At 44.3% G+C, this 68,979-nt stretch overlaps 5 protein-coding genes, 1 long non-coding RNA gene, 2 other non-coding genes and 1 pseudogene across 12 annotated transcripts; 5 read left to right on the top strand and 4 right to left on the bottom strand.

Moving 5' to 3' along the window:
- The first annotated feature begins 6,660 nt into the window (after positions 1-6,660).
- CCT6A (chaperonin containing TCP1 subunit 6A) lies at positions 6,661-18,383 on the top strand. Its single transcript, XM_041749797.1, has 14 exons — positions 6,661-6,903; positions 7,375-7,438; positions 9,705-9,839; positions 10,589-10,762; positions 11,222-11,325; positions 12,126-12,236; positions 12,520-12,679; positions 12,772-12,854; positions 13,707-13,803; positions 14,138-14,285; positions 14,934-15,067; positions 15,840-15,942; positions 17,258-17,330; positions 17,804-18,383. Exons 1-14 carry the CDS (start codon positions 6,767-6,769, stop codon positions 17,874-17,876), a joined length of 1,596 nt encoding a protein of 531 aa, XP_041605731.1. The 5' UTR covers positions 6,661-6,766; the 3' UTR covers positions 17,877-18,383.
- Positions 10,351-10,484, top strand: LOC121488548. The gene has a single exon (XR_005987162.1). It is a non-coding gene; the product is annotated as a small nucleolar RNA SNORA22 (small nucleolar RNA).
- Positions 14,331-14,470, top strand: LOC121488546. Its single transcript, XR_005987160.1, has one exon. It is a non-coding gene; the product is annotated as a small nucleolar RNA SNORA15 (small nucleolar RNA).
- Positions 18,384-23,459: 5,076 nt separating the features above from the next.
- On the top strand, positions 23,460-29,003 carry SUMF2 (sulfatase modifying factor 2). Its single transcript, XM_041750185.1, has 6 exons — positions 23,460-23,552; positions 24,579-24,729; positions 25,524-25,579; positions 27,310-27,394; positions 27,583-27,727; positions 28,919-29,003. Exons 1-6 carry the CDS (start codon positions 23,478-23,480, stop codon positions 29,001-29,003), a joined length of 597 nt encoding a protein of 198 aa, XP_041606119.1. The 5' UTR covers positions 23,460-23,477.
- PHKG1 (phosphorylase kinase catalytic subunit gamma 1) lies at positions 27,720-39,168 on the bottom strand. Of its 5 annotated transcripts, none has more exons than XM_041750182.1 (10): positions 38,537-39,109; positions 35,655-35,940; positions 34,951-35,005; positions 32,238-32,303; positions 31,828-31,991; positions 31,358-31,448; positions 31,068-31,221; positions 30,770-30,895; positions 30,131-30,392; positions 27,720-28,029 (listed from the first exon to the last, which is right to left on the bottom strand). In XM_041750182.1, exons 1-9 carry the CDS (start codon positions 38,942-38,944, stop codon positions 30,147-30,149), a joined length of 1,596 nt encoding a protein of 531 aa, XP_041606116.1. In that variant the 5' UTR covers positions 38,945-39,109; the 3' UTR covers positions 27,720-28,029; positions 30,131-30,146. The 5 variants fall into 5 exon arrangements, 4 of the variants coding, with proteins under 4 accessions (XP_041606116.1, XP_041606118.1, XP_041606117.1 ...); XM_041750184.1 differs by lacking the exon at positions 27,720-28,029 and adding an exon at positions 36,342-36,446 and having other exon boundaries at positions 29,629-30,392; positions 35,655-35,833; positions 38,537-38,682; XM_041750183.1 differs by lacking the exon at positions 27,720-28,029 and adding an exon at positions 36,342-36,456 and having other exon boundaries at positions 29,629-30,392; positions 35,655-35,833; positions 38,537-38,650.
- Positions 39,169-41,830: 2,662 nt separating this feature from the next.
- CHCHD2 (coiled-coil-helix-coiled-coil-helix domain containing 2) lies at positions 41,831-46,131 on the bottom strand. The gene is made up of 4 exons (XM_041749882.1): positions 45,974-46,131; positions 43,877-44,123; positions 42,983-43,133; positions 41,831-42,137 (listed from the first exon to the last, which is right to left on the bottom strand). Exons 1-4 carry the CDS (start codon positions 46,021-46,023, stop codon positions 42,127-42,129), a joined length of 459 nt encoding a protein of 152 aa, XP_041605816.1. The 5' UTR covers positions 46,024-46,131; the 3' UTR covers positions 41,831-42,126.
- A 137-nt stretch (positions 46,132-46,268) lies between these two features.
- Positions 46,269-47,836, top strand: LOC121487842. Its single transcript, XR_005986920.1, has 2 exons — positions 46,269-46,405; positions 46,538-47,836. It is a non-coding gene; the product is annotated as an uncharacterized LOC121487842 (long non-coding RNA).
- Positions 47,837-50,742: 2,906 nt separating this feature from the next.
- On the bottom strand, positions 50,743-51,630 carry NUPR2 (nuclear protein 2, transcriptional regulator). Its single transcript, XM_041749883.1, has 2 exons — positions 51,289-51,630; positions 50,743-51,024 (listed from the first exon to the last, which is right to left on the bottom strand). The coding sequence occupies exon 1, from the start codon at positions 51,589-51,591 to the stop codon at positions 51,295-51,297; it is 297 nt and encodes a 98-aa protein (XP_041605817.1). The 5' UTR covers positions 51,592-51,630; the 3' UTR covers positions 50,743-51,024; positions 51,289-51,294.
- An 8,891-nt stretch (positions 51,631-60,521) lies between these two features.
- Positions 60,522-68,979, bottom strand: part of LOC121487049 — a 10,701-nt pseudogene continuing 2,243 nt past the window's right edge.

Consider the following 68,979-nt stretch of genomic DNA (forward strand, 5'->3'; position numbering starts at 1 on the left):
ACTATTAGATATTCCAATAGTGAGATTCTGCTCCTTTAGAGCCACTCTTAGCATCAAAATCTGTATTAGTCAGGGTTCTCCAAATAGAACCAAAAAGAGGTGTGTATATATCTATATACCTATCTATAGTGAGGGCATTCACTACTGTTGAGAGTGAAAGAGAGAAATTTATTTTAAAGAATTGGATCGTGTGATTGTGGAGGTTTAATAAATCCAAAACCTGCAGCATGCCAGCAGACTGGATACCCAGGGAGGAGCTACAGTTTTCATCCAAAGGCAGTCTGCTGCAGAATTGCTTCTTGCTATAGGGAGGTCAGTCTTTAGTTTAAAAAGGCCTTCAGCAGGAAACCACAAATGTTGGAGAGGATGTGGAAAAAAGGGAACCCTCTTGCACTGTTGGTGGGAATGTGAACTAGTGTAGCCACTCTGGAAAACTGTGTGGAGGTTCCTCAAAGAGTTAAAAATAGACCTGCCCTATGACCCAGCAATTGCACTGCTGGGGATTTACCCCAAAGATACAGATGCAATGAAATGCCGGGACACCTGCACCCCAATGTTTATAGCAGCAATGTCCACAATAGCCAAACTGTGGAAGGAGCCTTGGTGTCCATCGAAAGATGAATGGATAAGATGTGGTTTATGTATACAATGGAATAGTACTCAGCCATTAGAATGACAAATACCCACCATTTGCTTCGACGTGGATGGAACTGGATGGTATTATGCTGAGTGAAATAAGTCAATTGGAGAAGGACAAACATTGTATGGTCTCATTCATTTGGGGAATATAAAAAATAGTGAAAGGGAATAAAGGGGAAAGGAGAAAAGTAAGTGGAAAATATCAGAGGGGGAGACAGAACATGAAAGACTCCTAACTGGGAAGCAAACTAGGGGCGGTGGAAGGGGAGGTGGGTGGGCGGTGGGGGTGACTGGGTGGCGGGCACTGAGGTGGGCACTTGAAGGGATGAGCACTGGGTGTTATTCTGTATGTTGACAAATTGAACACCAATAAAAAATAAATTTATTTTTAAAAAGGCCTTCAACTGATTGAGAGAGGCCCACCCATATTATATAGAATAAACCTGCTTTACTCAAAGTCCACCAGTTTAAATTGTTAATCTCATCCAAAAAACACCTCACAAAAATTTTCAGAATAACATTTAACCAAGGATCTGGGAACCAACGTGGCCCAGGCAAGTTGACACATAAAGTTAAGCATCACAAATGGTTATCTCTGATGGGAGTTTATGAATTTATTCAAAATTTGTTTTTGCTACTTTTTCTATGGTTATTATTTACTGTATTATCTTTGTAATAAGAAAAGCATATATATATTTTCTAAGTTTTTTAAAATAATATTTGCTTTGGGAAGTCTTCCTTAGTAGTATGGCACTGAGAACATACCATTATAGCTGTTCAGTACATTGTGTGTCCTACTGTATGTTTGCCTAATAAACGAGGAAGGCTCTAAAGGAAAGGGTTTTTTCTTTTCACGTGTGTATGTTACCCAAAGCACAGTACTCTACCACAAAGTACACTCAAAGAATGAACAGCCAATAATAGAAAAAATACTACCCCAAATCAATACTATTCACCTACCCATTCTAAACCTGCCCCAATTCTGGGATTTCTGACCTTTTCAGATACCTAGACTAGAAATGGTAACCAAAGAGAACATGTTTCAAAATTTTGTCACTTTTATGTCAAGAATGCCTGTGCTCCTGGTCTTTTTGCTATCTGCATGTCCACTGCTTTAGTTTGAATATTCTGCTTATAAAACACATGTTTTATTTTTAAAAAGTAATAAATACATGCTTATTTTTCAAAGCAAAGGTCAAAACAGATTTTTCAAAACTAGGTAATTCTTACATCATTTGGGAAGAAAAACAAACACGCAAAATAGGCAGAAAATTTCTGAAGAAAGACTAAAGAGGATCCAACCCTACCAAATTTTGAAAATACTATAAAACTACAGTAAATACAATTGTTGCTACTTCTATGGACTAAGCTATGAAATATAGTCTAAAGTAGATCCAGATACATATGAGAATGCAGCATATGCTAATAACCGCATTACATATTAATGGTGGAAAATGTGAATTATTCTTGAAAAAATAAAACTAGATTCTGTGTAAGCTCTTTCCAAACATCAATAACCAGTTCAGTTGTCAGACACCAACTTTCTTGATTCTCCAACACAAACTGGGTGTCCAGCAACTCAATTCAATTTTAAATCTATCTGGAATTAGCACAGACCCTGCAATTAACGGCTCAGTCCCAGAAGATTGCTTCTACCAGACACCAGTTTCAAACATGCTAACTCCATTTCTGTCTGACTTGGGTGCAAATTTTGGGGTTCCCACAATTCCCTCCTCAAGTTTGAAAATTTTTGAGACTGACTCAGAACTTGGGAAATCATTTCACTTAGGTTTACAGTTTATTATACAGGATACAACCCAAGAAGAAACCAAATGTAAGAGATACAGACCAGGCACTGGGGAAGGAGCACAGAGCTTTCAAGCCCTCTCGATATACCACACTCCCAGGATATCAATGTGTTTACCCATCCCAATTATTCAATCATTTTTATAACTGATCTGCTACCCATCTCCACTCCCCAGAGGATAGGGGCATGGGATTGAGAGTCCTCACCCTCTAATCACTGTGGTTGGTCTTTCTAGTGACCCGCCCCCATCCTGAGGCTATCTAGGGTTACCACCTTGACTCACATTAGCACAGATTCAGGTGAATTCTAAAGGGGATTTTGTGGATAGCAAAAGATACTCTCAGCACTCAGAATTCTGTGCTGGGAACCAAGGACAAAGACCAAATACATATTTTTAGAACACCACATATTCTTATCTCATTCCTCACCAAAATAAATTTCAAATGAATCAAGGATTAAAATGAAAACTAAAGCCTTTAGAAATACACAAGAAAACATGGGAGAATTTTAAGAATATTTTTTAAGAGTGTAAAGCCTGGGCAGCCCGGGGGGCTCAGCGATTTAGTGCCACCTTCAGCCCAGGGCCTGATCCTGGAGACCGGGGATGGAGTCCCATGTCAGGCTCCCTGCATGGGGCCCACTTCGCCCTCTGCCTGTGTCTTTGCCTCTCTGTCTCTCATGAATAAATAAATAAAATCTTAAAAAAAAAAAATTTAAAAAAAAAAAAGAGTGTAAGGCCTGTTTTACACAGTATAGCACAAAATCCAAATCCCCATAAAAGAGAGGGGAAAAAAAGAGGGAGGGATACATGTGACTACATGAAAAGAATTTTTAAAATTTTTAATTGGAAAAAAGACATAAATACAAAATACTGTACAAGCAGTATTTAGACAAGTCAATTGCAACACAGAAAACATAAAGAACTCCTTCAAATCCACAAGAAATCAAACAGGAAAACAGAAAAAAGACACGAAGGATAGTTCATAGAAAAAGAACTACAAATGGCTCTTACAAATAAAATATATGCTCAACTTCACTCTCAATAAACAATACTAAATAAAATAAACAAGATGCCATTTTTTACCTATCAGACTTGCAAACATAGAAACAAAATGTTAAATATATTGGTATATACTCTTCTGGTTCTTTATTGATTTTGTATATATATATTTAGGGGACTTAATAAAAATAAAACACTGGACATACTTTGTATATTTTATATTTTCATGTATATATTTCTGCATCTCTCTTTTGTGGATATATAAGTGTCCCCTAAATTTGAGGGGTCTGCAAAAGTGAAAATATTCTGAATTTTTTAAGTTAATATTTTGATGCATACTCTTGCTTTGTTATAGATACATGGAGAGTGGCTACAAAAATGAGGACATATAATTAGGCTACTTAAAACGTTTTCCCTAGGGCACCTGGGTGGCTCAGTTAGTTAAGCATCTGTCTTTGACTCAGGTCATGATCTCAGGGTCCTGGGATTGGCCCCACATCAGGCTCCCTGCTCAGCAGGGAGTCTGCTTCTCCTTTTCCGGCTCCTGTTCCCCCTGCTTATACTCTCTTTCTCTGTCAAATAAATAAAATCTTTAAATAAATAAATAAAACATTTCCCTCTTATCAAGAACAACTCTTTATGTCATTAAATATGCCTCATCACCTTCTGCATGGAATTTTGAACATCCTTCTTCCTGATTGCCCTATCCTTAGTCTTCTCCCTTAGTTCATCCTCCATTCCACCTCCAGAGTAATTTTCATCACTAGTGCATTGGGTTCCCACTGCTGGCGCAGATATCTTAATCAGGACATGACAGTCAGGAAATGCTACTTCTCCAGATCTGTCTCTTGCAACCTTCTTCCCTCCATCCTAAGTATCCACCTTTCAGTGGGCATGCCAGCTCCTTCCATGTTGCTCTGTCTGGAAACTACTCTCCCAAACCCTCTTCTTTTGAAAAGTGTCTATGTATCTTTCAAAATCCATTAGACTTGGGGATCCCTGGGTGGCTCAGTGGTTTGGCGCCTGCCTTTGGCCCAGGGTGTGATTCTAGAGTCCCAGGATCAAGTCCCATGTCAGGCTCCTTGCATGGAGCCTGCCTTCTGCCTGTGTCTCTCTCTGCCTCTCCCTCTCTCTCTGTGTCTTTCATGAATAAATGAATAAAATCTTAAAAAAAAAAAAATCCATTAGACTCACCTCACCTCGTCCTTCACACCTTCCTTCACTACCATGTCAGGCACAATACAAAGTATGCGACACATGCAATCTCAGTTACTTTTTTCTAAGATGTCACTTACTTCCACTTTATAGATTAGGAAATAGAGTCCAAAAAAGTTAACTTGTCCAAGGTCACCTACTGGTAAACATCGCAAAACTAGAATTTAATTCAAATTGTTTGACTCTAGGAGTCTTTCTAATGCACCACTTTGCCTCATTAGGGTTCTTTCATCAAGATTTTATTCTTTATTGAAATCTCTCCTGAATCAAATAGCTAAACATCTACTGCCACCTCAACGTCTTCAATCATGGCTTGAAATAGATCTGCTCCCACATGACCTTTTGTGTGAAATTCTCCAAAGACATTCTAAAGTTTTCCCGCTCTGTACATACATTAGCATGTAGACAACACTCCCTTGCTATACTCTTGCATCATATAATGAAAACCATTCATTTACTTGGAAGTGTGATATGGAGAACAGTAGAATGATATATGCAAATAGAATGCCTCTACAGGGATCCTGTGATCTTTCCGTTCTGCTGAGACTTTGTGTGGTGCGATGTCAATGGAGAGGCCTAATTAAAATTCCATTCATTGTGGATTTCTTGCATTTGATTTTTTAAAAATACCGCGTTAAAATATTATTGATTTCAATTACTGAGTTTTGGTGCCCCTTTAAATTTGCACCTCAGGAGATCCACTCCCCTTTCCTACCTGCAAACACATGCCTGAAAATTCCAATCTTCATCTCTGCTCATATCTCCCATACATCTGCAGAGTAAATAAATCCACATGCATACCAAGTAAGATAAGCACAAGTCTCCTGTGTAATGCCATTAATCAGACTTATAATGTGCTGTTGAGATTCTCAAATATACAAAGCCACTTAAAAGCATTATATTCCAGGATATTCACTGCAGCTTCAATAGCAAAAGATCAGGAACAACCTAAATAACAACCGGTGTATGACAAGTTAATTCTGTCTCACAAAGAATATCAGGCAGCTGTTAATGAGGAATCCCTATTTGTATTGATACGGTACAATCACCAACATACTTTAAGTATAGTACACCCATCGCTGTGTATTCTAAATTGACACTTTGTGTGGGGGGAAATGCTTTTAACTATACACATTTATAAATTCATAAATCACCTGGGAAATTAGAATATCTAAGGGTAATTGTGCTTGTCTGAAGGAAGCTGAACTAGAGGGACGAGGGCGTGCTTTTCACCATACACCCTTTGGAACTTTCGAATTCTAACGGTTTTCGTTATTGCTTATAAAAACGAAACACAAGACATTACTGAATAATACGGGGGTGGTGAATACTGGATACTAGAAAACAACTGCACACACCTTTCGGAATTTTGTCCTAAAACAGAGCCCTCTCAAAGCACGGGGACCACCACTCAAGCAAGTCGAGTCTGACCGCCCGTCTGGGAGCAGCGCGTCCCGCGCCCACGCTCCAGCCCGAGGCTCGCCGGAAAGGCCCTAAGCACCTTCCATCCTGCACGCCGTCTTCCCGCCCCTTGGCTCCCAACGCCGACAGCAGCGGGCGAGGGCCCGAGAGGTGCCCTTCCGCGCCCCGCAGCACCGGGAGCCCTTCCAAGCACACCGAGGTAGTCCGGGAAACGCCGGTGACGGGGACGCAGGAAGCAAGGGGAGGAAGCCGGGCAACACGCGCGACCGGGAGGGAGGAGGCCACCCTGCCCCGGCGGCCAGAGACCTCCAGGGGAGAGCGGCCCACGCTCACTCTGCAGCTGCGGCCTCGCCCCGCCCCGCCTCGTTCCTCAGGTCCCGGGGCTGCAGAGCCGGACCCCGCCGGCGGACCACGCCGGACCGCGCCGAGCCCTTCCGACCCGGAACGGGGCCCTCCCCGGCGCAATGGCGGCGCCGCGCGGCCGCGGGGGGCGGGGCGGGCGCGCGGGGGCGGGGGCGGGGGCGGGGCAGTAGCGCCGCGGCCCAATGGCAGCGGCGCGCGGGCACGCTGGGGGCGTGGCGACGCGCCCGACTTTTCCAGAAGACCCGGGCAGCGCCTCCCGGCCACGCCGAGCCAGCTGCGGGCCCTCAGCGCCGTGCCTCCTCCTCTTCCGCTGGTCAGCTATGGCGGCCGTGAAGACCCTGAACCCCAAGGCCGAGGTGGCCCGCGCCCAGGCGGCGCTGGCGGTCAACATCAGCGCGGCCCGGGGGCTGCAGGACGTGCTGAGGACCAACTTGGGGCCTAAGGGCACCATGAAGATGTAAGGCGGGGTTGGCGGTGGGGGGGGAGGGGGGGCCGCCGCGAGCCTGGCGGGGGAGGGCGGGAGGAGGGGGAATGGGCCGCGCGGGCACCGCGGGCCGGGGGGCAGGCGGGGGGGCAGGCCGGGGCCGGCCGGGGCCTCTGCACTCGCCGCTGCCGCCCTGCCGGCCCGCACGCTCCCGGGTGGCCCCCGCGCCCTGCTCTGGCCGTTTCCCTTCTAATTGATGCCGCCTCTGCGGAGAACAAAGCGGCCTGCGTGCTCGGCTCGCGCCGTGGAGACCCCGAGGGCTCGGCCAGCTGTTTCTCTGAAGGGAGAGCGGGGCGCTGCACCGTTCCTGTTGCCTGCCGGGTGCAGAGAAGCAGCCGCGTGGCCCCAACTCCCGAGGACCTGGGTGAAGCCCGACTGCACTGGGACTATGGACTAGGTCTCCGATGAGAACGTCACACTGATTCATTCGTGCTCCTTGAACAGGCTCGTGTCTGGTGCTGGAGACATCAAGCTTACTAAAGATGGCAATGTGCTGCTTCATGAAATGGTGAGAGGCCGCTTGGTATGCTAAGTCAAAAATGGCTTGCTGTTCCATATCACGTGTGATTTGCAGGAAGATTTTTTTTTTTTTTATGATAGTCACAGAGAGAGAGAGAGAGAGAGAGAGAGAGAGAGAGAGGCAGAGACACAGGCGGAGGGAGAAGCAGGCTCCATGCACCGGGAGCCTGATGTGGGATTCGATCCCGGGTCTCCAGGATCGCGCCCTGGGCCAAAGGCGGGCGCCAAACCGCTGCGCCACCCAGGGATCCCTGCAGGAAGATTTTTAATGTTCATTTTCAAGATAGAAGTTCACCAGACCATGGAGGAAGTAGAAAAGGAATAGAATCAGTAATCGTAGTGACAGTTCAATGCCAGGAGGAACCCTGGAGTCTGGTAACTTCTTTTTGAAGCCCTAATCTTGCCATGTAAATCCGTGGTTAAAGGATTGTTAGTTATTGGGGATCCCTGGGTGGCTCAGCGGTTTGGCGCCTGCCTTTGGCCCGGGGCGTGATCCCGGGGTCCCTGAATCGAGTCCCGCGTCAGGCTCCCTGCATGGAGCCTGCTTCTCCTGTGTCTCTGCCTGTGTGTCTTTCATGAATGAATAAATAAAATCTTAAAAAAAAAAGGGGGGGGGGTGGTTGTAGTTTAAATTAACTATTAAAATTTGAAAAAAAATAAGCGACTGTTATAGGTAGGTACAAAATGGTTTTACTTTCTCTAAGAGAGCCATTTCTGTCAACATCCCATCTCTAAATGAAGGCGAGATAAAATTCTGCTTTACTCTGATTTTTTTTATTTTTTTTTTAAATTTATTTATGATAGTCACAGAGAGAGAGAGGCAGAGACATAGGCAGAGGGAGAAGTAGGCTCCATGCACCAGGAGCCAGACGTGGGATTCGATCCCAGGTCTCCAGGATCGTGCCCTGGGCCAAAGGCAGGCGCCAAACTGCTGCACCGCCCAGGGATCCCTACTCTAATTGTTAAATCCCCACTGACCAAGGGTATGAGACTGTTGAGAAGAGCAGTTGTTTTACTCATCCCTAAGTTTCCAAAATCTAGCACTTAAAAACCAAGTAAAAAAAAAAAATAAAATAAATAAAAATAAAAATAAAAATAAAAAAATAAAAAAAAAAAAAACCAAGTAAAGGAAATGACACCCCCCCCCCCGTGTTTTGGGGTTTTTATTGTGTAATACAGTAGATATTCAGAGAAGCACATGAACCCAGTAAGAAGTACACAGTATTACCCATATAATATATTTAATATCTGCAAATTTAAATGAGATAGTTTGCGAAATATCTGGCCTAGATTCTTAAACTGTCAGTTTCCCTAAAAACAAAATGTTGTGGAACTCTTCTGGATTACAGGAGAATAAGGAGATTTAAAAACAGTTCAGGAGCATTCTTTGGCTCCTTTGTAATTAAGAATCTATGGGTGGTACTGGAAATAGAGTGCATATCCTGTTCTTTTTTTTTTTTTTTTTTTTTTTTTTTAAATTCACTCCTAGCTCTATTTTAGCTGCCTCTCACAAATAGAGTTAGGTTACATTTTCATTTTTTTAATTTGGCTCGAAACATTTTCTTTTCTTTTTTTTTTTTAATTTTTTTTTTTTTAATTTATTTATGATAGGCACACAGTGAGAGAGAGAGAGAGAGAGAGAGGCAAGAGACACAGGCAGAGGGAGAAGCAGGCTCCATGCACCGGGAGCCCGACATGGGATTCGATCCCGGGTCTCCAGGATCGCGCCCTGGGCCAAAGGCAGGCGCCAAACCGCTGCGCCACCCAGGGATCCCGCATATCCTGTTCTTTAAAACCTCTCAGTGATTTAGCTTTCACTAGTGATCTTTGCTCTAAAAGATAACTTTTTTCTTTTTTTTTTTTTATTCAATTCCAAGTAATACTGGAGGCTGCTGGGGTTTAATTTTTGAAGGAACCTGGTTTATTCTCCCAAGAGTCCTAAAGAAGCATGCATGGATTTTGAAATTATTTCTTACTGTTAATTCTGTTACCTTCAGTAGACCTTAACAGTAAGCCTCAGATTTCCTCATCAGTAAAGTGGAGAGAATCTTCTCAAATCTATATGTAAAAATATTTGGGTTATGATAAATTGATATACAAAATAGTTAATGGTGAGTTTTAAATCAGCATGGTATATAGCTGAACACTTGGGCAATTTATGCAAATCGATGCATTTAAGGAGACCCTTCACATGCTTTAAAGTATATTTGGAGTATTTTCACTGAAGTAATTCTTTTTTTTTTTTTCACTTTCAGCAAATTCAACACCCAACAGCCTCCCTAATAGCCAAAGTAGCAACAGCCCAGGATGACATAACTGGTGATGGTACCACATCCAATGTCCTAATCATTGGAGAGCTACTGAAACAGGCGGATCTCTACATTTCTGAAGTATACATGATTCTTATGTTGCCAGAAATTTCTATAAATTGAGGTGTTAATAGTAGCTGAGGCCAGATAGTACAAGGTAAAGAGTAGGGGGCTTAAATCTAGGAACCAGAGCCTATATCCTGGTCTTAATACAAGTTTATTGTGATCCTGGACAGATTAAGGAAACTTCCTTGGCCTGCAGAGGTTTTTTTGGTCAAGTTGTATTACATATTATTTACATATGTCTGTAACAGCTTATTAGTTGAGATCTAGAAACAGGATGTTCAGGAGTAGGCATATTTATAAGGAAAAAGCCAACTAAAACAAGTTTTAATTAAGAGTTACAGAATATTTTTAGCCTTGAGTAGTTTGAAGATTAAAGCAAACCTCAGTAGTGATCCAATTCTAAGAAAATCTTGGGCAGAGAGAAAAGGCAGACCCTTTGCCTCTGTTTTGTTAGTAATTGATGTAAATTGAAAAGATAAATGGTCCTTATTGAGTACAGTTTTGAGTTTTAGACATTCCCTGTGGTCTGCACAGTGAACACCCAAGTGTACTTTATAGTTCCCTTGGCTTTGATTCTGTGCTAGAGCAATGTCTGTTCTTTTCCTCTGCATTGAAAGGACTATTTATCCTTTTAAATGTATTCAAAAAGTCAGCACATTATATTCAAGCATGTGAATAATCTAGAATATTCCTTTAAAACTTACTTTAACATCTGATTGAAGATTTCCAGTGTTAGTGGTGATTATGTGATTGTATGTTTATAGGGTCTTCATCCCAGAATAATAACAGAAGGATTTGAAGCTGCAAAGGAAAAGGCACTTCAGTTTTTGGAACAAGTCAAAGTAAGCAAAGAAATGGACAGGGAAACACTTATAGATGTGGCCAGAACATCTCTACGTACAAAAGTGCATGCTGAACTTGCTGATGTCTTAACAGAGGTATGTTAAGTGTGGTATGTGTCTGGTAGTATACACCTATACTGAAAACCCCTGGTGTATTTTCTAGTTGAAATTGCAAGGTGCTATCTAAAACCTTCACAGTATCATGCCATGTGAAATAGTTTTTTATTTTTGTGGCAAAGAGCAGCTGATTTGTCTTCCTAAAATAATAGTATACCTGACCATGTTATGAAGATACAATTGGAGCTTTCATTAAAGATTAATAAAATTGAGATTTCATTATAAAAAGGTTCATTGATATTTTTAATGGAATAGGGATGTCTGATTAACGTAAATGATTTCAGTCCTTTACAAATAATGTATTCTGTTACCTTGAAGAAAAAGGCTTAGGTCAATTCAGAGATTTTTAAAGAAAAGTGAACTTCTCTGAAGAAAAGCAACGTAAGCATGTGGACTTCTGCAAATCAAGATCATTTAATGGTTATGCTCTCATTGTAGGCTGTAGTGGACTCGATTTTGGCCATTAAAAAACCAGATGAACCTATTGATCTCTTCATGGTTGAGATCATGGAGATGAAACATAAATCTGAAACTGATACAAGGTAGGTGATAGGATGCTATGAAATAATTACACAATGTGTTTACAAATTTATAGGCACTTTATACAGTACATGTTTTTTGGCTGATTTCCTTTTCTTTGAATTTGTGTGTATTCCCTAAATGAATATTTAAAGATTTATTTTTATTTATTTATGATAGTCACAGAGAGAGAGAGGCAGAGACACAGGCAGAGGAAGAAGCAGGCCCCATGCACCGGGAGCCGGACGTGGGACTCGATCCTGGGTCTCCAGGATCGTGCCCCGGGCCAAAGGCAGGCGCCAAATCGCTGTGCCACCCAGGGATCCCTCTAAATGAATATTTAGTTTGCTCAATTGTGTTTCATCTTGAAGTTACTAATGAAGTGTTTATAGTCAGGATGACTGTAAAAAATGAGCTATGTCAGTGATTTATTGAACTGTGGGTTACAAAGCATAATAGACTATTGGGGAATTTCTTAAATATATATTACATTTTAAAAACATAGTTCAAAAGTCATTTTTAAAGGAGGTGATGACAATTTGAGAGGCTACCGATTGCAGCTGCCTCTGCAGAATTTTCTGTACAAGATAAGAGTTACTACTTTTATTTTGAATGGCTTGTTTTTGTACTGTGTTCTGGATACTGCTTTTTCATAATTGAACCTGCCTAGGTTTCATCCAAAAAGTCTTTTTCAAAGACTCAGTTAATAAAGTCATGTGAAAATTATTAATGCAGCTTCAATTCAGTTACGTGAATTTTGTTAGTATATATTATATATCATTTGGAAATCAATAACAAAACAATTTGTTATGTGTTTCAACAGCTTAATCAGAGGTCTTGTTTTGGACCATGGGGCACGGCATCCTGATATGAAAAAAAGAGTAGAAGATGCATACATCCTCACATGCAATGTGTCGTTAGAGTATGAAAAAACGTGAGTTTACAGGCCATACAAATGGAATAGAGAGGTGGGGGAGCTTGGTACTTTGGGCAAGTCACTTTGAGATTTAAGTTTCACCACTGCAAGGACACTAATGCCTCAGTTGGGTTCGGGTGAATTAAAGGAAGTAACCTTTGAAAACATACCAGGGGCAGGATTGGAACTCAGTGGCTGTCTGTTAAGTCTTAAGACTAACCCAGTTTCTGAGGCTGCTGGTTTATCTCCTCAAAAAATAAACATTGTCCTTCCTCCCCCATAACTTTTTTTTTTTAAATAGAGAAGTGAATTCTGGGTTTTTTTACAAGAGTGCAGAAGAGAGAGAGAAACTCGTAAAAGCTGAAAGAAAATTCATTGAAGATAGAGTTAAAAAAATAATAGAACTGAAAAAGAAAGTCTGTGGTGATTCAGATAAAGGATTTGTTGTTATTAATCAAAAGGTGAGAATGAAATTTTGCTTCATAAATGAGTCTGTATTGTCCATTGCTATTTTTAAGATGACTTCTATTGTAACAAACTGTTTTTGTTGTAGGGAATTGACCCCTTTTCCTTAGATGCTCTTGCGAAAGAAGGCATAGTAGCTCTGCGTAGAGCTAAAAGGAGAAATATGGAAAGGTATGGATAACATATACCTTAGTGATGTAAAATTTTACTATATATAATTTATTATTTGGCTTATCTTTTCAGATGTACAACCCAGTGGCATTAGGTTTCATTCACATTATTGTGCAACAACCATCATCATTCATCTCCAGAACTTTTTCTTTTTTTTTTTTCTCATCTTCCCAAACTGAAATTCTCTCATGAATGAAGCAATAACTTTCTTTCTTTTCCCTCCCCCCTAGTAAATACTTTTCTACTTTGCCTTTATGATTTTGGTGCCTTATATAAGGGAATCATGCAGTATTTGTCCTGTTGTGTGGCTTATTTTATTTAGCATGTTTTCAGAGTTCATCCATGTTGTAACATGTATTAGAATGTTATTCTTGTTAAGGATGAATAATATTCCATTGTATGGATATATCTATCACCTTTTCATTTATTAGTGGACATTTAGGTTTCTCCCTTTTGGCTGTTGTGGATAATGCTGTGAACATTGGTGTATGCTTTATTTTTAAACCATGACATGTATATGTACATTTACTATGTCAAGAGATAGCATCAAGGGGTTTCAAAGAACTGCTTTTTTCCCCAGAGCTCACCAGGATAAAGAACTCTTGTTTTATTTATAGATTTCTTATCAGAAGAGTATTTGTGGACTTTGAAAGAGTGGGTTAAATGTCAAGTTAGGATAAAAGATGGTTTTTAACTTGGTGGTGGTGAATTTGAAGGTTTGAGTTAAAATAACATTTTGGCATATTTAATTTTAGTGTGTAATTCTGAAAGATTGCTTCCTAAAAATTATTAATCTCTTTAAACATAACAAAGCTACTTACATGTCTCCTTTAAAATACTTCAATGTTTCAGGCTGACTCTTGCTTGTGGTGGAGTAGCTCTAAATTCTTTCGATGACCTAAATCCTGATTGTTTGGGACATGCAGGACTTGTCTATGAGTATACATTGGTAAGTGTATTTCTTTTCTGAAGATAATATGATAATGTTCTTTGGTTCTTGAATTCTTCGGTAGTAAAAAAAAAAAAAAAATCATTCAAACCTAGGATCATATTCTTGCTTTGTTTGCATACATTTTGAAGGTTATGTGTAGTAATGATAAGGCATTGATGGGGAAAATCACATTGCTTTTATATGTGACCTTTTTTATGAAGTAATTTGCTTCAATGTGATGGGTATGTTGTTCCCTTTTTAATATGCTACTTACTCTTTTATAAGCTCCTCTAGTCTTTCCCAGTCTTGGTACAAACATACCCTATTTTGAAAATACCTCTCTTTCACTTAGGGAGAAGAGAAATTCACTTTCATTGAGAAGTGTAACAATCCTCGCTCTGTCACATTATTGATCAAAGGACCAAATAAGCACACACTCACTCAAATCAAAGATGCAATAAGAGATGGCTTGAGGGCTGTTAAAAATGCTATTGATGATGGTAAGATGCTTACTGTGTTTATATTCTTTTACAAGTATAAAAAAAGCATGGCTGAATACTGTGTTCTTTTTATCAGTAGTTTACACAGCCAGACACCATGCAAAAGTAAAGCGTTCCCTTTAAAATGCCTCTAATGGTGTGCTAAGCTTTTTCATAGCATATCATTTTTAAAAGTGAATACAAGTAGGTAACCTGGGTGGCTCAGTGGTTAACTGTCTGCCTTTGGCTCAGGGCGCAATCCTGGAGTTCAGGGATCAAATCCCACATTGGGCTCCCTAAGGGGAACCTGCTTCTCCTTCTACCTATGTCTCTTGTCTCTCTCTCTCTCTGTCTCATAAATAAAATAAAATCTTTTTTAAAAAGGTGATAGAAGTAAATGAACTAATAGTAACCTTCCAAGTACTAGTTAAATTGAAGCATTTTACTATTTAATGTTTTTCTTCCAGACAAATTTATATTTCTAATGTATAATATATTAGAAATATAATGTGTTGCTTATAGTGCTTTCAAATGCAATATTGTGGCTATTCCACATTCTCAAGAAATTAATGCTTTTTATGTTTGTGTTTTATGTATTTTCTTAATGATTCCGCAGTTTTATTTTCTTCGTAGTTGATCATTTCTCTCCTTCCTTCCCACCCCCAACAGGCTGTGTAGTTCCGGGTGCAGGTGCAGTGGAAGTGGCAATGGCAGAAGCCTTGATTAAATATAAGCCCAGTGTAAAGGGGAGGGCCCAGCTGGGAGTTCAAGCATTTGCTGATGCATTGCTCATTATTCCCAAGGTATGACTACTTTAACAGTTTTCTTAACTACATCAAAATGAGTTAGCTGATGAAAGTTTTTTATTAACGTGGAGTCTTTCTCATAATGTAGAGTTGGAGTTAAACGACTTTTATCAGCTTTCTCCCAAATATAGCTAAAGAAGCTATCTCTTGGGCAGCCCAGGGTGGCTCTTTGGTTTAGCGCTGCCTTCAGCCGCGAGCATGATTCTGGAGACCTGGGATCGAGTCCCACATCAGGTTCCCTGCATGGAGCCTGCTTCTCCCTCTGCCTGTGTGTCTGCCTCTCTCTCTCTCTCTCTCTGTGTCTCTCATGAATAAATAAATAAAATCTTAAAAAAAAAAAAAAAAAACAGGCTATCTCTTATCATCCAAATGTATTTGGTTCTTCTGGAAGGGAGTTGAATATCTGAAGTTTCAGAGGCAGGAGGTAAACTGTTTTTGTTTTGTTTTGTTTTGTTTTTGGTAAACTGTTTTAAGAGGGTTTGCAGTATAGGGGTTATACTTGAGTACAAGCTTATGTTTTGTTTTTATTCTATTGTGTGCTCACTTGGCATAGTTTTATGACCAGTGTGTTGCTGGGCTTGGGGTAGAGTAATGAGTTAGTAACAAATGTCTAGTTATTCTTTAATGTTCACTTTAGAGAATAACTGGTCTGTCTTCATTAAGGTTTTTTGATGGGTTTTTTTGTTTTTTCTTATTTAGAATTATGGTTTATTACAGATTGACACTTCTTAGGTTCTGTCCTTTAAAAGATTAAATTTTTTTGCTTTAGGTTCTTGCTCAGAACTCTGGTTTTGACCTTCAGGAAACACTAGTTAAAGTTCAAGCAGAACATTCAGAATCAGGTCAACTTGTGGGTGTGGACTTGAACACAGGTAAGAGAATGCAGCTATTTGTAGGGGAACTAGAGTCCGGTGAGATAAAACCAGGAAGGATCAAAAATGGGAGACAAATGGGCAGCCCCCGTGGCGCAGTGGTTTAGCACCGCCTGCAGCCCAGGGCGTGATCCTGGAGACCGAGAATCAAGTCCCGCATTGGGTTCCCTGCAGGGAGCCTGCTTCTCCTTCTGCCTGTGTCTCTGCCTCTCTCTCTCTCTCTCTCTCTCTCTCTGTGTCTCTATGAATAAATAAATAATTCTTAAAAAAAAAAAAATGGAGACAAATGAATCTTGGAGAGGTGCTTTACAGTTTGACACCAGTGTTACTAGGGAACCCTGATTTCTGAAATACGATATAAAAATGGGATGACTAGATTCAGTAAACAAAAGGAATAGAGTGGACATTTGTATAATTTTAAAAGAGTATAGATTTGTTGATTTTGCTGAATAGTAGTAGGTGGCGCAGGTTAATACAGAAAGATTTTGTGTTGGGCTGGCTTTTACTTCGTTTTCCATCAGGGACTTTAATAAGAAAATAGATGATCGTATTCATGGGTGAAAAAAGGCTGAGTATAGCAAATAATGCTAGAAGGCAGGACCAAATCTTAAATGACTTAAAGCCCTAGTCTTAAATGCAGTAACACAAAATATTTAAGTACAAGGTGGAAGAAAGATAACTGAGATACACACCCCTGCAGCATGCATAAGACCTTTGTTGTCAATAGCATTTCCATCCAAGTTAATAGAAAAGGTTTCTGGGATGAGGGAAATGATAAGCCCATTTTGGCCAGATTATAGTTCAAGTGCTCTAATATGGACAAACAGAATGAATGTGTCCTGAAAAATAGGGATGTTCAAACATTTGGTAACCAAATGGAGTATTACTATTATTGGAAGTTTTCTGAGTAGGGATCAGCCGGTTAAAGACACTGGACACAAGAGTCATGGTTTGGAGCAAAATTGGACTGAGGAACTTTGGTTCATAGAATAATCAATGATGAACAAATCATAAAATACTCTGTTGTCTTAGCATTTTGATCTTATAATTTGCTGTGTGAGGGCAGCCCCGGTGGCTCAGGGGTTTAGCGCTGCCTTCGGCCCAGGGCATGATCCTGGAGACCCGGGATCGAGTCCCACGTCAGACTTCCTGCATAGAACCTGCTTCTCCCTCTGCCTGTGCCTGTGCCTCTCTCTCTCTCTCTCTCTCTCTTCTCTCTTCTCTCTCTCTCTCTCTCTCTCTCTCTCTGGGTCCTTCATGATTAAATAAAAAAAATTTGCTGTGTGATTTTTAAGAATACTGGGTTACTTTTCAGGTGAGCCAATGGTAGCCGCCGAAGTAGGCATATGGGATAACTATTGTGTAAAGAAACAGCTTCTTCACTCTTGGTAAGTTTAAGAAAGCCAAAATTAAAATAACCTTTAGGAATATCATATTCTTGGGATCCCTGGGTGGCGCAGCGGTTTGGCGCCTGCCTTTGGCCCAGGGCGCGATCCTGGAGACCCGGGATCGAGTCCCACGTCGGGCTCCCGGTGCATGGAGCCTGCTTCTCCCTCTGCCTGTGTCTCTGCCTCTCTCTATCTCTCTGTGACTATCATAAATAAATAAAAATTTAAAAAAAATTTAAAAAAAAAAGGAATATCATATTCTTAATCTGGTATGTTCCATTTAATTTCTTGGGTTTTTTTGTTTTTGTGAAAATGTAATCAACTGAAAGTATAGAAACTAAGCTACCCTTTCATGTTTTGGATGGGAGAGGAGAAAGTTAATTGGATATAATATGCACAGTTTGGTTGAGAATTGAGTTGAATTAGGGTTCATATCTCAAATCTGAACTATCTGATTTCCCCTGCCCTTTTAGCACTGTGATTGCCACCAACATCCTCCTGGTTGACGAGATCATGCGAGCTGGAATGTCTTCTCTGAAAGGTTGAATTTGAAGCTTCCTTTGTGTCATCTGAATCATGAAGACTACAGAGAGACCTTAAGGATATAGCTATGGAATTTTTGTCCAAGCTTCAAATAATTTTAAAAAGCATTTTCTTTCCCCGTATTAAAAGTGAATACTGACACTTAAACTCTGAAGTTCTGAAATTAAGATTACAGTATTTTTTTTAATTGCACTGCAGTGTACACACATTAAGTAGGCTATTTTTACCCAGTGAACCAGATGTTTTGCTTTAGCTTCAGTGATGTAAAAGTACCATGTTAAATAAGTATGTTATCTACCTTGTTATTAAATGTTCCTTGAAAAACAAATAATGGTTTAATAATTTGTACTAATGGATGCAATTTAATTTACCCAATAGTTTCCTACTGTTACGCATCTAAGTTTGTTGCTAATATAAATTAATACTTAAAGTAACTTAAGATTTTGAAAGCATCCCTGTTTCTTTAGTATAAATTCCTGAGTAAAATTATTGGATCATTGGGACTTATAATGCTTTCGAAGTAGCTTTGGTAAGATGCTCCCCAGAAAAGTCGTTGTCGGGCAGCCCCGGTGGCTCAGCGGTTTGGCGCTGCCTTCGGCCCAGGGCATGATCCTGAAGACCTGGGATCCAGTCCCCCTGCTTGCTCCCTGCTTGCAACCTGCTTCTCCCCTCTGCCGCTCTCTGCTTCTCTCTCTCTCTCTTTGTGTGTGTGTCTCATGAATAAATAAGATCTTTAAAAAAAAATGTCTGGTAATATCTTCTGACCATTTTAAAATTGGATTATTCATTTTTTGAGTGTTGAGTTGCAGAAGTTTTTTTTTTTTTCTCTCATGAATAAAATCTTTAAAAAAAAAAAAAAGGTGACACAAAGATGAGAGAAGTAGAGGTCAGGGAGTTGAATAGGCTCCAAGTATGAGGTGGAGAAATGGGCAGAGTTGAGGCCGTCCAAGCATGGGCTACGGAACAGGACGTGTCCAGTGGACCAGGTGGCCACTCATCCTTTATAGTCCTTGACCAGGAAGTTGCATGCTGGAAGGCTTTGTGCTTTTGAGGACTTGGCAGTTGCGTACAATAAGTGTACAATAAATGTTGAAACCTCTTCTTTGATCTTGAAATGGTGTCCCAGCGTCCAAAAGAGGTTTGATTGGAGAAGGGGAGGAAAGCCCAAATGTGTTCATCGGGTAGTGACGGGGCTTCTGGAGTTAGCGGGGTCCTTCGACAATACCGCGAGAAAACCGCACTTCCCCGTCCGGCTGCCCGGATGCGGCACTAACCAAACCCTTTGACCGAAAAAAACCAAAACCGCTCGGGGGCGGGGCGGGGCGGGGCGGGGCAGAGCAGGCGCGACGCGGCCGGCACGGGGCGGGCCCAGTGGTGCGTCCGCTGCGAGTGCTCCAGGCCGCGCTCGCTGTGCTGCTGGTCCTGTGCGCGCGCTGGGTCGGCGCGGGCCAGGCCCTCACCCTGTGTGTGTGCCCCAGGAACCAGGGCGGGGGTGGGTTCCGTGCCCGGCCGGGAAGGCGGCCTGGGCGGTCGGCCCGCTCCCTGGGTGAGCTCGGGGCGGCGGCAGCGCCTCCCGGAGACGGCGGGAACGGCGCTCTGCGGTGCGGCTGCTCTGTGATGTGTGACTCGGTTTGGAGTCTAGGCAGCTCCCTCCCCCCTGTGCCCATCATGGAGCCTAAGCAGTTGCCAGTTAACAGTTAGTGTTGCTGTTTCGGTATCGCTCGCACTTTGTCATTTCCCTGCAGCCTTTGTGAAGTGAATCCAGGCATTCACAGTTTTGTTTGTAAATACGCAGCTTGAGTGGCTGCAAAGACAAAGTCATGAAAAATACCGTGCTCTTTCCCTACGTTAATGCCATTAAACGTCCAGTTAGTGTTCAAATTCACCGTCTGTCATCGTTTGCGTGGTGAGTTAGCGTCCGAATAAACCTCATACGTTGCAGTCGTACGTAGTTTCTTAATTCCCTTTTAGTCTGAGACTGCCCTGCTTGCTGCATTTCTTTCTCCCTTGAAGTAGCTTGGATCCTGAGTGTGAATGTGTCAGAATGGCCACAGGAGGGTGAAGGCAGAGAAGCATCAAAAAGGGAGGGGCTCCGCACTGGGGAGCTCAGGTCCTTAGGGGTCCCTGGGTGGATCCCTGGGTGGACGCGGGTCGTCTTGAAGTTGAAGATAAGGCAGGCGCTTGAATCTTGTCCTAGTCCCTGCTAACCAGCTCTGTCAGTTATTTTCCTTTTGGGGGTATTGGGTTTTTTTCCTGTTAAATCAGGGGGTTGAATTGATGATCCTTTTAATTCCGATTTTCTGAGGCGTTCAAACAGCAGATATGAAGGAGCTCCTTCAGCTATTTGCTAATTATTGTGCTCTTGTGCTAAATGCCAGGAATACACTGGCAAAATAGATACAGTCCTTTTCTTTCTGGAGCATGTGGTATAATGGTGAAAATCATTAAGAAGGGGGAGGAAGAAGCAGAGACAACATGAGCAGAAGTATAGGTAGAAAGGTGCTAGAAATATTTCAGGTTATTCGTTTCTAGATTTATCTAGCTGGGACAAAAAGTTGTTGTGTACAGGAGTCGAACAGTAAGGGTGGAAATAAATGTTTGTTGAATAAATACCATCTGCTCACAGAATTTTACAGACAGCCACACCCATGAAACAGATGTTATCTCCATTTTGTAGGCAAAGAAATCAAAACTCAGATTAACTAATTTGCTAAAGGTTGCCCAACAAATTAAGAGGCAGAACGAGAATTTAAGGGCAAATTTCCAAAACTCCGTTTTTTTCATTACATTATGAATACGACATATAATCCAAATATTGTCACTTGTATTATATTTATTCATATATTACTGACAGTGCTCCTTTTTCTCTGCAGGGAATGGGCAGGCTACTAGCATGGTGCAGCTACGGGGGGGCAGATTCCAGATGGGAACAAATCCACCAGATGGCAGAAATGGTGAAGGGCCAGTACGGGAGGTGACAATAAAACCCTTTGCCATTGATGTATTTCCTGTCACCAACAAAGATTTCAGGTACTTCCAGTGTTCTCCCAGGAGGGGTAGAGGCTCTATTTTTCATTCCTAATATCTAAAAGGAAAGTAGCTTGTTTACTAATACATACCATCTTTGCAATACTACTGTGGGAAAAACCTCAGCTACATTTTTCAGATGAAGAATCTGAAGTCCAGAGACTCCAGAGTTAGAGGAAAAGAGGAGGGAATAGGAACACAAAGCCAATGTGGGAGATGACCTAAGTGTTACATTGTGGATTTAAAACTCTTTAAGATGGGCAGCCTCAGTGGTGAAGCGGTTTAGCGCCGCCTGCATCCTGGGGTGTAATCCTGGAGACCCGGGATCGAGTCCCACATCGAGTCCCACATCGGGTTTCCTGCATGGAGCCTGCTTCTCCCTCTGCCTGTGTTTCTGCTTCTCTCTCTGAATAAATAAATAAATCTTAAAAAAAAAAAAAAAAACAGATTATGTTTAAAAAAAGGGGGGGGGGAGGAATCCCTAGGTGGCTCAGTGGTTTAGTGCCTGCCTTCAGCCCAGGGCATGATCCTGGAGTCCCAGGATCAAGTCCAGCATCAGGCTCCCTGCGTGGAACCTGCTTCTCTGCCTGTTTCTCTGCCTCTCTCTGTCTCTGTATCTTTCATGAATAAATAAATAAAATCTTTTAATAAATAAAAACTCTTTAAGATAAAAATGTATGGGGAAAAATTCAGAAGACACAGACTGAAGTAAGCATAAGGATGGTTGGGATCCCTGGGTGGCGCAGCAGTTTGGTGCCTGCCTTTGGCCCAGGGCGCGATCCTGGAGACCCGGGATCGAATCCCACATCAGGCTCCCGGTGCATGGAGCCTGCTTCTCCCTCTGCCTGTGTCTCTGCCTCTCTCTCTCCCTCTGTCCCTCTATGTCTATCATAAATAAATAAATAAATAAATAATCTTTTTTTTTAAATCTTGTCAAAAAGAAGTAATATGAGATATTAAGCAAAGAAAGCTTACAAACAATATACACTATTTTTAAAAAGTATGTGTATAGAATATATATGCATTTAAAAAGAACTGGAAGATGCAGCATTGCATTAGTTAACAGATTTTGCCCATGTTTTTGTGACTTCCAAATGAAAATAATTCCAGGGAAGTACTCTTTATTTTTATTTTTTTTCAGGAACGACCTTATTAAAGCTATTTAAAAATCGTCGCTGGGCGGCAGAACAGGAAGGGATATGCATGGATATATCTTTGTTGATGTGATAATGGATGATTTCAATTTTTTTCTTTTTATCTACTTGTATTTTCTCATTTTCTAAAATACATTGTGCATTACCTATATGTGTTTTTTTGAAGAATTTTTTAAACAGGAAAGTTATTAAAATTGAAAGAGAAATTACTTCTGATGAGGCTTGTACTATATCATGTGAACCAGACATAGCTAGCTAGATACACAGTGTGCCTTCTTTGATATATTTCAAATTATGATGTATTTTATGATAGAAATTTTTTATATTTCAAATTTTGGGAGTTATTTATTTGTTTATTTTTGTGCTTTATTCATGATAGATCTCCAGCAAGCCCCTGAACTTTACTTAGAACCCATGATTTGTCTCTGCTTTTCTGGTAAAAGATTTTCAGACCATTCAGATGCTCTGAGGTTGGTAAATAGCTATTGCTACCAAATCTGATCACCTCCTCTGTTCTCAATGCGCCTTTGATGGGTGAACAATGTCTTTTCGTATCAGAGGACTGGCACAGATGGGATACTTTTAGCCAGTGAAAACAATCCATCTTACCCTGGCAGTTTGCTTGCTGAGATTTGCTGTACCACACCAAACTATGTGAAAATCCATTCTAAAATCTCAGCACTTTATTTTTATTTGATTTAGTTTTTTTCACCTGTTAGATGGAGATAGAAACACATGTTCTGCTTTCCTCTTGCGATTGTTGTGAGAGTAAGTATGTGAAGACCTTTCAGAAAAGAGACCCATTCCCCACCCTTAAATCTCAACAGCTTTATTCATAATCTCCAAAAACAGAGGTAACCCAGATGACCTGCACCTGGTGAATGGATAAGTAAAACTCAGTACATCCATATAATAAAATGATATTCTGCAACAAAGAGGGACAGACTACCAATACTGGCAAAACATAGATGAATTTCAGAAGCATTACACTAAGTGAAAGAAGCTAGACCCAAGAGTTACATACTGTATGATTCAACTTATGTGGATTTATATTCTGGGAAAGGCAGAACTATAGGGACAGAAACCAGATGAGTGGTTGTAGAGGCATGAGAGAGTTTTCAGAGGGATTTGATAGACTTGCTCTGTTTTGATTGTGATAGTGACTATATGCTTTGCTAAAAAGAGTGCCTGACTATGTAAATTACACATACAGCAACAGATTTTAAAAGAAAATCTACTCGGGCTTTTATGTTAATTGTTGAGGGAAATTCTGTGGTGTGTGGTTTTAGAGGAGAAGGATATCTGAGTTTTTCTGGAGCTGGAGTGGGTGAGAGTGGGACATAGAACCTTATGAGCTTAACCAAGTGAAATATCTCTTTTCAGGGAGTTTGTCAGGGAAAAAAAGTACCGGACAGAGGCTGAGATGTTCGGGTGGAGTTTTGTCTTTGAGGAGTTTGTCGCCAATGAGCTTAGAAACAAAGTGACTCATCAAATGGAGGTGAGAGAACCTGGGCTTGCAGCTGATTGAGTGGGAGTGGGTTAGCCACCACAGAGAATCACATCTGAGAGCTGCAGGCAAGGAAGTAGCAAGAGAACTCCTCCATGGAAGAGTCAGGAACACACGCTCCTGGGGGTTCACCCTGGGCTGATTTCTGCAGCCTGAGGCTCGGTAAGGAACTGGGTACATGGAGAGTTCTGGTTACTCCCTGAACTGGCAAGAGAACATCTTGACATCCCTCTAATAATGGTAGTGAGATGTCCTGCTCTCGGGGGCCCAGAAACAGCACCCCCCTTGGACCTCTGGAGTCTCAGCCTGCAGTGTCTGTTCTGCCTCCTGCGTGTCAGGCAGGAAGATGCCCTTGCTGGGGCAGAGCACCTTGCAGTCATGCTGCTTCTGTTTTGCAGTCTGTTCTCTGGTGGCTTCCAGTGGAAAGGGCATTCTGGAGGCAGGTAAGGATTGAGTCATCTGCCTTGTTTTCTACCCCTGTTGACTCTTATTCTGGAGGCCTGTCTTCTCTAGACCCCTTGCCCATCTAGAAATGCTAAATTTAAAAGGGTGACAGAAATTTCAAAGAAGCAGCAAGAAAAAACATGGATGGCAAAACTCTGCCCTGATCTTTTTTTCCCAGTGCGCCATCCCCTTTCTCCCTTGGCTCATATTTATGCTCTTTCTTTTTTTTTTTTTTTTTTTTTAATTTTTATTTATTTATGATAGGAACACAGTGAGAGAGAGAGGCAGAGACACAGGCAGAGGGAGAAGCAGGCTCCATGCACCGGGAGCCTGACGTGGGACTCGATCCCGGATCTCCAGGATCGCGCCCTGGGCCAAAGGCAGGCGCCAAACCGCTGCGCCACCCAGGGATCCCTATTTATGCTCTTTCTGATGCTCGTCCTCTCCTCACTCACCGGGTTAGTTCCTCCAACTTCCTTGCTCAATCTGGTGGTAAAAGCTCAACTCAGGCACTCTAAGCCTAGCTTTCCTCAGACTTCCATGAGCTCCCAGAAGCTATCTCACTGCTGTCAGCCTGCAGGTCCTAACTCTGGCATCCAAGAGAGACTGGAGCTCCCAGTGCTACACGTGAGCTGGAATGATGCTTGGGCCTACTTTGCTTGGAAGGGGAAACGGCTGCCCACTGAGGAAGAGTGGGAGTTTGCTGCCCGAGGGGGCTTGAAGGGTATAAAGATGGCAAAGTCACTACCCTTTATTCTTTCTTTATCCTATCCTGCATGGGAGCTTTGAATGGTGGGAAGGCTCCATACTCCCTAGAGCAGCGCTTCTTAAACCGTGTGGTGGAGGGTCAGTTATTGTTCTCACTTCTGATTCATCTCAGACCAATATGTCTGTAAAATTCCATAAAAATTAATAACTGGAAAACTGAAATGAAGAAACAGACATAAAATTTGTTATTCTTAGAGATTTCACCCAGACATACTACATCTCAGTGAATCTAATCAGAACAACATAGCACAGGGAAGAATTACCAGCCTGCCTTTTCCGTAGGTGTGAAAGAACTTGCATAAACAACAAAGTTCTGCAGTCCTAATTAAACTTAGGAGGAGGAAACAGCAACTCCCCATGTTCAACATCTCTACAGCCTTGTTGCTAATCCAATCTAAACGAGGTTGCTAAATAAGCAATCTAGTCTAAGTCCACTTGACAAGTTTCTTGATTCTTACTCTCAATTTCTGTACTTACCTGGATGTGATCTGGTAACAGATAGTTTACAGACTGGCATTAGTAAGAACCGCAGCTGGGATTGCACTGTCCTGGAGCAGAGCAGGAAGCCAGAGCCTCTGAATGCAGGGCACTGAGTGGAAGGGGCAAGCATGGCAAATAAAAGTGATGAGTAACCTCTCTCTTTTGTCATCACCTCCTGACTTCTTTTGGTTCCCTTACTCTTCCTGCCTTTCCCTTCTTCCACAACCCTTCACCTCCCCCTCCTCTGCTGTCTCCTTGCCCTCGTGGCAGGTCAGGTTTACCCAGGGAGAAACCAGTTCCAGCCAAACCGCACCAACCTGTGGCAGGTAAGATGTAAGTTCCTCACCCTGCCCCCTTCAAAGCACTGCCTGAGACCTCCTGAGGCCAGACATTGTCCTGAGCTGTGGGGCTTTGTGTTCTAGGGGGAGTGGTAACTCTGAAGAGCTGCAGAAGTAAACGACTGCCTGAATGATGGGTATGACTCCACAGAGAACATGACATTTGAGCTTAGAGTTTGCCAAGTGAAAAGTAGAGGAAAGGGCATTTGCAGCAGAAGGAACAACATGTCAGCCCTGTATTAGGAAAGGGTACTGAGCATTCAGAGATGGGACAAATTCAGTGAGGCAGGAGGTGTACGAGACAAAGTAGATGGTGGCTTGTTATGAAGGACCAGGTGTGCCAAGATACAGTTTTAGATTTTCCCCTGCAGGCAGAGGTTTTTAATTAGGGGACTGACAATATCATTTGATTTGAGGAGGATGCTAATTGCTAATTTGTGCAGGATTAAATGAAGTAGAGCTGCAATGATGGTGGGGGTGGGAGGTATCTGAATTTGAGGTTGTGGGCAGTGGCCCAAGAACATGTAAGTAGAAGTGGAATGGAGAGGAAGCCAAATGGGAGAGGCATGCCTGAGGAGATAGATGGGGTTTGGTAATTAATGGAATGTGGAGACATGGATGGGAGTTGGATTCAAACATGAATCTAAGCTTGGGCAACAGAGTGATGGTGACCATTATCCAGAATAGATGATACGCATTCGGGGTTAGAGGGATAGAACTTGATCAGTTTAGGATCGGCTTAATTTAAGATGCCTTTGGGTCCTTTATAGCTCAAAGTTTGAAAATAGTCTGGATCTTAGGACAGAAGTCTGGGTCAGAGCAGGTGGATTGGGAGTCGTCAGCATATATCTTATACAAGAATGTTATTCCCCAGGGAGACTCTGTAGTGTGAGGGGGGCAAGCATTAGCATTTCAGGGGGAAGCATTAAAAAGGACCTGAGGGGTAAACTGATCTTTTAGATGATCTTGGGATCAGAGGTTTGCAAAAAGACAGATCTGACTTATTTACTGTGAGATCTTTGAGAAGTTAACCATTTTGAGCCTTAGTTGCCAGTTTTTTTAAAGGGAGAAAATACTTGCCTCACAACCTTCTAAGGATTAAATTAAAAGAGATCCGAGCACATAGTAGCTGTTGAGTAAGTTACTACCCTTTCCCTTTAGTAAAAGCAGCTTCCATGGAGCAGGGGGAGCTGAACCCCAATTTTAATGAGAATGAACAAATTGAACAAAGTGCTTCAGCAAACATAGGTTCCTTTTTTCAAGCATTTTGGAGGTAAAAAACAGATGAGGATGGTAGAGTCGGGGCAGATGAGGTAGCGTTAAACCTGTCGGTGGTAGAAGAGTACAGGGCAGGCATCACCATTCTGGAGAAGCCAGGTGGTGCTGAGCAAAAGGAGCTGGCAGGAGCCTTTCTTCCCAAGTCCTTGAAGTACGTGAAGCTCAAGGTGGAGGGGTGGAGGCTGCTGAGAGAAAGTGAGAGTGGGATGGGCTTGACGTAGACCACTGTGGGCACATTTCCTAATCCAGCCAGGAGGTGATGGTGGAAGACAGGAGCCTAGTGTGGGAGCTCAGGGCAGGCCACCTCAGTGCACTGCCTCATGCCCTTCATCCTACCCGAGATGACGCCGCAGGATGACCTTGGTTTTCCCCTGGGTAGGCAGGAACACCCACCTTGGAACAGGTTGGTAAATATTTTAGCTTAAATTTCTCCTCCTCAGGGAAGGTTCCCCAAGGGTGACAAGGCGGGGGATGGCTTCCACAGAGTCTACCCAGTGAATGCTTTCCCTCCACAGAATAACTATGGTAAGATTTGTACCATGTTGCTGTCAACACTCACAGATTGGTTGGTGTGATCATTCTGCCTGAAGGTTGAGGCAGAGAGAAACACTACCAGGGGAGCATTTGCTGCCCAAAGCCTTTGCTACCCAAGGCAGCAGGGGGGTTGGAGGTAGGGTTGCCCAGCCTGGGGCTGACCCACCTGCTGTGCTCAGGACTCTATGACCTCATGGGCAACATATGGGAGTGGACGGCATCTCTATACCCATCTGCTGACCAGGACATGCGTGTTCTCCGGGGGGCATCCTGGATCGACACAGCTGATGGCTCTGCCAGTCACCTGGCCCGGGTCACTACCAGGTGAGGAGTCCGGCAGCTAGGGGCTGAGCGTCTGGGCCCTGGTCTCACAGAGCTTGTGTTGGTACTACCTCCACCCCTCTCTCTGCGCCCTGTGAGTACAGAAAGGAGAATAAGCAGGACTTGCCATGAGAAGCCAACACGCCCAGAGCAACTTCTGCCTTTTCTTGCCAGCTCTCAGCACCCAGAGAGACTTTGTGTCTAGCATCACCAGGGCTTTTCTTTGTCCTTATAGGCAGGGGAGTGTAATGGTCACCTCAATAAAAGGTCATGGCCTGTGGTCATGGAAATATTGACTCTTCAAGCTGGAAAGCACATGAAAAATCATTTTCTAGAACCATTTTGTTGTACAGTCAAGGAAAAATAGGTTCACAAAGGTGTTAGGACCTGCTTGTATAACACAGATGGTTAGTGCTGGCACCTGAATGGTTGAGTCCCAACCTCCTGAGCCCCTCCTGGGACACACTCTGCTCTGCTCATCTGTAGATGTATTTTGATTTATCTCCCTCTGACCCCTCTCATTCCTGGGTTCCATAAGGACTAGAAAGAGACCACAGTTTCTCTGGTCTCAGAAAGTCAGGTTTGCATATGTTTCTTTAATATGTTGAGGCCCCTGGCTTTCCCTTGCCTCCTTTTCTAGGACAAAGTAGTGGGGAAAGTACTGGCCTGGGAACCAGAAAGCTGGGTTTGCCACTGAATCTGTTGTGTCCATGAAGCAGTGGTTGGTCTTGGGCAAGACCTTGAAATCTTCCTAGTATCTGATTCTGGGCCTTAAATGCTGAACAAATCCTGCCTGCTAGAGGTGTTGAGGAATGGCAAATGAAGGAACATAAGTGAAAGTTCGTTGAAAAGTATGAAGTACTTATCGGCACTATGATATTCTCGCTTCTTACCAACAGGCTTTTTTCAGCTGAGTTATTCTAGACTATGAACAGCTTGAAGTTACTAGTCATTGCCTTTCTCACCTTCCAGAGCAGACTCTAATGGCTGCTCACTCACACTTCCTCCACCCCATCCCAGGTCCCTTCTTATCCTCTTTCCCCAGCAGTGCCCTCATAACCAGGCTTCTTTCTAAACCATGCCCTCAGCCCTCAGGCACCCCAGGCCACGGCAGGCCCTACAAAGGAAAACTGGGTCAGGCTCCAGGCCCCGTTCTCAATGAAGTCTATTCTCTTCCCTCTTCTGTGGTGGCAGGATGGGTAACACTCCGGATTCAGCCTCAGACAATCTAGGCTTCCGCTGTGCTTCCAGCATAGGCCGACTGCCTGGAGAGTTGTGAACAGCCATGCAGAGCCAAGAAGAAGAGCTCCCTGGTACCCACGTCTCTCCCTGGCCTCCACAGCCAAACTCCAGGCTCTTCAGAGTTGGCCTTGGGAATGGCCTCCTTCCCCCTTTCCCCATTCCTCCCCTGGCCAGGAGAGGACTGTGACCTCAGAAGGGGGTACCAGTGTGTCTTGGAGAAGGGACCCGACTTACTGATGGTGCCCAGGGAGCAGTGTTCTCTTAGAGGTCAGATGTTAGCCATACAGGGGCCAGTCCTCCAATAGTCAGGGTAGAGTACTCTAAAAGGCACTTTGTTAAAAATTCTTAAATTTGTTCCCTCCCACTTTCTCAGTGTCTGATTCAGGGATCTGACTTTGTTTTCTCAAGGCAGAATTTTCTCCATTTTTCTTTGTTTTCCCAGTAAACTGCTATAGAAGGAAAATACTTCCTTCATTCACCCCATTTGTCAGTTTCATATACTTCTGAAAGAACCTAATTTCTACTATCTGCATGTAGAATGCAGTAGCTGGGCTCTTTAAAGCACAAAGTAAGTCTTAAAAGGGTTTAGGAGAACCAAGTTATGTACCAGACAAAACTGCATTTTGGGAGTCTTACAGTGAATAATACTCAAGAGAGACGAATACCAGAATCTTCCCTTTATATTATTAACTGTATGTGGGCTTCCATATGCCTGTAAACACATGTCCCTGGAAAAGAACCTGTTTTCATGATGTCACTGGATGTTGTGAGGTCAGTAAAATCCCCTGTGATTGTGTATCTCAGACTGTCCTGTCTTTGATCCTCACCCTGGACCCTACGGGAAGTACACTCGAGTGTCAGGAACTCTGGGCCTCCCATGAGAAGGAGCCAAGATGGTGGTGCAGCTGGGAAATAGAGAAGCAGGAGGACTCTCAGATGCCCTCTCATTCCCTCTCCATGGGGCCTGCCCTGACCACACTTAACAAGGTGTGATGGGAGCACGCTGCTTTTCTTGTGCAGAGCTCTGAGAGGGGTTAATGGCCCTAGTTCCAGGGGTACTGGCCAGGGCCAAGTGCTCCCTCTGGACAGAGGCCTGGACGTGATTTCCCTCCTCAACTTCTATTTCTGTAGCATTCCCTCCTTGCCTGCCCCACCCCCACCTACCCCACCTGCCAGCCCCTTAGTAATCTTCCTCAGCCAGGGAGAGGAGCACAGCCTTGGGTGTGTTCTCAAAAAGGGCAGCCCGGTTTTGCTGTTGTCCCTTCTTCACCCAGTGGCCATAGATTCGGAAAGCGTAGGCATCAATGAGTCGGCGCAGAGGCCGGAGGGCATAGGGGTCACGGATGACAATCTCCCGGGTCACAGGCTTCACCCGGCGGTACTGGTAATAGATCCGCACCGAAGCCAGTACTGTTAGAGCAATCACCTGTGGAGAGTCAGAACTAAGAAACTGGACCCAGTCCCCGCTGGCCTGTCTCCTCCTCCCAATGCAAGGAGTCCCTGAGCTCGTTGCCATACAACCTTGTGTGCCTAGTGCTACACCCTTGCTGGTGTCCCCCTACCATCCCAACCCCTCCCCTGTCTGCAGAGATGTAGGCTGTTGCAGCCAGGTGGGTGACTTCTGACTTCTCTAATGCCAGGAGAAGTTGAGCCAGAATCATCACAGGGGTGGGTGGAGGGGAGGGACAAGTGCTCTGGAAACCCTGTGCGTGAAAGGAGTGCCTGGGGGAAGGAAGGGGACTTGGGGGCTTGGACTTGAGGAATCCTGCCACAGGGGCCTCGGTGGCAGGGGAACTTCAGTACCTTGAACTTGCCCCGGGGGCTAAAGTGACGCACTTCCTCCACCACATACTGCTGGAAGAAGGGATGCGCTAAGGCCTCTTCTGCAGAACAGCGGCCCTGGGGGTTCACCACCAAGAAACGGGAAACCTGAGAGAATAAGGAGGGGGAGCCCAAAACATCAAGGCAGGGTCTCCTCCAACACCTGAGAAGACAAGGTCTTCCCAGAGGGTCCTCCATTTTGTAGTACAATGTGCCTCCACCCCACCCCATCATGAACTTCCCTTTGCCTAGGCAGGAGCCAGAAGCCCTGGCCTCTCACCAAATCCTTCACAGTGTCTGAATAGTCATCCCATTCAGGTGAGCCAAACTGGTAGTTGCCACTCATGATCATCCTCAGCATCAGCATCTGTTTCCGGTGCCAAAAGGGTGGGGAGCCGGCCAGCAGGGTGTACATGATGACCCCTGTGCTCCACCTGGTGTCAGGTGGACGGAGGAAGGCAGGAGGGCTGGCTGCAGCTCCTGCCATGTCCTCCCCTCCCCAGCAGATGCTCCTAGACATGGGGGGGCATCCCTGTGCCCAGGGGTCACTGCCTTGCCCAACACACTCACATGTCCACCTCCTTCCCATAGCCTGGATGATCGTCATTCATGGAGCACTCAATGATCTCAGGGGCCAGGTAGCTGGGAGTCCCACAGACCTCTGCAGGAACAGTTACATCAGGATAGGTCAGCAGGGGGCACTTGGAACAGGACAGTCCAAAGGACAAAATGGAGATGAAAGTGACATGGTGCTTGGGCAGCAACTCTTCTAACCCTGACCGACTTCAGGGCCAAGGGCAGGGGCTCGGGCTGGCTTCTAGGACCACCTGCCTGGACCTGTTGTGTCCTGGCCTGGAAGTCAAGCAGTGGGAACCTGGCTCAGCCCTTGAAAGAGGCTTACCTGAAGAGACAGCCTGAAACAGGAGAATTTATATTCAGGGGGTGGGGAGTTAGGGGAGGAATGCAGGCATTTTCTGTTCCTGGGACCACGGATGAGAGAGCCTGAGCCCCTGAAATAGGCCGAGGCCATGTAACCAGACCTCGCAGCTTCTCTCCTGGCTCCAGCTGGCAGGAAAAACCAAAGTCTGTGAGCTTAATGTTCATGTCATCATCCAAGAGGATATTCTCAGGCTTCAGATCCCGATGCACAATGTTGAGTTTGTGCAAGTTGCGGATAACCTCCAGCAGGGCTCTCATGATCTTTCTGTGGTGGAACAGGCACGTGTTATTCTTATCTCCTCCTCAGCAGAGACCAAAGCCCATATACCTGTGAGACTGCCAGTGAGGGAGGACTCAGGACAAGTGGGGGAAGGGCGGAGGGGAATATAGAAGCCTGCAGTGCACACCCCCACCCCAGACAAATGCATGCTATGCCCCCTCTAAGACTTTGGTGGTAGTACCACTCGTACTCTGGGGTAGGGAATGGCCATGGGAGCAGATGGATCCCTACCTGGTTTCCTTCTCACTCAGAGTGACCTTCTCAGTGAGATAATCAAAGAGCTCCCCTCTCTTCATCCTGTAGGGACAGAGGGTTTGTAGCTGGGTTGGTCCCAAGACCACCCCCTCCTTACCCTGCTCCCAGAGACCTGTTTCCTGCCCTCCTATCTCCAGAAACAAAGTAGAACACTCCTCACTAAGGACCAAAGGCTTCTGGGAAACACCAAGGAAGTGAGTTTAGAGGTTGTCTAGGAAGATTAGAAGAGCAAGGATGCTCAAAGGGTGAGATGGCACCTGTCTGGGGGTTCTCCCATCTGTGGAAGTGACGGCATGGACTGGGATCTGTCAGGGTCAACATCAGGGCTGGGACATGAAAGAGGGACCCAGAGCCACGGACCCAAGGCTCCAGATCCAGATCACGAGGACAGGAGGATACACTTGATTTTTCCCAGCAATGAATGGTAGAAGCAATAGTGCAAGTGCTGGAGGAGCAAAGCTTGCTCCTTTTAGGATTAAGAATTACAGTTCAATCTTCTCACTTCTTGGGATGATGTAGAAAGAGGTGCCTGTTAGAACGACCTAGTTATACCCTCAAGGGCAACTCAGGACAACATTAAAAATAGCTTCCCCAAAGCAACTTCTTCAAAGGTTAGGGATATTTGAGCTGCCCCCAAGGGCTCTACACAACAGTGCTACTGAGGGGACAGCTGTGGCTGGTTAAGTCTTGGGGGTCCTAGGAAAGTCTCCCCTGGTTAAAAAGGAAAAGTGCATCCTGCCCCCTCCCACCCACTCCTCCAGGAAAGCAGTAGGATTTCTAAGGCACAAGGGTTTGGGCCAGGGGCATAGAGGCAAGAAAGCCCTTGAGCTTAGCTGGTGGGATGGGAAGGGGGGTTTCTATGTGAGAAGATAACCTAGAATTTTTAGAGGTGAGCCTTACTTACACAATATCTGTACTGTGGGAGATGCCTGGGTGGCTCAGCGGTTTTAGCGCCTGCCTTCGGCCCAGGTAATGATCCTAGAGTCCCGGGATGGAGTCCCACATCAGGCTCCCTGGGAGAAGGGCCTGCTTCTCCCTCTGCCTGTGTCTCTGCCTCTCTCTCTTTCTCTCTCTGTGTCTCTCATGAATAAATAAATCATTTAAAAATAAAAAAAAAATCTGTACTGTGTTCCTAAAAGACAAGTGTGTGAATCCAGTTTTTATCACTTGAATTCCATTCTAAAGACGCTAGGAGAAGTCATTGTTAGCAGCAGCGAAAAAATTTACTAGTCAACACTGGGTACTGTGCAGGGTGCACCCAGCTGCTGCCTTCCCAGAGCTGAGCTGGCAGGATTGTACACACAGACCAAGTTACATCGTGCCTCCAAGTATAATAACCCTGTGCATATTCAGTATGGCTACAGTATTAAAGGTTCTATCAACACAAAGTCTCCTTGAATGATTTTCTCAAGTATAATCTAGTCCCTAATTTAGCTGTTATATACGGACAAATCAAGACACCCCCATAACCATGATTCATGCAGCAGAGAGATTTACATTCTTTAGTGAGGACTCAGTGGTGTGGGCGAACAAGGAACTGGAGAACTCCCTTCGCTGGAAACCTTTTCCAATAAAAATTAAGTCTGAACACATTGTTCACAGAGCACTTTGTGGTGTTAAAATTTAATGCTTAGAGCCTAGGAAGATAGAATGGATGGTATCATTTTTCTATTCCTGAGAAAACAAGCTCTCAGAGCTAAAAGGCGTTCTGTGGGCAAGGGGCCCCATGACAAGGAGCTCGTCTTGTGAGCCCTATTGGTGCAAAGGGATGCTGTCAATCTTTGGGCCACACCCCAAATACAACCTTTACCACTGCCTCTGGGGGCCTCTTGCCTCAATACCACGGGCCTCCCCCTTTCCACTCTTGCCTCCTTACAGTCAGTGGGATGCTCTTCAAAAGTAAATCAGATCCCATCATCCTCCTGCTCTCACACACCACACCCCCCAAAGTCCTTACCATGGCTAACATGCCTGCAAAAGCTGGTTTTCAGTATAGCCTGACCTCACATTTGTCCAATGCCACAGGCTTGCTCCACTCCCCCACCTGGCTTCCTTGCCAAGCCTGTAATATGCGAAGCCCATCCAGCAGGGCCTTTGCTCTGGCTCTTCCTTCTGCCCTTCTGCTGTGCCTTCTCCAGGTCTTGGCTCTGATCCCTCCCTCACTTTATCTGGGTTTGTCCTCAGGTCCTTCTGGAGAGCATTCCAGAATGCTCGTTCCATCTAGAGAAGCCCTACCTCTCTCTAACCCCTGCTCTGCTTTATGTATCTGTACATGCACATAACTGTGTGGGTGTATTATGGCTTATTTTACTGCTTTCTGTTCACTTTCTGAAAATTGTTACATGAAGTCAGGGACCATATATTTCTTGTTTATTGCTGTATCCTCAATGTCTAGGCTGAGTATTGAACGAGTACCTTTGTCATCATTGTAGTTAATAATAGCATTTATGTCATGCCATTTGCTGTGCTATTCTCTAATACCCATGAGAAAACAGATACTTAAAGCATCTGGCTTCTGAGTGATGGACCCAGGGTTCAAGACCTGGCAGCCTGATCCCCAGGGCTGATCTGCCTAGGCAGTGGTGATCCTATGTGCCGCTGGTCTTCAGGAAGCACTGGATAGGGAACCACCAGAGGACATTCTCCAACAGGCCCCAGGGTGTGGCTGGCTCCAGGGCTGGGTACTTACAGATCAAACACCAGGAAGAAGAAAGTGTTGGTCTCATAAGTGTCCTTCAGCTGTACTGAAATGGAAATGACTAATTCGTCTCAGATAGCAACGCACCCTGGGCAGAGGCAGCAAGGGTACAGGGGCAACAGGATTAAAGCTGCTTGGACTGACTTCAAAAGCTGGAAGGGGGATCCCTGGGTGGCTCAGTGGTCTAGCACCGCCTTTGGCCTAGGGCGTGATCCTGGAGACCCGGGATCGAGTCCCACGTCGGGCTCCCTGCATGGGGCCTGCTTCTCCCTCTGCCTGTGTCTCTGCCTCTCTCTCTCTCTCTCTCTCTTTCTCTCTGTCTCTGTCTCTCATGAATAAATAATAAAATAAAATCTTAAAAAAAAAGTTGGAAGGGATATCAGAATGGTGTCCAACGGAGGCCCACCAAGGGAGGGGCTGGCCCGGGACTTCACATTCCTATTCCCCAAGCTATAACCAGCTCCGGACTGCCTGCAACCCCTCTGTCTGGCTGGAAGAGGAAGCTCCGACCTAAATCTCCCCCAAGGTAGGCATGGAGCTGGGAACCTCACACCTCAGGACATTGGGCTGGCAGGGTCTCGGGGCAGGAGACTCTGGTGGTTCTGGCTGGCTGCACAGTGGGGCCGCACTCCCTGACATGGGTGGTTAGAGTGGAATCTTGGAGCAGCCTGCTGGGGCTTAAGGCCATTACTCACTGATGTTGGGGAGCCCAGAGACCTTGCGCAGGATGTCCACCTCCTTCAGCGTGGCCTCTCGCAGCTCCTGGACCTCCGCAGAGCTGAAGCTGCCTCCGCCAGTGATGTCAATGATCTTCACAGCATACTCCTGGCACGTGGGCTTGTGGATGCAGCGCCTGACGACGCTGCTAACTCCTCTGGGGGTGCAGAGGACAGGTGGTCTCAGGGGCCCCTCACCCCAGGGAGAATCCCAGATCCAAGCCACAACAGAGATGTCCTGCCTTATCCACCAACTCCCTGTGAGCTTTTGGGGATAGGATAGTAGGATGAAGAAGGCAAACAGAGGGTGATTTGTCTGGAGCTGATGAGTAGCAAGCCTGGTCTTAGAACTCTTGACTCCTAATTCAGTGCTGTTTCTCAGCACCTAAGGCCATAATCTTCCTTCTGACCCCTGACCTCTGATGCTGGCACAAACCTGGGTTTGGATGTGCTTGTCAACAGCACTGAGAGAGCTCAGCTGGGAGAAGTCTCTTGTCTGGGTGCCTCCATACCGTTCTCATCTGTCCTGGATCAGGAGGGCAGGATCCCAAACTAAAGGTTTCTCCAAGTGGACAGTGTGTTGGGGATGGAAAAGGGTCAGTGCTCAGGCCCATGGAACTGGCTGGAGCCCAGGACAGCACCTCCTGGGGAAGGTCTGGGCCTTACCTGCCCAGGATCTCCTTGGGCTCATAGTTTTCATAGAAGCCCTGTGCTGAGTACGAGTCTGGCAGTGCCTCGTCCCGAGTCATGCTCCACAACTTGGGGGCAACTCTAAGGGGTTCGGAGGGGGAAATAGAAAAAAGCTGTCAACTAAATTCTACCCTGAAACTAGTAATACCCTATATGTTAACTAAATTGAGTTTTAAGTTAAAAAATTTAAAAAGGGAAGAAGCTGTTAGCCATCCTGATGTAGGTGGTGTACTTTTTGAGGCTGGAACCTTTCCTCATCTGTATCCCCTGGCACAGAACAAGCCTAATGTTCAAAATAAGTGTGAATTGAAAAACTCTTTGGAAAGAGCCCAGCTTGTATCGTCTCACTGGCTGTAAACTTTGTGACCCCCAGGCTGCCATGTAGCTCCCTGAATGTTCTCCTCTAGTAGAAACAGCAGACAGAGGCAGGAGGTTGGGCCATCAGCCCCCAAGATTAGCTCTGACTTGGCTGTCATACCCTTGGTTTTAGATAGAACCCCAGAGAAACTTTGCAGAGGACAAATTAAAGGGCTGTTCCCTCTCTTGGAGATGAGGCTGGTCCTGCTTTTCCCCTGCTTGTTCCCAGCACTTGGGGAAGTGCTTCCTGATTTCCTCTTCTTACTAGGGCACTCCTATAGCCTCTCCTTAGCTCCCGCAACCTAGCTATCCTCCCCTGAAAGCACCCATCCTTCCAGGACACACTTCAGGGCTTCCCACTGTCCTTCCGTACTCACTGTGCCCTTAGCAGACTTTTCTCACCTTCCTTCTACCTCCCTTGCTGCTGGCCTGCCTCTGTCCCTCCTTCCCTCTCTCTTCCTCTGCTTTCCTTTCTTTCTTTCATATTCTTTGAGAAGCACACTGCCAGGCACTCAGAGAGATGTGGAGCCCAGTGGTCCCAGACTTTGGTATCCCTTGCCAGTGTATGATGTCACCTCCTCCGTTAGACTGATCTCTGGGATGTCCCAGCCTTCCTTCCCCTGTGCCCAGTGCTGCTCCCTGGATGTGAGTCAATGGTTGGAGGTATCCCCTTGGTTCAGGGTCCTGACAGCAGGACGGGCCTGTCCTCAGAATGCCCGTGTCATACCAGATGATGGTCAGTGAGCCCTGAAGGGTCCTGCCACAGTGTGGGGCAGTCCAAATCCAGGATACTCATGCCTGGATAGAGGAACTGAGCTGGCTGGCTTTGCCTCAGGGATAGAGGCCAGCAGAGTACTAAACTCCCACCTCAGATACAGGATTTGAGGGACAGAGAAGACATCTACTGACAGGAAGAGGGGCACACAGAAAAATGGGCATAAGCCAATACTCAGCAGGACCAACACTGCCTCTAGCCCCTCTTCTACAACCCTTTCTAGACCCAGGAAGGCCGAGCCTGTCCAAGGGGCCAATTTGCTGACCAGCCAAGTGGGGCTAGCTGTTCCAGAAGCCTGGTGTCCCCACTGCCAGGTGCCTGGTTACCAGAGGAAGAATTAGAATAACAACAGTGTCCTCTGCCAACAGCGGGCGCCTGGCTGCTCACAGGCTTCCCAGTCGCCAGCCCCAACTGAGCACAGAAGTATCTGTTCCTATAAAAACAAGCCCATTGCCTTGCAAATCCTTTTAAGTCCCCAAGATGGGCATCTGTACCCCGCACCTCCCAGAACTTGGTAGCCCATGGTCTCTCCCCTTCCCCAGCCCCCTTAGGGCAGAGGGTCCATCTGGACTGGACTCTCCCAGGAAGCCTTCCAGGCCGGGGCCTCCATTCCCTGGCATGACAGAGCTTCAGAGGCCTCTTGCTGCTCTCTGCTCTCCTGCGGTGAGGCAGGCAGCCATCCCCCTGCTCTAAGCCCCATGTGGGGCCAACTTTGGGCCCCTGTCATTGCCACCCCCCCCCCACACCTGCACCTTCCCCAAGACTCCTGTGGAAAGGGTCCCCAAATGGGAATAGGTAACCTGGTCCTTTTGGAACAAAGCATCCCTCCCCCAAACTCAGCCTTAAAACACAAGGAACCCCCTTTCTGTGGGCGGACATCCCGAGGGGGCTTCTAGAGTCAGTGCTGTCACTCTCCATCCTGCTGCTTCTGAAGGGAAACGTGGTTCTAACGGCTTTTGGGGCCTGTCTTCCCTGCCGCAAAGCCTCTCCCTCTCTGCCTGTCGCCTGGCTCTTGTCCATCACTGGCCTGGCTACTCACTGTTTGATCCTCACAGGCCCCTTGAGTGAATGTGGCAGGAATCCCAAAGGCCTCAGAGCCCCTTGATGAGAGGGGACAGGCCGAGGGCTGAAGCAGGTCCCTAGCAGACACTTGTGGCCACAGCAGGATATTTTGCTGCTCGTCCTTCAGGCTCTGCTTCTTGGTGACGGAAGCCTGACGTACCAGAAATAAACCACAACTGCAGACCTGGGATGCAGGCCAAGGCTCATGGGGGCCAAGTCTCACCAGGAGGTGACCTCTGCTGGAGGGTGAGGGAAACTCGGTGGCCTGGGAGCCCACAGGACAGCAAGAGGTGACCAGTCTTCCCTCTGGAGCTCCCTTGGTCTCCAGGCCTAGAGGAGACAAAGCTAGCCATGGTGGAAATGCATTCACTTTTCTGGGAGCCATTTCTGCATATTTGAGAGCAGGCCCCTGGAGAAAGCCCAGCACAGACACACCCACAGTGCAGCCCTGGCTGCCACAGGGACCCAGACATTGGTGCCCACTCAGGAAGTTTGTGAGGCTGACCTGCAAAATGCAGGCCTTAAAGGTTAGGGAACATCCCCATTAGGAATCCATCTCTCGGGATCCCTGGGTGGCGCAGCGGTTTGGCGCCGGCCTTTGGCCCAGGGTGCGATCCTGGAGACCCGGGATCGAATCCCACATGGGGCTCCCGGTGCATGGAGCCTGCTTCTCCCTCTGCCTGTGTCTCTGCCTCTCTCTCTCTCTGTGACTATCATAAATAAATAAAGATTAAAAAAATATTTAAAAAAAAAAAAAAAGGAATCCATCTCTGAACTGCTTCCATATTTTCATCCTTAACCCATCTGGTTTTCAGCCTGTGGGCTACTGGGAGTTGCTTTGGGTGCCAGGAAAAGCATATGGGCTCGGACGGTGTACATCTTTGGGCTCTTTGAGTGAGGGTCCTTATCACTAAGATTCTACCTTAAGAGGTAGACATTGGAAATAATGTAACACACTGGCCCAGTAGACACTTGCTTATTGCTCTCATTGTAAAGCCACTTTTTTCCAAACCCCTAATTCTAATATAAATGGAGGGATAATGCAGTGCTTCAGATGGTCTAAGCCCACAAGCACCCATTTGATTAGCATTTCACAAAGCACTTGCACCCCAAAACTCTGATATTAAGCCCATTTGAAAGAGAATTTCACTTGCTCAAGGTCACCGAATAGGGGAGTAGAAGGGCCTAGACTAAGCCCAGGTGTGGGCCCAACAGCTCTTTCCATTATTCATGCTGACGATCTATTTCTACTCTGGGGAGGTAATTTGCTGGATTGCTACATGGACAGAAGTTGGGGATGACTTGGGCCTATGCACAAAGGCCTCTGCTTTCTGAGATGCAACATCTGCCTCCAGTGATGAAACAATCTCCTCCTTTCACTTCTGTCACTAAGCTCCCTCTCCCTTTTGTTGTCCTGATGCTAAGGTATAGACTTGACTTGTGCTTTATATTTTCAATGTATATTTTCAATGTTTAACAAAATCCCTTCTGACCTTCAGGGCAAAAGGCCAGTGCCCTTAAGTGGATAATTCCGTGCCTCTCTCGGTGTAGCCATGGCTCCTACCAGGAAGAGGACAAGCCAGCCAGACTTGCATTTTTTTTATGTCAGCAGTTCATGTTCCTTCTTTAAACTTTTTAAAAAATATATTATTTATTCATGAGATACAGAGAGAAGCAGAGACACAAGCGAAGGGAAGCTCCCTGCAAGGAGCCCAATGCAGGACTCAATCCTAGGACCTTGGGATCACGACCTGCCCCGAAGGCAGATGCTCAATCACTGAGCCACCCAGGTGCCTTTTTTTTACCTTTTCTATTTAAATTCAATTATCATATTCTGTAGTAGTTTCAGAGGCAGAATTCAGTGATTTATCAGTTGTATATAATATCCGGTGGTCATTATTTCAAGTGCCCTCCTTAATGCCCATCACCCAGTTACCCCAACCCCTCAGCCACCTCCCCTCCAGCAACCATTTGTTCTCTATAGTTTAAGAGTTCTTCATGGTTTGCCTCGTTTTATTTTTCCTTTCTCCTATGTTCATCTATTTTCTTAAATTCCACACGAGTGAAATAATCTATTCCTCTTATTTTGCTTAGCATAATGCCCTCTAATTCCATGTTGTTGCAAATGGCAAGATTTCATTCTTTTTGACGGCTGTTTATTTTTTTTAAATGTAAACTCTATGCTCAATGTGGGCTCATGACCCCAAGATCAAGAGTCACATACTTGTCTCTTCAGTCAAGTCACTGAGACAGCCAGGTGCTCCATTTTCCCTTGACCCACCGATTCAACAATACATGTACCCACCCTATACCATCATACCTTGGACAGAGGGGCACTAAGACTATGAACTTACAAGTCCTAAGCTTTCACAGAAATCCAGAAGGGAATGTGCTGGGGGATTTGATAGGAGTGAATGGAACATGGTGATTCAAAGCAAGATGGTCTTGGCCCCTTTCAGGAACTCAAAAGTTGGGCACTCTAAAAAGACAGCTGAGGACGAGAGGCAGCAACTGAAAAATCTACTCACTAAATAGCACTTGGCTCACCTTGCAGTAACACAGGTCTCTGAAACTCAAGAGATTGGATAAGAAACCAACCTCAGAAACATACTTTTGAAAATAGAAAAAGTGCAGAGCACAAGGTAGACTTAAGATCAACTTCCAGAAGTGAATGAAATTTTTGAGTTGTGAGGAATGGAGCTGGGTTTTTAAAAAATGATGCACACCCCAAATGGAGTCCATCTCCTTAAGACAACATGGAGTGGGCACTGCAGCTAGCTTGAGTCTTTCAGGAAAGGGGAGCTACAATGCCTTACATAGAAGAAAAACATTTGCAGGCAACTGTGCCTGTATTGAGAATGGTTTTCATCTCTGACCAATTAATCCAATTAACTGGTCAGGGCAGTGACACATGGTGTTGACCTGGCCATGAACTCACTCATGTCATGGTCTAGTCCAGTACTTTCTTTACCACTCACTTGATTAGTAACATTATTTAAAAGTTTCTGGTTACCGCTCAGTTTACCAAACACTAGCCTTCCAACTGGAGCCTTTTAAATGAGCACTATGCTTGCTAGTGAGCTACTTCCTTCCTTTTCTACAAAAGCTCCTCAGGGAGCCCCGTCAGATCCTCCAGGTAGATGCTAATTTAATACAGTGACTATAAAACAGACTTCGAGGCATGCTGAGAAAATTGGGTTCTTTTGCAAATGCGTATGTTCAGCATGCATATACCACATCTACTTTATAATCCTACATTTCAAAGACACTATTTTGGGAGAAAAATCACTTTATTCTAATTAATTCATAAATGATAATGTCACAAAAGGTGATTTAAGGAGGCACACAAACATCTGTCCAGCCCCCAACTCAAACCATCTCAATAAACTTCTATACTAAAAATACCCTCTTTCATTAACAATTCTGAAGAAACCTGTATTTAATGATGAAGGAGAGGTTTAACTGGTGGTTTTACACTTTATATCTTCTCTTTTAATTATATTTTTATGCTAAATTAACTTGGTCATGAGAGATGATTTTCCATATCTTCCGATTTAAACTTCTTGATTAGGCTAATCCTGCAAAGAGAAAAGGTAAGTCAGAAAAGGGAAGTCAGAAGAGCAACAGCTGTATATTCTTAGCAGAGCAGAAGCCCTCCATATGGTAAAAGGAGGGGTGAAAGCCTAGGTTACCAGTTTCGTACCTAAATGAAGGTGGGAAAATGAAAATGAGCATTTTATAAACCGTGAATTTTTAGGGCAATAGGAGGAAATTACATAAAAACAAGTTCACTACCAACATTCCAGTGTTCCCAAATCTCAGAATTCCACTGAGGAACTGCATAAACTCTTTTCTCAAATAAGGTGTGAAAAACGTTAATAACTTATCAGTCTTTATATCCAATCCTGGACTTCGCTGAAAATGGAAGGTAATCTTACATTCACGGCTTTATGGCCAGATCACCCACATCCTATAAACAGAACAAGACCTGGTACACTAATCTCTACTGAGGAAAAATCAGATACACAACATAATTGGTAAAAGCTTAATATAATGACCAGAAACCTCTGGACCAGGTCTTTGTTAGAAGAACTAGATTATTTATAGAATGTAAACAAAATCTCCTCTAACTTGTCAGTTTAATTTTTTTTTTTAATTTTTTTATTTATTTATGATAGTCGCACAGAGAGAGAGAGAGAGGCAGAGACACAGGCAGAGGGAGAAGCAGGCTCCATGCACCGGGAGCCTGACGTGGGATTCGATCCCGGGTCTCCAGGATCGCGCCCTGGGCCAAAGGCAGGCGCCAAACCACTGCGCCACCCAGGGATCCCTTGTCAGTTTAATTTAATAAACAAAGACTCCCAAAGCTCTATAGGGCCAAGAGTACCCTGCTCTGAACTGCGCAGATGCTCGATCTACCTACCATTTGCAAATCTGCACTGTTTCAGCACCTCGCTGAAACCTTCACAAAGCTTTAGGTCACCCTGGTTCTGGGCACACTCCAGGAACTGTTTCATCTCGTAGTGGCATGGGCCAAACTGCTGCTGGTATGCTGGCTGGGTTCCCTGAGGCTCCTGCAAAGGCATAACATTCAGGACCATTGAGAAATTAGATTTACACCTGAACAAAGAACAGTACCCAATGTCTTTGAGGTCAACTGGGGAAACATAATTAGAACCAAATGCAAATTAAAGTTACTATCTAAAAACATGGGAAGTGAGAAATTTTAAAGGCAGAAAGCAAATAGGCTTTAACAAAATTCCAGGTAAAATCAGAAAGATTCAAGAACAAAGATGCAAATAAAGTGAAATGGTTACATGCGCATCTAAATACCAGTGGGGTTCAATGTAGTTCAGAGGAGAAAGTGGGACTATAATAGAAAAATAGATGGATAAGCATGTCAAACACACCACAAATACAACAGAGTACACACAGGTTCATCAGAGGAGAAAATTCACATACTTCAGAAAGAGGGGCAGTGGCAAATACCAGATTAGAGGTCAGAGAGCTCTGCTAAAACTACTAAAGAGGTTTTTCAATACTTAAGATTGAAACTAAATTTAAAATAAGGGGAAAATGGCTGTTCTACAATGAATCAGGTTGAACTGCTGCTATTCTACTCCTTGGGAACAAATACAATGTGGACAGTACTTGATGCTGGTCTAAAGCACTAACTCAACTGCCAAACACGGCTTCTGACAAACCATTTTCTGTTAGGAGGACCATGGATTCACAGCTCCTATACATAAGGAACTGACAAATAACTAGGTTTTCTTGTAACCTACCCAATGAAAGAAAACACTGCCCAAAATCTTACCTGGTAAGTGATGTCGGGCCTTGAAGGCTCAGTGTTACTTCCTCCACCAAAGCCCCCAGTAATGGCATGCCCAATCGTGTGCCCTACAGCAGAGCCTACAGCCACGCCAGCTGCAGTGGTTGCCATCTGGGCCATGAGACCTGGCTGCCGGGGTGCAGCAGGTGAGCCAACAGCAGATGGCGGAGCTGCTGCTGGCGGCTGAGCGGCTGGCGCTGGTCTAGGTGCAGCTCTCATCTGAGGTGCCCGGCTAAGAAAGAAAAGAACAAAAAGCATGAAAGTGCTCACTTGCTACCAGGCTTGGAAACGGTCAATCTAAAGAAACTGTACTGTTCACACAACACAGGTTTGAACTGCGTGAGTCCAGTATGTGTGGATTTTTTTCAATAAACACAGTATAAGTATTGTGTGTGCTTTCTCAGTAACCTTTTCTTTAGCTTATTTTATTCTAAGAATACAGTATTATAACATATATACAAAATATGTGTTAAGTGACTTTATGTTATTGGTAAGGCTTCCAGCTAGAGGCTTTCACTAATGTCCAGTCCTGCTTTAGAAAATGTCTTCACACATGATGTCCCCTCTGGCCATTTTTAGACTGTTTCCTTGGGTGCTCTTCCCCCAAATAAGGCTAGGTTGGAAGTTCATTTTTTAAAGATTTTATTTATTTATTCATGAGAGACAGAGACAGAGAGAGAGAGAGAGAGAGAGGCAGAGGCACAGGCAGAGGGAGAAGCAGGCTCCATGCAGGGAGCCCAACGGGGGGTCAATCCTGGGGGTCCAGAATCAGGCCCTGGACTGAAGGCGGCATTAAGCCGCTGAGCCACCCGGGCTGCCCCTAGGTTGGAAAATTTATGACTTTGCTTCCAATCAGGTGTTATCTGGCATCACTTTATAAAAATTTGGTTTTTCTGTCCTCTGGAGAACAGCTTCTTTCCGTTAAGTGAAGGACTGTCCTACAGTCCTACAGTCTGAACACAATCCACCTCACTCCAGAGAAGCAACCTGGTCCTGTGTTTAACACCCTAACCGGTTGTTGGAAGACTTGGGCCAGACCTGGCTTTCCTATTTACTGGTAGGGTGACCTCGGACAAGTCACTTGTTCCGAGGCTCCAGTTTCCTTATTCCTGGAAAACAGGAATAACATCTATCCCTAAGGTTACGGGTGTTAAAGTGTAACTACCAGTATATTTCTTTCTTTCTTTCTTTTTTTCTTTTTTCCTTTCCTTTCCTTTCCTTTCCTTTTTCCTTTCCTTTTTCCTTTCCTTTTTCCTTTCCTTTCCTTTCCTTTCCTTTCCTTCCTTCCTTCTTTCTTTCATTTATGATAGAGAGAGAGAGAGGCAGAGACACAGGCAGAGGGAGAAGCAGGCTCCATGCAGGGAGCCCGACGCGGGACTCGATCCCGGGTCTCCAGGATCGCGCCCTGGGCCAAAGGCAGGCGCCAAACCGCTGCGCCACCCAGGGGTCCCTACCAGTAAATTTCTAAAGTGTTTTTATGAATCAGACGATGTCGTGTACAAGGAGGCTTCGGTCGCTGGGCCGAGCCTCTGGACCGCTCTCTGTGGGCTCGCAGGTTACCCTGTTTACTGAAATGCAATCATTCTCCCCATTATACTACCTTTCACCGACACGCGTTGTTTTTTTATTTACTTCAGAAGCTCTGGCCGGTTTACCCTTCCAAATACTCATTTATTTCCAGGATATGACCGTTTTAACTTAAAGCGCGCTCTGGGCGGGCTGGTTGAGTCGGGGGAGGGGCGTCTAGGGCCTGGGGTCGTGGGTTCCGGCCCCACGCCGGGGGCAGAGCTCGCTTCAATAAACGTAAAGCATTTTTAAAATGAGCTCTCGAATATTTTAAGAACTCACGGGTATTCGAAATCAGAAAGTCTGCCACTAACGGGAGATGTGGCCAAATCCCTGGCGGAGGCGGGCCCACCTCACAGCGGTACCCCCCTCACCCCACCCCCGCCCTCGGCCGGCGCCCAGCACTCCGCCGCCCCGCCGGCCCCTCGGCCGACCCTCCGCGGCCTCCACCAGCCTCCGCCCGGCCTCCGCCCGCGTCACGCGTCGGCAGGGCCCCAGACCCCTCAACTGCCTCACCTGGCCGGAGGAGCCATGCGGGAGGCGCGGCTCCGGCTTCCACGCGGCATGTCTACCGGGACAGGAGCACGGCGCCCAGAAGCCCGACACTCGGCGACGACCCCGGAGGCTTCGGCAGGAGCCAGAGACCGGAAAACGGGGGGTGGGGCTGGCCTCGGCGTGCGACCAATCAGCGCACAGGCAGAGGCCTCGCGCGCCTACGTCTCCGCGGGCCCTGAAGGTCACCGGAAGAGCAGTGGTCGGACGCGGCGTGCGTCACGAGCTCCGCGCCAGGCTGCCCCAGGAGACCGGAAGGCCTGAAGGTGCCCGGCGCGCCTGTTTTCCCAGCCCAGCGGGAGGCAGAGCCGTTCGCGTTTGCTTAGAAGCGTCGCTGCTCTCCGCCGGCGTTTCTACTAGTAGTTAACTTTCCTCGGCATTAAGTTGCTTACTCGGGTAAGGATCTTTTGAGGCACCGTGTGGGCACATGGTTAGGCAGGACCCGCGGAGCTGAGGTGACCCTATTTTTATTCTGTCTGCGGACTCAGGCTGTAACGATGCCTTACCGTTGTTACTCTGCCTTTCCAGGCCCTTTCCGTACGTGCCATAGAGCTTGTGCCCGTGATTGGGGTAGTGTTCGTTCACTGATAGTTAAAAGTGCAGCGAATGATGCCCGGGCGCTGGCTCCGTCCTGGAGACGGCGCTCGCTCCAACGAGACTCTTCCTTCGTGGACTTTGGGTCAGGAGGGCACACACGACAGCCTACACACCCCGAGCCGCGGTGACGGGCAGCCTCGGCAGGGTGGCCGAGCCCGGGCGTGAGGCCCCCGGGGACGTGCTCGCACCCGCGCAGGGCACGGCGGGTGGAGGGAGCGGGGCCCCTGGGACGTGTCCGCGCGCCTCCGGAGCGGGAGCGCTGGCTGGGGGCGCTCCCGGGAGGGCTCCGGGCAAGGGGAGAGCGCGGAGGTGTTCCCTCCCTTTCGGCTTGCAGGTCGAAGAGAAATTTTCCCCTTCCGCCGGAGGTCGCGGAGTTTAACGCATTCTCTCCAGTAACAGCAGAATGTTCGTGGAATCGAAGGGTAAATAATCGAAAGACCTGTCATGAAGAAGTTTTATTTTCACAGAACTTAATGAAAGCTTTACAAATGACGTGACATTTCTCTGGAGAATTCATAAGCAGAGATGGAGGAAAGGAGCCTTATAAGGACATCCTGGCACAAGCGCTCAGAATGAACGCCCATAACAGACGATTTTAATCACACCTGGCTAAGTCATGAATTCCCACTCCGAGGAGAGAATATTAGATATTTGTGCAAGATTATTTTGTCATAGCAAAAGATTGGAAACAAATTCTTGTCAGTAGAATACAAAATTTTTAAAAAGGCGCAGCACACAGTATACAGCTATAAAAAGGAATAAACTCTATACTGTTATGAAAGATATGATGATAAACTGTGAAGACAAAGAAGGGCAGAATTGGGTGCAGTGTGCTTGGAGAGAAGACTTAATATGCACAAAATATCTGCAGCTGTTAACCGTGAGGCAGTAGGCGAGTGACTGTGGCCCAAGGGGGGAACTTTTACTGAAAACATTTTCTATCTTTTGGATTTTTTTCTTAAATATTTTATTTATTTATTAATGAAAGACACGGTAGGGTGTGTGTGGGGTGGGGGGGCCAGAGACACAGGCAAAGGGAGAAGCAGGCTCCCTGCAGGAATCCTGACATGGGTCTGGATCCCATGTCTCCAGGATCATGTCCTGGGCTGAAGGCGGCGCTGAACCGCTGAGCCACCCCGGCTCCCCTATCTTTTGGATTTTGAAAGTTAATGTATTACCTTTATTCAAAAACAGATTAAGAACATGTAAAAATAAAAACGAAAAAGATTTCATAATACTGCTACATATCATTTGTAGTTGGCCAGTATAAACATTCTGAAGATCACTCTAATAAAATTTATGTAACAATTTCTCATTCCATAGTGATTTTAATCATTTTCAACAAATCCTATACAGTGATCAAAATCTGAACAAGTAACTCTGGCAGGCGTTGTTACATATATTTGATACCAATGTTTGGATGAATGGACCCCTGATGATTGCAATAAAATTCTACTCAGGTGGTAGGTACCAGGTTTAAAATTCTGCAAACCTGTTCCAGAAAGCCCACATCTAAGAATTCAAGAAACAGTCATGAATGTGGAAAGAAGTTAGCTTTAAGATGTTCATTTAACAAGTTGTATAAAATAGGGAAAAATCAATAAATTACTTAAGTGTCCTACAGTGTAGAATTACATGATTCATACAAATGATGAAGTGCTATGAAGCTATTTAAATATTATGAAAGAAAAAAAAATAAATATTATGAAAGAATACCTGCCATAAAAAGTCTTCACAATATACTAAGTGAAAGAGTAGATTACAAAGTAGTATACATAGCATGTTTATATTCTGAGAGAGTTCATAGTATTTTACAGACTTGAACTATGTACACTTAAGTAGTGGTGTTATCTACTGGATAGTGATTTTTTTTTTTTTTTTGCTTGTTCATATTTTCCAATTTGTTTAAAACACAAATTGGAACACACTTGTGCTAATTAAACATACCATGGTGGTTTACAGTAGGTCCACAGATTCTGACACTTCCTTCAAAAAGTAGAGCCTAATTCCTCTCCTACATCATGACCATAAGTCAAAACCAGCCTGTTAGCCACTTCTGAATTCTTCACCTCTGGAAACTAAGAGAATTATTTGTTGCTTTCAGCCACTAGGGTTTGGAGTAATTTATTACACAGCAATAGGTAACTAATGCAGAATTTCTACAGTTACTGTATTTAAACTATAAAAGTTTTAGTATCTAAGGTGAGCAAAATCTAGTTAGAACACCTTACAGAGTGTTGCCTTAACCTGGCTTCTATCTGTCTGGGATTGTGGCAGATTGAGAATTGTGTACAAACATGTTTAAGACACTAAGGTCCTGACACAATTTAAATTTTCCCTTTGGATAACTAAGACATACTTACATGAATACAGCCTTGCACATACCAGACCAAAAAAAAAAAAAAAAAAAAGAAAACCAGTGAGTGAATTCTTAACTGTTGCTCTAAAAATACAAAATACAATATACACAAGTGGTTAGGTGGTGTTTAAATGAAGTTCTATGGATTTCAAAGGAATGGATATTCACTGTGGATGAAAGATTCAGAGAGAAAGTGGCACTTAAAATAAGTAGAGGTGGAATTTGTTTTAGAAATACTAAAATGATAAAGCAGAAAAGAGCATGCTGAGTAGGACAGCACAGATTCCAATGAAGCAGCAGAATCGAATACATGAGGATAGAAGATATGTGTTAATCAGAGTGTGTTTTTGGAAGTTGTAAAAGTTTAAGACGATCCAATAGATGATTTCCAGCACAATATAAATCTAGGCTCTTTATCCTACAAGGTTAGAGCAGTCATTTAAGGTTTTTACATGTTTAAATAGCTTTTGGGAAGATTAATCTGGACATAGTACCTCTGAGGCACAGCAGGAGAGTAGGGAAAGGAAAAATCCTGAAGGACAAGACAGTGGCAGTGGGGACATTACTAATGTCAGTGCTGCACTAGCTTCAGCAGCACATAGACTAATAATGTGTCTGTTACGGGGATCCCTGGGTGGCGCAGCGGTTTGGCGCCTGCCTTTGGCCCAGGGCGCGATCCTGGAGACCCGGGATCGAATCCCACGTCGGGCTCCCGGTGCATGGAGCCTGCTTCTCCCTCTGCCTGTGTCTCTGCCTCTCTCTCTCTCTCTCTCTCTCTGTGACTATCATAAATAAATAAAAATTAAAAAAAAATAATGTGTCTGTTACATACTAGGCACTAAGAGCTTTACATGTATTACTTTCCTTACACCTCACAAGAACTCTTTAAATAGGTACTATATTATACCCATTTTACAGATAAGGAAACAGATAACTTGGAGTTTAAGCAGCTTGTACAAGTTCGTACAGGTGTTTGACTCCAGAGCCAGGACCCCCACTAGAGCACACCACCTGGAGACATTTTAAGAATATAAGACTTTGACAATAGAAGAGGGGGTTGTGTTCTGTAAATTTAAAAAAGTTTATTGAGTAACTTATGTGCCAGGGTCTTAACTGTATGAGATGTTTTATATGTTTAACCTATAACCCACGGTTTGGTAAGGTGATCCAGGATCATTCCCATTTTACAAATGAGTAGCCTGAGGCTTGGTGTAACTTAAAAATAGTTACCTCAGAAGTTTGCTGGATGCCACAGCAATGAACACTCACAGGATTAAAATTCAGGTTGCTCCTTCCAGTAAGCACCACGTTTCTTTCCTGACCAGGGACTCCCTACTGTGCACAGAGACCTAAAAGAATGCACACTGAAGAGGACAGCCACTCTGACATACTGTGTATAATTTTTAAGCCACAACTCAATTCTTGTTGTTGAACATGGAGTTTCGGGATGGTTCTGAATCAGAGAATATTGCCTACAGTAGAGGAAAACTGATGCTGTAAGGAGTGAATACTTTTGAGTATCTGCAATAACTGGTCTTTGTAGAATCCCTTCTATAAAACGAGAGTAGCAGCGTCCACCTGAAAGGATTGTGAGATCAGCAGTGCAGAGAACCTAGCAAATGTTCAAAACACACTATTACAACGAAATGTATTCCTATTCTGGCAAAAAATATTAAACTGCACACTACATCTATGAAATCTTGTACAGATTCGTATCTTTGTTCTCCCCCCCCATTCCTCTTTACGCATAAGACAAACTTATTTGTTCACTTTTGGACCTGAAACGGAAACGAGTTACCGTAGCAGCTGGAAAAAACAAAACCAGAATTAAAATGCCACTCTTGCTGCTTTTAATTAAAAACCCTAAAAAGGCATACCCACTTGGACACTTGGATGTTACTTAATTAACAATCAGTAAGGGAAAGATACTGAAGCAGTAAACTTAAGCGATGTTGAAAAGAAGTGATGTTGACCAACATGGATTTTCTCCCTTACGACCAGTTACAGCTGGAGTCAGGGAAAATACTTTTATCAAGGCCTTCGGGTATCCTGCAGAAAACTGACAAAAAGAAAACTCTCTTTAGCCCATGCATAAACACTGGAAGTAAATTCTCCACTTCTATTTTAAAAAAGATGTTTCTGCGTCTCCCAGCCTCTTCTCCCAACTACAAAATCCGGAAGGTAGTTCTACGTTATTCTGAGCGCAGCCCAGATACGTTGGCGTTAGGGGTCCGGCGGCGCCAGGCCAGCGCAGAGCGGCCTCGCGAGGGGGCCGGCGCGAGCGGGGCTTCCCGGGGGGCGGGGTCCGCGGCCGCCCACGCACCTGCGCTCAGGGGAGGCGAGTGCGCGCCCTGGGCTGCAGCTGGCGCTGGCGGCGCTTGCGCTGGCCGTTGACGAGCTTCTGCGCGATCTTGCGCTCGTGGCCGCCGGGCACCGGCCAGTTGGTTCGCAGTTCCCGCTCGCGCCGCGTCCGACCCTTGCTGCGCCCGGCCCCGCAGGCCGGGAAGTCGCGCAGGTAGTAGTAATCCAGGCAGTCGCAGGGCTCCTCGTCCGAGCTCCCGGGCGGCCACCCCTCGGGAGGCTGCGGCCGGACCTGAGCCTCTGCGCCCAGAAGGGCCGCGTCCATGTCTCCCGCCCCCGGGCCGCCCGCCCGCCCGCGCGCGCCCTTCGGGACCGCCCTGCCCGCGGGGCGGGGCGGGGCTTGCGCCTGACGTCACAGAGCCCGAGGGCGTCCCGGCTCTCCCCGGGAGAGCTGCGAGCCGCGAGCCCGCGCCGCCAGCGCGAGACGGGCCCTCGGCAGACCCGGCTGAGCGCTGGGAGCCTGGGGCCCGACGGGTCGCCCCCGAGCCCCTACCGCGGCGACGGAGTGCGCCGGGAAGGCGGGTCTGCACCCCTCCGGGTACAGCTGCGGTTGGGGGGGGCGGGGGGGCGTGAGACGTTCGCTCCTGGAGGCCGTGTCTGGTATCCCAGCGCTGGACTCCTAAGACCTCTGTCCGTGTGAACGGGCCAAACGTGTCCCGGGGCTCCTGGGCGGCCGAGGTCGTGGCCCCGGGGCCCTGGGGTCGAGCCGCGTGGAGCTCGCTGCTCCGCGGGCCCGCGCTCCAGCTCTCACTGGCGTATCGGAGGCATCTGACGTGCAAGTGTTTCTGGCTGGGAGGCCAGGGCCCGTTAGCCCTTTCTCCTTCCCACCTTCCCGGGGTTGCTCAGGAGCACGAGTGCCTCGAGCTCAGGGATGGACAGCAACGGAGCGGGCTCCGCGCCCGCGACCACAGCCGGAACCGAGCGGGAGCGCAAGTCCTCGGTGGGAGACGCCGGAGCTGGCCGCGACGCGCGGGGCTCTGGGGTGAGGGCGGGAGCAGCGGGCGGCGGTGCGGGGCCCTCGGTGCACTGGGTGTGCGGCCCCGCGGGCTGCGGCGGGGCGTCGGGCCGAGGGGTGAGGCGGCAGTCGTCGGCGAGCTCTGCTGCGCCGCAGCCCCTGCGCCCACCCCCGCGCCTCGTGGTCGCGTCCCTGCGGGCCTCAGCGCTGCCCTCGCGGAGGCCCTGCGCTGAGCGCCCGTTCTCGTTCTCGGAGGCTCCGCCAGCCCAGGTAACCCTCTTCCCACAGAATCTGAGGCTATCCTCTAGAGGACTTTCTCTTTAACAGATGAGAAGTATCTCCATGCTTAAGAGACAACGACCCTGGGCACGTGTGTGACCCCCCGCGTGCCCGTAGCGCCGAGTCCCATCCCGCGCTCCCCGCAGCACGTCCCCGGGCTCGCGGCCTGCACCCCGGCGCTCTGGGCGGGCGGCGGCTCTCCGTGGAGCCGTCCCGGGGCAGTGCGCTTGATAGAGTACCCAGAGGGGTTCTCTTCCGCCCACGGGTTACATTTGCCATTGCCAAGGCGAGAAACTAGTATTTATCCTTTTACTACTCTCCCACACAGGTTCTTTTTAAAAAATCTCTTTAAAAAATATTTTATTTCCTTGAGTGAGATGAGCATGCAGAGAACTGAAGCGGGATGAAGAGAGGGAGATGGAGACGCCCCCGCCCCCCGCCCCGCTGAGCAGGGCCCATGTGGGGCTGGATCCCAGGACCTGAGATCTGGACCCCAGAGGGATGCAGACGCCCAACCAGCTGAGCCACCCAGGCAGCCCTAAAAAAAAAAAAATCTCTTTAGAATTTGTTGTTATGAAAATATTCAGATATCTTAAAAGTGCAAAGTATAGAACAGTGAACTCCCATCACAGGGATTCAACAATCGTCATGACCCTGTCACATGTCCTTCACATCTCCCTTTCTTTCTCTGCTGCAGATTTTATGTCCTTTCACCCCTATATTTCTCAATACTTCGCTCTGAAAAATTTCAGATTTATTTCTTACATAACTGGAGTGTTATTTTCACACCTGACAAAAATCAACCAGTCCCCTTATTATCTTAATTCTGGGATCACATTTCTCTGGTTGTCCAAGAGACATCAGAATACAATTCAAAATATATATGAAATCTATACACGAAGCTTACAAGGAAGTCTCTCATATTCTAGGGCAGCTTTCCTGTTCTTTTCGTTTTCCCCTGACAGTGATGTGTTGCAGAAACTGGGTCAGTTGTCCTGTAAAATGTCCCACTTTGTAAATTTGTCTGCTGCTTCCTGGTATCATTTAACTTGTTCCTCTCTCTTTTATATTTCCTGTAAATTGACATTGGATCTAGAGGGTTGTTTATACTCAGATTCAATTTGAGGAACAAGAAAACTTCCTAGGAAGTAATGTGTGTTGGCATCACACCAGGATATCCACAATAGCTCACTGTGCCAATTTTAGGGATGCTATGACTGATCAGTGAGATCAGGTGGTAACAGCCTTTCCTTGCAATTGTGAATGTGGTTCCACATAAACTTTTATCTAATGATTTCATCTATATTTCATTTCTTTATTTGCTATTGTGTTCATTTGCTTTCATTATGGGCTATGAAATGTAATTTTTTTTGAAATGTAATTTTTTAATTTTTTATGTTTTTATGTTTTTTATTTTTTTTATTATTTATGATAGTCACAGAGAGAGAGAGAGGCAGAGACATAGGCAGAGGGAGAAGCAGGCTCCATGCACCGGGAGCCCGATGTGGGATTCGATCCCAGGTCTCCAGGATCACGCCCTGGGCCAAAGGCAGGCGCCAAACCACTGCGCCACCCAGGGATCCCTGAAATGTAATTTTTTAATTCAATCATTCCCAGGCCATTTGGTTACTCTGAAATACATTTTGACAAGAAAGGCTAAAAATATTTAATTCCCTTTTATTTTTTTAAGTTTCTTTATTTAAGTAATCTATACACCTAATGTGGGGCTTGAACCCATGACTCAGAGATCAAGAGTCACATGCTCTTCCAACTGAGCCAGCCAGGTGCCCCTAATTGCCTTTTAAAGATGAGTTTTCAGGCAGCCCAGGTGGCTCAACGGTTTAGTTCCAACTTCAGCCCAGGGCGTGATCCTGGAGATGTGGGATCAAGTCCCACATCAGGCTCCCTGCGTGGAGCCTGTTTCTCCCTCTGCTTATGTCTCTGCCTCTCTCTCTGTCTCTCATGAATAAATAAAATCTTAAAAAAAAAAAAAAAGATGAGTTTTCAGGGATGCCTGGGTGGCTTAGTGGTTGAACATCTGTCTTCAGCTTAGGGTGTGATCCCAGGCCCAGGAATTGAGTCTCATATCGGGCTCCTGTAAGGAGCCTGCATCACGCTCTATGTCTGCCTCTCATGAATAAATAAATAAAACCTAAAAAAAAAAAAATGGAAAAAATGAGTTTTCAGGTTCTAATAGACTCTACTTTTTTTCTTAAGTAGATTCTTGAGAATCATTATAAACTCATGGATCTTTTAAAAAAAAACAATGTGTTCAATCAATTTCATTCTTTTTTATTATTTATTATTTTTATTTTTTTAAGATTTCCTTTATTCATGAGAGACACAGAGAGAGGCAGAGACATAGGCAGAAAGAGAAACAGGCTCCATGGAGGGAGCCCGTGTGGGACTATTCTTTATTTTCTTTAAAGATTTTATGTATTTATTTATTCATAAGAGACACAAAGAGAGAGAGAGAGAGAGAGATACTTAGGTAGAGGGAAAAGCAGGGTCCATGCATGGAGCCCAATGTGGGACTCGATCCCAGAACCCAGGATCACGCCCTGAGCCAAAGGCGGATGCTCAACCACTGAGCCACCCAGGCGTCCCCATTTTTATTCTTTTTTAATACTCAAATTGTTCAGTCTTTGGCCAGTGGGAGCTCCTTCATGTGATTCCTACATTCTATTGGCATTAACCTAGTAGTCTTGTTTTCTGGTGAACCACAGTGTCCATCCAGGCTCATCTTATACATTGTATGCCACAGACCTGGAATCAGCCATTTCTTCCAAGGAGTCATTGATCTTTCTAGTGTAGGGAATGGATTTAGATGCAACAATCAAAGCCATATATTATGTTTCTTGATCTTTATAAGAACCTGGTGAAATATTACTGTCCCAATTTTCCAGATGACAAAACAGTTTAACAACTTCCTGGAGATTGTATAACTAATAAAAAGCAGAGCCAGACTAAGAATGAGATTTTCTGACCCTTAGATAATAGTTTCTTCCATTTTACTATGCCCCTTTATATAAACCCCTTACTTGTCAGTTCACAGATTGCTAAACAATTCTAGCTTCTGAGATGATGTTTAAAAGCAGGTGCTACGATCTGTCTTTGCTATCTTGCCTCAGAGCTCTGAATGAATTCTGATATCATTGCAATAAGATTTTATTTATTTACTTTAAAGATTTTATTTATTCATGACACACACACAGAGAGAGAGAGAGAGAGAAAGAGGAAGAGACACAGGCAGAGGGAGAAGCAGGCTCCCTGCAGGGAGCTGGGAGCAGGACTTGATCCCGGAACCACAGGATCACATGTTGAGCCGAAGGCAGATGCTCAACCACTGAGCCACCCAGGCGTCCCTATCTCATTACATTCTAATGAATTATTGCAACCACCTCATAAGGTAGCAGAAAGAGAAATAGAGATTCAGCCAGGTCATATGGCCTGCCCAAGGCCTATGGTGGAGTGACTCCCTGTGTCTGCCTTTGGGCCATAGCAGAGGTTGCTCTTGTCTCTGATATCCCTCTGATGAGACTTGTGACACTCATTCGCAAACTCAGAGCTGACTATGGCTTATATTCAACACCTCTTTCTCTTCCTCATTTATTCATGCATTTGCATTATTTTTGTATTTGTCTAGCTCCCCTGTAAGATTAGAAACACCTTTGCCCATACCTCCATTTCCTGTTCACAGTAGGTATAAAAGAAATGCCTGTTAAATAAATACATATATGTATGTACAAACAACTAAATCCTTTAAAAACTGTTAATGAAAATGAGGAAAATTTAAATAATTTAAACCTCATTAATTCATTTGGCATATATTTACTAAACATCTACCATATACCGGATATTGTTTTAGACTTTCAGGATAAAGTCCCTGCTCTTATGAATTTTATATGCTAGAAGAGGCAGACAATAAAAAAATATGTAGTATATGCTCTCTCAGTGATAAATGCAATTAAGATATATGAAGGGTGAAAATGTTATGAATGTGATATTTTAGACAAAGAAATGGGCAGCCTGGGTGGCTTAGCGATTTAGCGCCACCTTCAGCGCAGGGCGTGATCCTGGAAATCCAGGATCAAGTCCCACGTGGGGCTCCCTGCATGGAGCCTGCTTCTCCCTCTGCCTGTGCCTTTTCCTCTCTCTCTCTCTCTGTCTCTCATGAATAAATAAATAAACCTTGAAAAACAAAGAAGTTCATTTTGAGGAGGTGGTATTGGAGCAAAGGGCAAAATTAGGACACCAAAAGTGACATGAGCAAGATAGTAGACTAGGAAGCTCCAAACTCTTGTTCCCATAGAAGACATTCAAACAAACAAGCAAAAAAAAAAAAAAAAAAAAAAAAAAAATCCTTATAGGAATTCTGGCAAACAACATAAATATCCAATCAGTAAAAAGCCACATTCAAAAACATTGAACATTTTGTACTGCTTTTACTCAGTCTCGCCCCACAGCTTTCATGGCATAGCAATAATATTGGCCTGAAAGAGGCAGCAGCCCAGTCCACAATTCCTTCCTTTGAAACCCGAGCTAGCAGAACAGAACTTACTTGTAACATTTGATCTGCCTGGGGGCTGAAGAATTTGTATCTGCTTTGTCTAACCCAAAGCTCAGATAGAAAAGTGGTAAATTGAAAAAAGAAAAAAAAAGAAAAGTGGTAAGCACTGCTCAAGAAAGCTGCAGAGGGATTACAGACCCACAGATGCCTGAGGGAAGACGTTACAGGTGGAGATGTACAACAGATTATCTAGAGCCATGAGAAGCTGGATGAGACTCTGGAAAATTAAGACTTTCAAAAGTAGCCATGTATACAGGGGAATTAGTAAAGCCACACAAGTTGAGGGAAGACACATACTCAAAGGGACATGAAAATACCTTGAGCTTTCACCTTGAGCTGATCTCAAGGTCTAGAGAAGAGCCGAATAATTAGAGAAGGGTTGCTTGAGTGTGATGCCAGTCTGCAAAGACTAGGAGAGATGGATTCTTTCAAATGCCTAATTTTCAACAACATCAACAAAATTACAAAACATACAAAGAAACAGGAAAACATGATCCATTTAAAGGAAAAAAATAAATTGACAGGAACCATCCCTGAAAAAGGACAGGCATCAGACTTACTAGACAAAGACCTTTTTTTTTTTTTTAACTATCTTTAAGTACCCTGAAAGAGCTAAATAAAAACACAAAAAGCTATAGGAAATCATGAATATTATATGTGCACAAAATGAGAATATCAACAAAAAGGAATTACAAAAAGGAACTAAAAATTTTTTGAGCTAAAAAATAAGTAGATTTAAAAATAGAGGAGCTCAACAGCAGATCTTGAGCAGGCAAAGAATCAGTGAACTTGAAGATAGGACATATGAAATTATTATCCTGAGGTGAAAAGTGAAATGTGAACAGAGCTGAAGGAACATGTGGGCATCATCAAATGGACTCATATGCATTATGGGAGTTCTAGAAGGAGAAATGAGGAAGAAAGAGGCAGAGATTATTTGAAGAATTAATGACTAAGAACTTCAAAAATTTGAGAAAATACATGGACCTACAAGTCCAACAATCTCAATGACTCCAAATAGGATTAAACCCAAAGAGACAACACCAAAACACATTATAATCAAACTATGAAAAGAAAAGACCAAGAATCTTGAAAGCAGCAAGAGAAAAGTGATTCATCATGTACAAGAGATCCTCAATAAAGTTTGCAGCTGGGGCACGTAACTGGCTCAGTTGGTAGAACATGAGACTCTTGATCTCAGTGTTGTGGGTTGGAGCCTCACAACGTGTGCAGAGATTACTTAAAAATAGAATCTTAACAAAATTTGCAGCCAATTTCTTGGCAAGAACTTTGGAGGCCCGAAGTGAGTGGAATTATGTACTTAAAGTGCTTTAAAACAAACTAACAAAATCTGTCAACTGAGAACTCTATATCCAGTAAAAATGAGGGAAAAAATAAGACATTCCCAGATGAATAAAAGCTAAGGGAGGTCATTACCATTTATTGGATCTGTCTTCCAATAAATGCTGCAGAGCCCTCTAGGTTACAATGAAAGGATTCTAGACTAACTTTTAGCCATATAAAGATTTAAAGTTCTCTGTAAATGGTAAATACATGGGCAAATATGAAAGCCAGTGTTACTATAATTTTTATTTGTAACTCTACTTTTTATATTCTACAAGATTTAAGAGACATGCATGGGGATAATTATAAATCTATGTCAATGGGTATCCAATACATAAAGATGTAATTTGTGATATTAATAACAAATAGCGTTAGTTGTATCAAGTGCAGTTTTTAATTGTTATGAACCATCACTTGCAAGAAACCAGCTTCATAAAAGAAGCCTATATGTGTGATTGAAGTCAAGATAGTATCAATTTGAAATAGATTGTTACAATTTTATGATATGCAATCCTCATGGTAACCACAAAGAAAATATTTATAGAATACAAAAGGAAAAGAGAAGGGAATCAAAAGTGTCACTACAAAAAATTAAACATAACGGAAAGCCATAACAAAGGAGATGAGGAATGAAAAAAGCTATAATACATAAAATTTTGTGTGATACGTATTAAAACAAATAACAAAATGGTAAAAATAAGTGTTTCCCTTTCAGCAATTGCTTTAAACATAGAAGGATAAAACTATCTAATCAAAATATAAGGATTGGGGCAGCCTGGGTGGCTCAGTGGTTTAGCGCCGCCTTCAGCCCAGGGTGTGATCCTGGAGACCCGGGATCAAGTCCCATGTGGGGCTCCCTGCATGGAGCCTACTTCTCCCTCTGCCTGTGTCTCTGCCTCTCTCTCTCTCTCTCATGAATAAATAAATAGAATCTTTTTAAAATAAATAAAAAAATAAAAGAATAAATAAAATATTTTAAAAATAAATAAAAAATTAAAATTAAAATAAAGATTTTATTTATTTATTCACGAGAGACACACACACACAGAGAGGCAGAGACACAAGCAGAGGGAGAAGCAGGCTCCATGCAGGGAGCCCCACATGGGACTCGATCCCGGGTCTCCAGGATCACACCCTGGGCTGAAGGCGGCACTAAACCACTGAGCCACCCAGGGATCCCCTAAAATCTTTTTTTTATTTTTATTTTTATTTTTTTTTTAATTTTTATTTATTTATGATAGTCACAGAGAGAGAGAGAGAGAGAGGCAGAGACACAGGCAGAGGGAGAAGCAGGCTCCATGCACCGGGAGCCCGACGTGGGACTCGATCCCGGGTCTCCAGGATCGCGCCCTGGGCCAAAGGCAGGCGCCAAACCGCTGCGCCACCCAGGGATCCCTAAAATCTTTTTTTTAATACAAAGATTGGTAGAAAAGATTTTTAAATTTTTTTACTTTTACTTTTTAAAGATTTATTTATTTATTTATTTATTTATTTATTTGAGAGAGAGAGCGAGTGAGCAAGCCAGCACACAGAGGGAGAGAGAGAAGCACATTTCCTGCTGAGTGGTGAGCCCAACTGGGGGTCATATGACCCCAGTGGAAGGCAGATGCTTAACTGGTTGAGCCACCTAGGCATGGCTAGAATAGATGTTTTTAAAATACTTTATTTATTTGACAAATGAGAGAGAGGGAGAGAGAGGGAACAGGCAGGGGGAGTGTCAAGCAGGGGGAGAAGCAGGCTCCCCGCTGAGCAGGGAGCCTGATATGGGGCCTGGTCCCAGGACCCTGAGATCATGATCCAAACTGAAGGCAGACTGAGTCACCCAGGCGCCCCAAGAATAGAGTTTTTAAAAAGATTTTATGTATTTATTCATGAGAGAGACACACAGAGGGGCAGAGACACAGGCAGAGGGAGAAGCAGGTTCCCTATGGGGAGCCCAATGCGGGACTTGATCCGGGACCCTGGGATCATGACCTGAGCCAAAGGCGGATGCTAAACCACTGAGCAACCCAGGCGTCCCAAGAATAGATATTTTAAATAAGCCAACTATATCCTGTCCATAAGATACTCGTTTTATTTTTTATTTTTTATTTATTTTTGGTTTCCTCAGTGAACATCCATTTGTCCTGTATGTATGCATGTACTTAAAGTAACCTCTATGCCCAATGTGGGGCTTCAACTCAGGGCCCTAAGATCAAGAATCACATGCTCCACTGACTGAGCCAGCCAGGCACCCCAAGACACTCATTTTATTTTGAGTTTAAATGCACTTTATTTTTAGACAACCTATATGACTTTTTTTTCTCTTGAAAACAATGCCTCCTCCAAAAAAATCAAAGTCAAATTAATGAAAAGTTTAAGATGACATTGTTCTATTTGTCTCAGTCCTGGTGTAGTATAGATGAAGAGCAGCAGCCAGTTATGACAGTAGGTGACACATCCAAACCAATAGCCAAATTTGTTGACATTTTTCCATTTCTAAGCCATTCTTATAGAAAATCATATATGGGGTCACAGCATCTTCATAGTAGTCCAGCAGATCAACCATACCATTTGAATTCATGTTTCACCAATAAAGAACTGGTAGTTTTTAAAATTAGCAAAGATGTGCTTGATTTGTTCTGCAGCCCCTGTCATAACATTTTTTAGTCTTTTTGGCCTCTGTTCTTCAAATTTGCCTTTGATTGACATCATGTAATCTTTTATATACTACTTTTTTAAAAGATATTTTTTATTTGAGAGAGAGAGCACGAACAGAGGGGAGGGGCAGAGGTAGAAGGAGAATCATACTCCCCGATGAGCAGGGAGCCTGACTTAGGGTTCAGTCCCACGACTCGGATGTCATGACTTGAGCCGAAGGCAGATGCTCAACCAACTGAGCCCTTTTATGTATTTCTTTTTTTAAAAAAACATTCTATTTATTTATCCATGAGAGACACAGAGAGAGAGAAAGAGACACAGGGAGAAGGAGAAGCAGGCTCCATGCAGGAAGCCGGATGTGGGACTCCATCGATCCCAGGACCCCAGGACCACACCCTGAGCCGAAGGCAGACTCCCAACCCCTGAGGCACCCAGGCATCCCATCTTTTTTTTTTTTTTAAGATATTATTTATTTATTTATTTATTCATGAGCGACACAGAGATAGAGAGAGAGGCAGAGACACAGGCAGAGGAAGAAGCAGGCTCCACGTAGGGAGCCCGATGTGGGACTCGATCCTGGGTCTCCAGGATCACACCCTGGGCTGCAGGCAGCGCTAAACCACTATGCCACTGGGGCTGCCCAACATCCCATCTTTTATGTATTTCTTATAGGCTTCTTTTATGAAGCTGGTTTCTTGCAAGTGAAGGTTCATGACAATATCAATGCCAGTGATTACTGTGCTTTTGGTACCTTCACCCTTGGGGCCTTCAGCAGAGGCATTTCTACCAATGAACCAGTCATCAATGTTACCCTCTTTCCTACTGACTGCTCCACTCCAGGCATAGCCTGTCTGTGATCTCCCAGATCTTGTAGATGTTGGGTAGATGATTGTGACTGCGGCTGGATAGAGATAACAGCAGAGCTAGTGTAGTAGGAGCCAGAGCTCTGAGCCAGCACAATGCTACCAGAGCAGCACAGGGGTACAGGGTCGGTGATGGGGTGGAGGAGGTTGGGGAGGCAGGGAGCGGGAGGAAAAGCCCAAAATACTCATTTTAAAATATTTATTTATTTATTTAGAGGTGGGACATCTGGGTGACATCTAAGTCTTGGTTTCAGCTTGAGTCATGATCTCAGGGTCATGGGATTGAGCCTGACATGGAACTCCCTGCTCAGCCTGGAGTCTGCTTGAGATTCTCTCTCTCTCCCCTACCCCTGCACTTTCTCTCTAAAGTAAGTAAATAAAATCTTAAAAAAGAAAAGAAAGAGCAAAAGCAGGGGTGGGAGGGGCAGAGGGAGAGAGAGAATCTTTTTTTTTTAAGGATTTTTTTTAAAGATCTTTATTTATTGATTTATGAGAAAGAGAGGCAGAGACACAGGCAGAGGGAGAAGCCGGCTCCAGGCAGGGAGCTGGACATGGGACTCCATCCCAGGTCTCCAGGATCATGCCCTGGGCCGAAGGCAGCACTAAACCGCTGAGCCACCCGGGCTGCCCGAGAAAGAGAGAATCTTAAAGCAATCTCCGTGCCCAGCATGGAACCCAATATGGGGCTCAGTCTCACAGCCCTGAGATCATAACCTGAGCCAAAATTAGGAGTCAGACATTTAACTAGCTGCACCACCCAGATGCCTCCCAAGATATTCATTTTATTTTTCTAGTTTTTAAAGATTTTATTTACTTATTTGAGAGAAAGAAAGCACAAGCAGGGAGAGCAGCAGGCAGAGGGAGAAGGAGAAGCAGGCTCCCTTGCTGAGTAGGGAGCCCAATGTGGGCCTTGATCCCAGGAATCTGCAATCATGACCAGAGCTGAAGGCAGATGCTTAACAGACTGAGCCGCTCAGGCATTCCAAGATACTCATTTTATTTATTTTTGTATATGTTTTTTATTTTTTATTTTTTTTAATTTTTTTTATTTATTTTTGATAGTCACACAGAGAGAGAGAGAGAGGCAGAGACACAGGCAGAGGGAGAAGCAGGCTCCATGCACCGGGAGCCCGACGTGGGATTCGATCCCGGAGACCTGGATCGCGCCCTGGGCCAAAGGCAGGCGCCAAACCGCTGCGCCACCCAGGGATCCCTGTATATATTTTTTAATTGGAGTTTGATTTGCCAACATATAGTATAACACCCAGCAATCATCCCATCAAGTGCCCCCCTCAGTTCCTGTCACCCAGTTACCCCAACCCCTTGCCCACCTCCCCTTCCACCACCCCTTATTTGTTTCCCAGAGTTAGGTGTCTCTCATGTTCTGTCACCCTCTCTGGTATTTCCCACTCATTTTCTCTCCTTTCCCCTTTATTCCCTTTCACTATTTTTTATATTCCCCAAATGAATGAGACCATATAATGTTTGTCCTTCTCCGATTGACTTACTTCACTCAGCATAATACCCTCCAGTTCCATCCACGTCAAAGCAAATGGTGGGTATTCGTCCTTTCTGATAGCTGAGTAATATTCCCTTGTATACATAAACCACATCTTTATCCATTCATCTTTCAATGGACACCGAAGCTCCTACCACAGTTTGGCTATTGTGGACATTGCTGCTATAAACATTGGGGTGCAGGTGTCCCGGCGTTTCATTGCATCTGTATCTTTGGGGTAAATCCCCAACAGTGCAATTGCTGGGTCGTAGGGCAGGTCTATTTTTAACTCTTTGAGGAACCTCCACGCAGTTTTCCAGAGTGGCTGCACCAGTTCACATTCCCACCAACAGTGTAAGAGGGTTCCCCTTTCTCCACATACTCTCCAACATTTGTTGTTTCCTGTCTTGTTAATTTTCACCATAAAATATTCATTTTATATTTAAGGACACAAATAGGTTGAAAATGAAAGGATGGGAAAAGATATGTCATATAAATGGTAACCAGAAGAGAGCTAGGGTAGCTATACTAATATTAAACAAAATAGACTTTAAGTCGATAATTATTGCAAGTGACAAAGAAAGATGTTTATATTGACAAAAGGATAAATTCACAAGAAGATACAAAATTGTAAACACACATGTACAAATTACTAGAGATCCAAAGTATACATGAAACAAATATTGATAGAATTGAAGGAGAGATTAACAGCTCTACAATAATAGTTAGACACATCAATTCCCACTTACAATAATAGAACAACCAGAAAAAAGATCAATAAGAAAATAGATGACTTGGGGTGCCTCAGCTGGTTAAGGATTTAACTCTTGATCTCTGCTCAGGTCTTGATCTCAGGGTTGTGAGTTCAAGCTCTGCATTGGATTCCACAGTAGGTGCAGAGTCTAATTTTTAAAAAAAGAGACTTGAACAATAATATAAACCAATTAAGCCTAACAGACATATATAGAAAAGTTGAACCAACAACATCAGGATACACATTTTTCTCAAATACTCATGGAACATTCTCCAGGATAGACCATAAGTTAGGCCACAAAACAAGTCTTAATTGAAATCATAAATAATTTATTTTCTGATTACAGTGTAATGATGCTAGAGATCAGAAACAGAAGGAAGACAGGAAAATCTACAAATATGTTTAATTTAACTACACACTTTTAAACAACTGATGGACCAAAGAAAAAAAATTACAAGGAAAATTAGAAAACACCTTGAAGGGATCCCTGGGTGGCGCAGCGGTTTGGCGCCTGCCTTTGGCCCAGGGTGCGATCCTGGAGACCCGGGATCGAATCCCACGTCAGGCTCCCGGTGCATGGAGCCTGCTTCTCCCTCTCCCTGTGTCTCTGCCTCTCTCTCTCTTTTTCTCTCTCTGTGTGTGACTATCATAAATAAACAAAAACTTTAAAAAAATCTTTAAAAAATAAAAAAAATAAAAAAATAAAAAAAAATAAAAAAATCTTTAGAAAACACCTTGAAGAAACGAAAACAGAATGACAATATACCAAAACTTAAGGGATGCAGAAAAGTAGTGCCAGGGAGGAAATTTATTGCTGTAAGTATATACATGACAAAAGAAGGAACTCAAATCAACAACCTAACTTTACACTGTAAAGAACCAGAAAAAGAAAAACAAATTATACCCAAAGCTAGAAAAAGGAAGGAAATGTTAGAGATTAGAGTAGAGATAAATATAAAAGAGAATAGAAAAATGATAGAGGAGAGCAGCCCAGGTGGCTCAGTGGTTCAGTGCCGCCTTCAGCCTGGGACATGATCCTGGAGGCCCAGGATCAAGTCCCACATTGGGCTTCCTGCATGGAGCCTGCTTCTCCCTCTGCCTGTGTCTCTGCCTCTCTCTCTCTCTCTCTCTCTCTCTCTCTCTGTGTGTGTCTCATGAATAAATAAATAAAATCTTAAAAAAAAAGAAAAGAAAAATTATAGAGGAAATAAGCAAAACCAAAAGTTGATTCTTGGGAAAAGATAAAAAGTTGACAAACATTTAGCTAGATTGACTAAGAAAAAAAAAGAGGACTCAAACTAAAAAAATGGAAATGAGAGTGGAGACATTTTACCAATCTGAAAGAAATTTTAAAAACAATGAGAGTACTATGAACACTTTTACACCAGCAAATTGGATAACCAAGATGAAATGGACAAATCTCTAGAAACACATACCTGCGAAGACTGAATCATGAAGAAACAAAAAAGCTATTCATAACTGGTAAGAAGATTCAATTAGTAATCAAACACGTCCCCAAAGGAAAAGCCCTTGATCAGATGGGTTCACTGGTGAATTCTACTAACTTTAAGAAGGATCAACACCAGTCCTTCTCATAGTCTTCCAAAAAACTGAAAAGGAAGGAACATTCCTACTTCATTCTATAAAGTCAGCATTACCCTCATACAATGGCCAGATAGATACCACTAGAAAACTATAAGCCATTATCTTTTATGAACATTGCTGCAAAAACCCTAAGCAAAAAAATTTAGCAGTATATTAATAGAATCATAGACCAAGACCAAGTGGAATTTGTTCCTGGAATGCAAGGATGGTTCAATATAAGAAAATAAATAAACTTCTAGTTGTAAAATAAATGTCATGAAAATGTAACCTCTATAATGGTTAATAATACTGTGTTGCATATTTGAAAATTGCTAAGAGTAGATCTTAAAAGTTCTCATCGCAAGAAAAAATTTTTTTGTAATCATGTATAATGATGGATGTTAACTGGATTTATTGTGGTGATCATTTCTTTTTTTTTTAATTTTTATTTATTTATGATAGTCACAGAGAGAGAGAGAGAGAGAGGCAGAGACACAGGCGGAGGGAGAAGCAGGCTCCATGCACTGGGAGCCTGATGTGGGATTCGATCCCGGGTCTCCAGGATCGCGCCCTGGGCCAAAGGCAGGTGCCAAATCGCTGCACCACCCAGGGATCCCTGTGGTGATCATTTCACACTGTATACAAATATCAAAGTGTGTTTTATACCTAAACTAACATAATGTAATATACCAGTTATACTTTAGTGCAAAATAATAAAATTAATGTAATACACCATATTAATAGAAAAGAAAAAAATAAACTATATGATCATTTCAACTGATGCAGAAAAAACATTTGTGAAGATTTATCACCCTTTCATGATAAAAGACTTGACAAGCTAGGAATAGAAAGAAACCTTTTCAATGTAAAAAATCTCATATGTGAAAACCCCACAACTAACATCACACTCAATGGTGAAAGAAAAATTTCCCCCTAAGATCATGAACAAGACAAGGATACCTTCTTTTACCACTTCTATTCAATACAGTATTGGAAGTTCTAGACAGAACAAGAAAAAGACAAGAAAAATAAATAAAAGGCATATATATTGGAAAGAAAGCAGTAAAATTATCCTTGTTTGCAGATAACATGATCTCATATGTAGAAAAGTCTAAAGAGTCCACACATACACACAAAAAACCTCTATAACTAAAAAAATACAGCAAAATTACAAAATAGAAATCAACATTGAAACATCAGTCACATTTTTCATCAAAATGAACAACCTGAAAAGGAAATTAAGAAAATTCCATTTATAATAGCACCAAAAAGAATAAAATACTTAGGAACAGATTTGATTAAGGAGGAAAAAGATTTGTACACTGAAAACTAAAAAACATAGCTGAAAATTTAAAGTAGATGTAAATGGGGTGCCTGGCTGGCTCAGTCAATAGAGCATGTGACTCCTGATCTCAGGGTATGTTTGAGCCCCACATTGGGTGTAGAGATTACTAAAAATAAAATCTTTTTTTAAAATTTTTATTTATTTATGATAGTCACACACACAGAGAGAGAGAGAGGCAGAGACACAGGCAGAGGGAGAAGCAGGCTCCATGCACCGGGAGCCCGATGTGGGATTCGATCCCGCGTCTCCAGGATCGCGCCCTAGGCCGAAGGCAGGTGCCAAACCGCTGCGCCACCCAGGGATCCCTGATTTATGGATTTGATGCCATCCCTATCACAACACAATGACTTTTTTTTAGAAATAGAGAAAGCCCATCCTCAGGATTCTTAATAGTTAAAACAGTTTTGAAAAAAAAAAAATCTTAGAGGGCTCACAGTCCCTGATTTCAAAGCAAACTACAATGCCAAAGTAATCAAAATGGTGTGGTACTGGAGTAAAAGCAGACATATGGACCAATGGAATAGAAGAGAGAACTGAGAAAAGTGCTTTTTAACAGATGGTGCTGGGTAAACAGGATATTCACATGCAAAAGAATGAAGTTGGACTCTTACCTTACATCATATACAAAACTTAAAGTAAATCAAAGACCTAAACATGAGATCTGACTTTATAAAACTCATAGGAGCAAACACAGGAGAAAAGTTCATGACATTGGATTTAGCAATGATTTCTTGGATATGACCCTAAAAGCACAGGCAACAAAAGAAAAAAATAGATAAGTTGAACCACATCAAAACTGAAAACTTTTGTGTATGGGACGCCTGGGTGGCTCAGCAGTTGAGCATCTGCCTCCAGCACAGGGCGTGATCTTGTGATCTGGGATCGAGTCCACATTGGGCTTCCTGCACAGAGCCTGCTTCTCCCTCTGCCTGTGTCTCTGCCTCTCTCTCTGTGTCTCTCATGAATAAATGAATATTTTTTTTTAAAAAGAAAACTTTTGTGTGTCAAAGGGCAGTATCAAGAAAACAAACTATATCATGGGAGAAAATATTTGAAAACCATGTATCTGATAAGAGATTTAGATCCAGAATGTATAAAACTCAAGAACAACAACAAAAAAAACCCCAACTCAATTTAAAAATGGGCAAAGGACTTGAATATACACTTCTGAACCTTCCTTGACATGTTGATTTCTAGCCTCTGTGGTGCTCCAGCAGCTTATGATAATAAACAGGAAGGGGTCGTGCTATTCACCAATTTATCGCTTCTTGGTACCACATTCACTCTTCATTGATTGCTGTATGAAAATGGAGCTGGACCATTTAAAAGTAATTTTTCCTTTGTCAGGTGGTACTATGTTCAGCTTTCTTTCTTTTTTTTAAAATATTTTGTTTATTTATTCATAGAGACACAGAGAGGCAGAGACCCAGGCAGAGGGAGAAGCAGGCCCCCTACAGGAAGCCTGACATGGGACTCAATCTCGGGTCTCCAGGATCACACCTCAGGCTGCAGGCGGCGCTAAACCACTGTGCCACCGGGGCTGCCCTATGTTCAGCTTTCTAAGCTGTGGACTTCTGGAGAGTGATTGCATGAGGAAGGGGTTTCCTTTTTATTCTGGTGTATTCTAGCAGGTTCCTGCAGTATGCATGGATACCTCAGTGCCCTGTAGTGCAGATGGCTTTTGCAGCACCATGGCTCTGCAGCTCATGTAGCTCCTCCAGAACTTGGTTCCTGCAATAACAGTGGTTAGCAGCACCTAGGAGCTGGTAGTTTCTCCCTGAAAACCCCTTTGATTGGCTTTGTAGCAAGATGCCTCCAGTG

The sequence above is a fragment of the Vulpes lagopus genome, chromosome 3, assembly GCF_018345385.1.
Source record: "Vulpes lagopus strain Blue_001 chromosome 3, ASM1834538v1, whole genome shotgun sequence".
NCBI classification, from domain to species: Eukaryota; Metazoa; Chordata; class Mammalia; order Carnivora; family Canidae; genus Vulpes; species Vulpes lagopus.

Bases quoted from the DNA above. Each gene is read 5' to 3' on its own strand.
- CCT6A (XM_041749797.1), top strand. From the start codon at position 6,767: ATGGCGGCCGTGAAGACCCTGAACCCCAAGGCCGAGGTGGCCCGCGCC. The intron at 6,904-7,374 runs GTAAGGCGGGGT...CTCCTTGAACAG, and splicing joins CCTAAGGGCACCATGAAGAT to GCTCGTGTCTGGTGCTGGAG. The intron at 17,331-17,803 runs GTAAGTTTAAGA...CTGCCCTTTTAG, and splicing joins AAACAGCTTCTTCACTCTTG to CACTGTGATTGCCACCAACA.
- SUMF2 (XM_041750185.1), top strand. From the start codon at position 23,478: ATGTTCGGGTGGAGTTTTGTCTTTGAGGAGTTTGTCGCCAATGAGCTT. The intron at 23,553-24,578 runs GTGAGAGAACCT...CACTGCTGTCAG, and splicing joins AAGTGACTCATCAAATGGAG to CCTGCAGGTCCTAACTCTGG. The intron at 27,728-28,918 runs GTGAGGAGTCCG...CTGTGGTGGCAG, and splicing joins CTGGCCCGGGTCACTACCAG to GATGGGTAACACTCCGGATT.
- PHKG1 (XM_041750182.1), bottom strand. From the start codon at position 38,944: ATGGCTCCCAGAAAAGTGAATGCATTTCCACCATGGCTAGCTTTGTCT. The intron at 31,449-31,827 runs GTCTGGTTACAT...CTGTTCCTGCAG, and splicing joins GCCAGGAGAGAAGCTGCGAG to AGGTCTGTGGGACTCCCAGC. The intron at 30,896-31,067 runs GTGAGAGGCCAG...TTATTCTCTCAG, and splicing joins CAGACACTGTGAAGGATTTG to GTTTCCCGTTTCTTGGTGGT.
- CHCHD2 (XM_041749882.1), bottom strand. From the start codon at position 46,023: ATGCCGCGTGGAAGCCGGAGCCGCGCCTCCCGCATGGCTCCTCCGGCC. The intron at 44,124-45,973 runs GTGAGGCAGTTG...TTTCTTTCTTAG, and splicing joins CGCATGGCTCCTCCGGCCAG to CCGGGCACCTCAGATGAGAG. The intron at 43,134-43,876 runs GTAAGATTTTGG...ATGCCTTTGCAG, and splicing joins GGCCCGACATCACTTACCAG to GAGCCTCAGGGAACCCAGCC.
- NUPR2 (XM_041749883.1), bottom strand. From the start codon at position 51,591: ATGGACGCGGCCCTTCTGGGCGCAGAGGCTCAGGTCCGGCCGCAGCCT.